Source organism: Protopterus annectens, chromosome 7.part0 (assembly GCF_019279795.1).
Source record: "Protopterus annectens isolate FY-2018-M chromosome 7.part0, PAN1.0, whole genome shotgun sequence".
NCBI lineage: Eukaryota > Metazoa > Chordata > Ceratodontiformes > Protopteridae > Protopterus > Protopterus annectens.
This window is the reverse complement of record NC_056739.1, coordinates 1,544,055,329-1,544,127,417: the sequence shown is the minus strand read 5'-3', so window position 1 is coordinate 1,544,127,417 and position 72,089 is coordinate 1,544,055,329. Positions and strand designations below refer to the sequence as shown.

Genomic DNA, 72,089 nt, shown 5'->3' with positions numbered 1-72,089 from the left:
TCTGCCAGTAATTTCTGCTAGCTTCCTACTATTTCCCATGCTTCCTTTTTCCTTTCTGTTTCATCAGGTGGGAGCAAGGCGCATACCAGCAAAAACACGCTCACAGCGGCTAACACGTGCGCACACATGCTTAGACGGACTAGAATCTGCTTATTTGGGTTAAAATGCGCGCACACCAGCACAAACAAGCTTACAGGTGTTTAAACAGGCTCCTACATGCATATTCTGCCTTATACGCCACAAGACTCACGCCACACGCCAAGACTCTATCTTACTCGTGCCTACCAGCGCATGCGCCAAGATGCACACCCAGCAAGAAACTTTGGTGTTATCCATAGTGTACACCTTCCATTTCTTGGCTTTCCCATGCCTACTTGTTGACACTCCTCTTTCCATGATGTGTGACTGACAGCTTTCACATGCCACTGTGCTCCAATGAGCTGCATTCCTTTCATACATTCCCCCCTGTGATGTCACCTATCTCCTACTCTGTTACTCCCCCTTATCCTACTCCTACACTGCACGGATTGTTCTCATTTTCTATGTAACAGTGCAATTCACTATCCTACCACTCATTTACATAGGATTGCCTACTAATGCTTAGTTACATGTCTTACACTCCGCTTCCCCCCTTAGCAACCCCTACTCGGTGGCCATGTTGTTTTACCTTGCTATTCCCTTCCATTGTATACTCATGCTTTGCATAAACCCACATTTGTGGGTTTAATATTTTTATTTTTTGGCTTTTTTATAGCGCAGCCCATTTGCGCGACGCTGCGCTACGTTTAAACATCTGCGATCGCCGAAAAAAAAATTATTTTTACTTCATGTTTGCATCAGGGTACGTTGCCAGTAGCCACATATTTGGCCATTGGCATGCTGCCTGCGACATTTGCAACCTTTATTTGGAGCTGACAGGGCTCCATTGTGTTATTTGCAGAATGGTACTCAGTTATCAACTGAGTACATTTATGCAGATAACACGGCTCTTACACGGGCAGGTTCCTGCTTCCTGGATCGCAAAATTACCTCATTTGCATGCCTTTCGGCTGCCAGTGAGGTAATTAGCATATCCACACCCTGCCCGTGTAAGAGCCATTTTAGGTGCTCTCTTACACGCACATTCAGGCTGTTCCTGGATCGCGATGGCTGCATGGAGTCTTACACTACTCTTACACTCTGTGCAAGCCATCGTGAATATTGCCCTATGTCTTTTCATAAAACTGGGGTGCTGGCTGGAGAAGTCAAGGCAATTGTTATGAAATGTATCCTTCCTATGGATGGAAGACATAAATTCCTTGGTAGTGAGGTCGAAAGAAAGGGAAATGTCCAGAAAATGCACTTTGTTTCCTTCCCTGGCAGAGTAAAATCTAAGAAATCAATACTTTCATTAAGTTTAACCAAAAAAGAATCTAACAAAAAATAAAACTATCACCACACTCTGTGAGCAGTCAGGTTCAAGGACAAAGCAAAATCCAATAATAAGTTAAAAAACAGAAGGACCCAGTGAAAAGGCTGTAGTTTCCAGTTTAAAAACACAGTTTGAATCCACAAAAAAGAAGCACAAGCGCTTTCGTAGGTACAAATCCCACTTCTTCAGATGCTAACAACTGTTCCAACAAGAATGGTTTAAATACATATACAGAAACACCTGAAGTAATTAAGCAGTAACATCACCTTAAAGCTACATTCATGTTAAAATGTTCAAAACAAAGATATTATACTTCTACCTGCCTATATTTAAGTACATATTTAAATACAGTGCTTGCGTATTAAAAATATATAAAAATATTAAAAAAAAAAATAATATATATATATATATATATATATATATATATATATATATATATATATATATATAAAGCATTGCAATGCATACTCTACACAATATGTGAAAATATTTACTATATATACCTATTGCACATATTTTCACCTAGTAAAAGGTATTTTCTTCTATATAGGCTTGAGGAGAGCATATTCATTCATTCCAAAATCAGCATTGGCTCTCAACCTTACTATCCATTCTGCTTCTAAGTTTTCTGTGACATTTTGTATGTCACCACCCCTAATATTCTCAGATGCCCTACCAATAACTAAAAACTCTAAGGTTGAGAGCCAATGCTGATTTTGGAATGAATGAATATGTTCCCCTCAAGCCTTTATTAAAGAAAAGACCTTTTACCAGGTGAAAATATGTGCAATAGGTATATATAGTAAATAATTATACATATTTTGTAGAGTATGTATTGCAATATTATATATATATATATTTTTTTTATCTTTTTTAAGCATCTTTATTAAAGCACAGAGCACAGCAAAACAGTAACACGTGTAAATGTTCATTAATATAAAATAAAACAAACCACAGTAACATTTTTCATGCAGCATACATATTTCCTTTAGCAATTATCATTCACTCTATCATCACCTACATTTTTCAGTTCTTTCCTTCCCCTAAACTCATAGCCAGCTTTAGACACCACTGAAACCTGTGGTCCCTGGTATCTTATCTTCATATTTTGTAATGTGTCTGTTGAACCAACAAAGACTAGTACAGTAATCTTGTATACTTAATAAACCAAAGAGTTGGTAATAACTTATTTAATTCTTCTTTAAAATCGAAATATATCTGCTTATACTAAAGGTGTTTTATCAAGTAACAGGCTTCACAATTCCATTAGATATTTAGCCATTGGCGTGGTGACCCTGGCTTAGGTAAACCCTGCTGGTGAACATCCTCCACTAAAACTAACAAAAATAGCCAGCTTTAGGTACCTGAAATACCTGTGGCTGAAGGAGGCCCCCTTAATCATCCTTAACTGTGTGGGGGCACCACAAAAGCTGCTGTTGGTTGGGAGAAATATACTAATTTCTTGACTATGCTCTTTAACCTGAACAGAGCTGTGGTATGACCCTGTTAGATTAAAGCTAATAATGAACATGAACAAGGTAAACACTAGAGAGATCAGTAGCCCAGAGTGACTGATCTCAGTGCAAGATGGTTTTCTCTTTCAGGGAGTTTTATAAATACTGTCAGAACACCAGATGCTGCAACTCTTAACGTCTTTGCTGAAGAATATTTCTCAATGCCAAAAATAACAGAATAAAGGCTCAAAATCAGGAATATGTTTTAACTATTATTCTAATTTAGTTACAAAGTTAATAGAATAACACCTTTTGCATCAACATGTATTTTTGTATTATAAGAAGTATAAAACTCTGATGTCTGGATTTATTGACTGTAATCCTGAATGATTTACCTGCAAATCAAATTTTTACAAAGGACAGTGCAAAATTATGAGGCAAAATCAGGATATGCCTCTGAAATCAGGGACAGTGGCAAGTATACATTAATCTGCAATGAGGAAAATAAAAATGACTTAACTCTCTGCTGCTGTTTGGTAATGCTAAACAACAGTCACTATTGTCATGTGGCAGTACCAGTGTTGCACAATGTATTGCTATTTGTTGAAATAAGTAAAAAAAAACTAGAACTGTTCTGGTGCGCGCGTGTGTGGTAAAAAAGTCACAGATTTTTATCTGTGCGCACACCCACTAATGCCAGGACACATACATTATTTTTCTGGGTGCCAATAAAAATAAAGCTAACAAGTAATTATGTCTCAAAAGTAAGGCATAAAGTATATCACAGAACATTCAGACACTAAAATCTTCTAGCAGTCTAGTGGTCCCACTCCCCAGCCTGTATAAATGGATACAGTGAGGCTTCCCTAATCTTCACTGTGTGGGGGCCCCACTAAAGCTGTTGCTGGTTGGAGAAAAATGAGGAGAAAAAAAATTATTAATTTTCTGTTTGCACTCTTTAACCTGAACAGGGCTGAGATATAACTCTGTTAGGAAAAAGCTGATAATGGCACCTGCTTTCACCTGCACCCATTTTAAAACCAGTCCTACTGAGACGTATGTGTACAGAACATTACTGTAGGTTATGTGTGTGTGGGGTTGCTGGGCTGGAGATTGTGTGGTTATTAATACTTTAATTTTCATCACAGTCAAACCTTAGAGTTGTGCACAGAAGGTTGTTATAGCTTGTGTTTGGGCTGGGGACAGTGTAGTCATTGTTTCTTTTACTTTTCTCAAATACCTCAGAGGTGTACAAAGAAGGTTACTATAGCTTATGTAGAGGCAGTGTACTGTCTAGCAGCAACAAAGTAGAATACATTACTGTAATCATTATTTTTTCACTTTTCTCACAATCGCACATCAGACATGTATACAAGTGGCTGCCTATGGGGGTTATGGGTGAAGAGTGAGAAAGCATGCTATGTATAAGTATGTTAGCAGTCACATGGAGGACATTACTGTGGCAATTTGAGCTATTACTTTCCTCTTAGTCTAGCACCAGAGGGATGCATAGTCAATAACTGTCATTTATGGGGGGGGGGGGTCAGGCTGGCAGGCAGTATTCCCAGATAGGACCAGAGTATTATCTTGTCTTCCTTGCAAGACAAAAAAAAGGCTAAAATTCTTTTCTTACACATGATTTTTCTTTAAACTGTTGGATTTAAAGGCTGGGAAGCTGCTATAAAATGCATCTCAAAGAATTTATAAACCCTGTGACTTCTGGGGGCATCAGCTTAATTGAATTATTTCCTAAATGGTTATTACTGGGCTATCTTGGTCAGGAAAGGCATGTTGAAAGGATGCAAGGAAAATTAAAGCTGAACAGCAACACTGAATTTCTTTCCTTAATCATAATTTCTGTTCAAGCTATCACTGGATGAAAAGGCTCTATTAAAAGAAAAAATAAATAAAATGTATATCAGAGAATACAAAAAACTACGGCTTCTTGAAAAATCTGAAGAGTAATGCAAAACATGAGAAAAGGAAGAAAAAAGTAATGTGCATGGTATGAGGGGCCCAAGATGTGGAGAAACAGATGGGAGCACAGGAGGATGTATGTGTGTGTGTGGGAGTCTAAGGCTGAAACAGTAGGCAGTGTCTAGGGTGCCATTTCACCCACGTCCAGCTCTGTACATAGAGTTGCTATACCATTGTTGCAACTAAATGCCAGTAACTGTGAATGTCCCTTTGCGAGATGTGCCAAAATAGTGTGGTACACTATGGAGGGAAGGTTAATAGAGTGGGATGAGGTAAAGCAGAACTCTGAATTGCTTAGACATAGTGAGGCCTTAGACTCTGAACTGTCTAGACATAGTAAGGCCTGACTAAGTTTAATGCTATGGGCTGCCAAAAAGGAAATTACTAGGAAATGGAAATCCAAATCTAAACAAACTATAATTGAAGTACTGAATATTATGAAGGAGATTTATGAAAAGGAAAGATCAAATTACATTGTAGCTACAGCTCAATCTGTGTACTAATTGTAAAAGTTTGCAGTACAAAATAAAAGATTGCTTAGGAGGGTGGCAGTGCCAGGGTAATACTTAGGCTGAAAGAGCCCAGACGCAAATAACTTGACATTTGTTGGATGTCCCCCAAAATGCTAACACCGGCTCTGTCTAAATTCACTGGTCCTCCTGAATATTATTTTGAATGTATTGTTCCCACAGACTCCATTTACTTCTATGTAATTTGATCTTTCCTTTTCATAAATCTCCTTCATAATATTCAGTACTTCAATTATAGTTGGTTTAGATTTGGATTTCCATTTCCTAGTAATTTCCTTTTTGGCAGCCCATAGCATTAAACTTAGTCAGGCCTTACTATGTCTAGACAGTTCAGAGTCTAAGGCTTCACTATGTCTAAGCAATTCAGAGCCTATGTCCCAGCTCAAAAGAATCATCTCCTTAGATACAATGATTTGCTCCCTAATATTTCTAAAAAAAAAAAAAAAACACTCTATAGGGAATTTTTTAAATCTTCCAACTTGTTATTTTCCAGAATGTATGTTCCCAATTACCCTCTATGTCCCTTTACATCTCCAGCATGTGCTATCTACCTGAGGAAAATTAATGAAGTCTGCTTGGGGTTTAAAAATATCTATGCAAACACTTCCAAGAAAAAAATCCTAAACCATCTGGACTTTATTGCATACTTGGGAGCCATACAGATGTATTTTCATTGTTCCTTAGTAAATTGCCTTTCCAGTCTCTCTCTGTCTCTCTTCCCAGTGTTTTCTAACTTCCTCAGAATGACTCATAGTTATTATACAATATTTATATAACATTTATTTATAATATTTTATATGCCATACTAAGTATCCCTTTTTAAATAACTGCTTATGCTGTAGACTTAACAAAAAACTCTACCATAGCTGGTCTTTCACTTAGCACACCCCTATCCCTTACACTTTGTCTATATTCTTTTATCAGTCCCTGGTATGGAAGGCAGACTCTAACCTACAGTCCAGAGTTCTGCTTCACCTCATCCCACTCTATTAACCTTCCCTCCATAGTTATTTTCTCCCAATACATTGGCTCTTTTGCACATTTTCTCCATTATATCCCAGCTCCCTCTTGCTTGTTTTTATACCCTTCTTGCAGTCATCCCTATTAGTAAATCTCCTTTCTCCACTCCCATGTTGGCTTAGTTCTTAGAATAGTTTCTGTTATCTGTATCACTGTTATTATTCTCCTTAAGGACTTGCCTCCAAAATCCTACTGTCTCCTTAGTTCTCAAACTCCCCTCCCACTGTTTCATCATCATTCCCCTTCTACTTTGGTTTATAATATTCTGCTTGTGTTATGCATGGGAGCCTTAACTATGTAGCTATGAATCTTCAGTTTAGGTAATCCTGAACCACCTTGTTCTATATAGAGAATCAGTTTGTCTCACTTAACTCTTTTCCTCTTTCCATCCCAAACAAACTCATTCAACTCTATTAATATTCATCCACAACTTCTCTGGCTTATAAAAATATGCCTGACCTGTATATAAAATTAAAGGGACTAAAAACATTTTCACTGCTTGTATCTTACTATCCATCTCCATCTTAGATACTAACATAGCCTGTGCATTTGGTAAGTAAGACTGCCACTCCAGTGAATGAATGACTGCATCATCTAGGTACGGCAACGTGAGGTTTCAATATTTTATCCAGCAGCATGCAAAAGGTCAATGGACCCCCATGTAGGCCAAATGGTAGCACTGTATACTGAAACAGACTTTCAGGGGTTATAAAGGCCGCATTTTTCTGTGACAAAAGAGTGAAGTGGTATCTGCTATTATCCATTTGTCTATTCTACTGTTGTCAGGTATCTGGCTGTTCTCAGGTTCTGCATTAAATCACGAGCTCTAGGCATGAGGTAGCAATCATGAGTTCACACTTTGAAATGACAACTTCTGTGCCAACTCCCTTCTCTTGGTTTTGACTGTGGGTCTCTAAATGAGTGACAGTGTATTCATTTCATTAATTCTTATATTAAATGGGTGTACCAAACTGATGTTCTACCTCCTTCTTGCTAAAAGTATCAATTTGTTGCATTTATTCTATGGATTCTCCCTCCTCCTGTATTTTCAATAGTGTTTTAAAATGTGAAAAAATGTCCCTACATTTCATTGTTATTCAGATCATGAGTTACAACCATGGGATGTAGCAGTTTTCTTAGAAATGTTTGAATTTCTATACTTATGAGAAAGATATTCTTTTCTATTACCATTAATGAATATTCCTCTACTTTTTGGTTGTTTATAATATTTTGCTTATGTACCAAAAGACCTTTGACAAGAGTCTTCATGTTTTCAGAGTCTAGCAAGACTTTAACTTCTTTTCCTTGCAAAAGTATAACACACTTCACCAGCATAGTTTTAACACAGTAACATAATGCTGGCTCGTTATTCTAATAATTTCTGCTGCTAACTTTCTTTTCATTATTAGTAGAACAAAACTTAGCAATGTGACCATTACCTACAAATTTTAACAAAGTTAACCCATTACCTGCCACTATCTGTTTCACATAATACAGCACATTTCTTATTGCAACTTCATACTTAGAACTGACAGTTCTGGTGTAATCTGTTTATCATTATTTAAGAAGTGTTGCTCTAAAGTTACTAGATTATTAGAGTTCTTAGGATCAATTTGCAATATCTATTGTCTTATATTACTGGGCAAAGTTTTATAAACCTCTCTATTGTTAAAATTTCTGGTTTTATTTTTCTCTTGCAATCAGGTTCTAGTCATAACCCTGAAATCTGTTTTGAATTATGCATATGTGTTTTTACCAATTTGTTAACATTAGAAGCACAGTTATAATTTTTAGCACCTAGTTTATCTCACCCTCTCCAAATGTTCTGTGTTTAGCTTATCATACTCTGTGTAGCAGTCCCTTTCATGTCCATATACTTATTTGTGTTTCTCCTATCATCTGGTATGAAAAAGCTTTTACCCCAGTTTCTTAATCCCAGAATTACTATTGATTTTCTTGACATACGTGCCACTAAGCTTTTAGATGGACCAGTGGCCACATCTGTACATAGAAAGTATTTTTCTAAACATTCTGTTTTATACTCTAAGAGTTTTCATCCTCTTTATATTATCGAAAACATTCCCAAACCATTTATGCTTATTAAAATGATTTGTTCTTCAGAAACCACTTATCATTCTATGTCTTGGGTTGGTAAAGGAGACTTTATAGAGTGGGTGTGATTCAATTCGATTGATGCCATAGCTGGTCGGGTGGATGGAATATCCAGGTATGACTTGCTGTGTTAAAAACATGATGTACTAGTTAAACAGACTACAGACGAACTAAGGTTTTTTTTACCACTTAGGGAATAAATGTAGGTAAAATGTGTGAAATTATAGACAGTCACTGACATATGCTAACATAAGATACATTTTTTTTAGACTTTGTTTCCAATTCTTGTAAGCATAGTTTTTAGTGTGGCATGAATTTAGCCCCAAATATGCTGCAGGATGTTATGAACTAGGACATTTACTAGTAAAAATAACCCAGTGGCTTTTAAAATAAGACAAAAAAATTACTTATGAAAGTGAGGGGTGATTTATCAGATTTTATGCATTTGTGGTGCATTTTATGTTGTACAAATGCCCCGTCCCCTCAGTCTTTATACATATACGAACATCTTAGTGATCTGTGATGTAAAAATCCCAGTAATGATTAATTTAAACATATCTTACATCATCCATCTACACAATTTTTATTTATAGGGATAAATCTTTGTATGTGAGGTTTTATCACAAATGCAGCGCTTCATATATTTAAGTAAACTGAAACATGGTTAGATCATTTTAAGAGGTGCATTCTTTCAAAGTGGTTTAAATGACGCATTGAATTTTTATATAATACCCATTTTATTGGTCTGAGGAAATGTGTGATTATTGGGTGAAAGTATTTAATGAGAAGTGATACATTTGTGCAATTTTTGCTGAAAAAGCCTTGTGGTAAAACCAATGCAGTGGTGTTGGGTTCTTATTCACTGATAAATTATTTTGTACACCTGGGAAGAGTTTGTTGTTTTTATTACATTATACTTTCAGGCACATTTTTCATTTTCTTCCTTGCATGCTCTAAGGTTTCTCTTTCTCACTTTTCTGTTCTGTTGCTTTGTGTCATTTGTTTTCTGCTGTATCTTTTGCACTTCACTTTCTCACTGTCTTTGGTTTACTTTACCTTGTTTCTTTGTGTATTATTATTACTGTATTAGCTGAGCCAACCCTTCTACTGGGTTCTTAACAGATGTATTTAACAGATTTGCACTTTGAAGGGGAGTCATTCTTTAGAATACTCTTTATACTGTTACTTCTTTTAATTTATAATAATCTTGTATTTCTGTTTCAAGCTGTAGTTTTCTTTAACATTTCAAGCTTTGCAGCAGGGATCTCTGTTGAATTGTTTTCTTTTTGTTTTCTCACGAGTTAACACATAGTTTTTCTCTGAGTCATATGCACCTCATACAACTCATTTACTTTTGCTGGAGATTCCCTTTTTGCAGCATGCATTTCTTTAACTTTACCTTGAGTCATGTGCCCCCCACACAACTCATCCACTTCAGCTGAGGATTCCTTTCCACGTCAGAAGCATCCATCACAGACTGTCTTGCTTTTTTTAGACTCAATTAGGCTGCATAAACAGCTTACATTTTCATTGTTAACTGTACCCTATTCCTCTTTTGAGCTGTATCCTTTTCCGGACTCATCTGCAAGTCATAAGCTTTCTTAGAGACTTCTTGAAGTAGGACATACTGTTGCAATTCAGAAAATCTTGTAGTTGCAGACTTTATACCAGGTGCATGCAAAGGCTCTGTGTCCATTAGCTTTACATTGTGAGATTGCATGTTTTCTACTCAGCACTATTCCTTTTGAGTCAAGGTTTCTTTCACTCATTGTAGGGCAAACTCCACTTGAATCACAGCTTCCTTTATGTCTTAAACTTGTATCGTAAGCTCAGACAGTCTTTCAGGTAGGATTTATATTTGCTTACACATGTCTGCATCACCTTTTTCAAACAATACATTGAACAAGATTTCTTTATGTTTGTATTACCTTCCAGTTCTTAAGGTCCTTTTTGACCCTTTTGAAAATCACCCACCATATTTTCTGTGTTCATCAGTTCTTTTTTAACTACTGTTCCCATTGCATGAACTTTTCAAGTGCCAACTGGTTTAATTTCTTACTTTGTTCAGCAAGAACACCCCCTGGTGGTTGCTTTGCTAAAATGTTTGCCATAACCTTCTGCATTCCTGAGATTCCGCTTCTTAATGAGGTTAAGTCTATGTGAAACCCTACTTGTTCCATTAATAAGAGAATCATGCCTGTTTACCAAACTGTGTACTCATTCAGAGATAGTTTGAACACACATAAATTCTGCAATACCAAAAACATTACCCAGAACTTCATTTTGTTTTTTTTTAATCCTTTTGTTGACTAGGTTACTCCCACTAGGCTAGTAGCCTCTTTTCAGCAGAGAACCAGGGTGTATTTATACTACTGGGGGAAATTTGGCCAGGGCATCAGGAGCATCTCCTACTCTTTTCAATAGGTGCTATGGGATTGAGTTACCACCAACTCAGAGAGTTGAGGCTTTGGTTTAACATCTCTTCTGAAGGAAAACACATTCAGGAGTGCAGCCATCCCCCTCCCCCCCGTGCTGCACCGCTGTGTCAGAAATCCAACTCACTAGCATAGGAATAGAACCCACAGTCTTCTACATTATATGCGAGTGTGCTACCCTTAAGTTATATTTTACTAACCCAAACTCAGTTTGTGATTCTTGCCATATCTTCTCTTTATTATTTTGTAAACACTCACCAGCCACATAGATTTTAGATTGACTTTTCTTTTCTCTCTCACCATCAAGCGACTTGTGTCTTTGTTCCACTTCCAAGTTATACAGAATCTTTTCTACAGTGTTTAGTTTTTCAATCATACTTACAACATTCAAGTTTGTTGTATACCAAACAACTTTCTGGTTGCTGCTTACCATACACCCTAGCCCAAAGGTTCCTAGAATTTATAAACTCAAATGCTATGGAACAACTTGTTACCACTCCCACAAGAGGGGAAAACATACTGGACCTGATCATCACCAACATGGGGACTCTATGCTCTAGACCAGAAGTGTATCCATCATTGGTAAGATCAGACCATAAACTAATCTCACTGGATATTCACATCCCGACTCCACCCCCTGCCCTGAAAACCACAGTGAAAAACTTCTCTAATGCAAATTTCACACTCCTCAAAACCGAGGTGGAATCCTTCAGAGCCCCCGGGCCTGTGGAAAATACGGCCCAGACCGCAGAATCCTTTATAAACGCATTCTATGAACACCTTCAGGAATGCATGGATCATGCAATCCCAAATAAAACCAAGTCCCAATCCTCCAAAGACAGACGTCCTGTCTGGTGGACCCCAGCCATAAACAAACTATACAATAGAAGGAGGAAGCTACTACATGATAGAGCAAAATCCCAAAAAGGGAAGGCATTTCTGATCAGTATTAGCAAAAAACTACGGGCACTCATAAAATCGTCTAAGGCCAGCTTCGTGAGAAAATTGCACAGGACACTAAGGAAAATCACAAGGCTTTTTTTAGTTATGTTAGGAACCTGGGTGGGAATTCCCAGATATGCTCAGAATTAGTCCAAAATGACAAAAAATACACCGAACCCACAGACATTGCCAACATCCTAGCTGACAGGTTCAGCGCAAACTCCCCCCCCCCAACCAAAAGGGCAAATATCTTTCCCAGCAGAGTGCTGCCCCCCTGACATCTCAGATGCTCAGGTAAGAGCTGCCCTCTCCAAAGCAAAAAACACAGCATCAGTGGGACCAGACGGTGTCCCGGGCTGCGTCCTACATGAACTCCAAGAAGAGCTAAACCCAAACATAAGCCTGACTAGCTTGGTCTGCAAAGCTATGGAAAGGATCATCATGGACCTCATAAATAAAGATATTGGGGACCTACAGACACTGGATCCTACCCAGTTTGGCTTTGTTAAGGGCAGATCCTGCCTCTTAAACCTGGTTGATTTCTTTGAAACAGTCACCAAGGCCATTGACGAGGGGAAGGTGGTCCACACAGCCTACCTGGACCTCGCAAAAGCCTTCGATACAATACCCCACTCGGGCATTATAGATAAGCTCACCAGCTTAAATATAAACCCCTATGTCACTAGATGGGTTGCAAACTGGCTCAAGGACAGAACCCACATGGTTAGAATTGTTGGAGCCATGTCAGACTCCAAACCAGTTACAAGTGGCATCCCACAAGACTCAGTCCTGGGACCTCTCTTGTTCGGTATATATTTCTCGGAAGTACAGGCCAACACGGAAGGACTGTGGCTGACCAAGTTTGCAGATGACTGCAAACTGGGTGCCATAATCGACACTCCAGCCGACACAAGCATCCTCCAAAACGGCCTCATAGAAACAGACAACTGGTGCCAGAGCCATGGCCTCAAGCTAAATGCCAAAAAGTGTATAGTAATCCCCTTTGGCAAAAACAAAGTGCCCACAAATTACCACATAGGTGGTAATCCATTAAGTACAGAAGAAGTAATTAGGGACCTGGGGACCCAAGTTGATAGCAATCTCTCATTTGACAACCACGTGGCCAAAGTGGTTAGAAAAACATTTTATATAGCCCACCTAATCATGAAGGGATTCACATCTAGATCAGGGAGGTCATTGTGCCTCTTTACTCATCCCTCATCAGGCCCATAATTGAGTACAATGCCCCTTTGGGATGTACCTTACCAGACACCTGCAGCAACTGGAAAGACCCCAAAAGTACCTCACCAAGAGGATCAAAGGGCTCAAGCAGATGCCATATGCTGCCCGGTTAAAGAAACTCCAGCTCTACTCAGTGGCATACCGCCTGCTCAGAGGCGATCTGTGCCTGACGTATAAAGCCATGTCCAACCCGGAATTAATGGACATGCTGCACCTCAGAAAATCCAAATCCCATTGAGCTACGCGCTCGAGAGACTTGAACCTTAGCACTGAAATAAATAGGACATGCTGGAGGGACAGATTCATAACCCAGAGGCTCCCTTCACTCTGGAATAAAATCCCAGTCCAGGTTAGGCAGAGTCCCTCATTGACTCTCTTTAAGAGGAATCTTAATGAGTGGATGGGAGATCATAGGTTTACCCCAGGTAACACTTCTGTGTCACTGTTAGACAGAGGCACAGTATACTAACCTTGAAAAAGGGCATAGCAAAATTAATTTAAAATGGGTGGTGAAAGCTAAACACACTCTGGCTAGGCTTATAAATGCCCTAGGGCAGATAGCCTAGTATGAACCTATGAACCCATCAACCTCTTAGCACAAGACATATGGACAAAAGTTTGATATAATGGGGGTGGCAAAGTCCCCAAAATAGGGGCATATTTTAAATACTGCTCTTATAAACTTAGGTGGAGAGAATAATGGGATTTGCCTTAGCATATATTTTTCCGAAGATTGTGAAGACTGAAACTCAAACATATGTCATTATTTAGTGGATTCAAACTTCAGATCACCCCAGTGATTTGCCAGGAGCCCACAGATTTTATGAGAAACAGTCAACCTCACAGCAAGAAATCTGGACAACACTATTAATAATGGGGGCAGGGATAAAGGGCCAGAAATGGGGCCAATTTTTAAATATGCTCTTACAAACTTAGAAAGTTGATCAAATAACTGGTTTTGCATTAGAATTAATTTTCTGAAGGGTATGAAGTCTGAAATTTAAATGCCTGTCATTAATTTCTGAGCTTAATCCTCAGTGAAATGTCATTATATTTCTTGGAGGAGTGAGTCTTGGTTTTGCTTGGGATAGCACGAGCCATGCATTCTTGGTAGGAGTCAAAAATCTGAAAATTTTGCAAAAATCTGGACAGTTGAGAGGTATGGAAACAGACCAAAAATATGAGTCAAAAATCTGGACAGTTGAGAGGTATGGTACCCATTATTTATGAAGAAGAATTTGCCTAGGGGACAATACATTAGGGCCAGTAGAATGACCATTAGTGATGTTACCTTAAGAGAGGAATTTCATCTTATTACAAATTTATTTTTGATAGAGGTTATGATAAAGTTTTTTTGGAACAACTTGAAAATGAAATTTTGGATAAGAGATATATTTATTTTCCACTTATTTTAAAACAACCATTTATTAGTAACCAGAAAGTAACTGCTAGTGGTAAAGGTAGGGAAAGAAGGTTAACTTGTACTTCAGATATGATGGTAGATAATGACAGTATATGATCTATTATTACTAATAATTGGAAAGTTTTACAAGGGAATAAGGAATTATATAACACAGTAGGAAATGCCCCCATGTTTGTTTATAAGAACAGTTATAATTTTTAAAACTCTTTTACAAAATGATAATACTATAGTCAATAGTAATTATACTGTTTCTAATAAGCCAGTTGGAATGTATAAATGTGGCCACTGTAACTTCTGTCATTATATTTCAGACGGCCCTTATATTATGTTGGTTGACCCCCAATATATTGCTACTTTAAAGGAGAGATATAACTGCCAATCTAGAGGTATAATCTATATTTCTGTTTGTTCAGGGTGTCCAGCTTTTTATGTGGGAATGACCACTAGGAGGTTATTTGAACATATTAGAGAACACCAATATTATATTAAAAAGGACACGAAATGCGCTTTGTTCAAACACACTTTAAAATGTTAAAGTAAAAATGCACGAACCAACAGTAATCCAAATGCCGAACCCAGCACGGAGGCTCGACCAGAACAGGAGCCAAAAACTTGATTGTATAACTTAACTGGCACAGCTTCCCCAACACAAATACTCCGGTGACGGGGTTGTAGTAAAAAACGAATTTTATTCCAAAAGAACATCCACAGTGATGCGTTCAACAAAATGCGTAACACAGACTAAATAAAATACAAGTAATCAACACAGAGGGTTAAGCTCTTTCATCTGTTCCTCTCCAGACTTCCTCAGAACCATCTTTACACTTCCGCTATACATTTAAATACGCTCCTTTGGCGCCAAAATATGTATTAATTAATTAGTGCATTAAAAACTTTTTTGAAATACGAAACATAAATTTATATACTATTTAATTAATTAATTAATTATTTGTCTGTTTGTGAATGCACATAAGCACACTACCATGTATTCCATCTTAATTTTCAGTGTTGCCACTGACGAAGTAATAATAATAAACGCTCGTGTTGCTGAGTATAATGGCTCGTTGTATATGACTGCCTAAACACTATTTCATCCTACTAATATCTACATGAATCTAAAAATTTGAAAAGTGCAACAATCTACATCTATAATGATTAACTATAGTGTTCGTGAACTGTACTGTAAACACTGTTGAATACTTACAATACACCTAATATAAATGTAGGTAACCTCACCATTAATATATCTAGTATAATGATGTGATAAAAACAAGTGATATGTCACTAATCATAGCCTCAATAATATCTGAATCTGATAAAATCTACTTACTAAAAACACATGTAATCACCTTGTATTTGGATATGTATATCGACAATAAATAATGATAAATATAATAATAAATATATATATATAAATATGTATAATGTAAAGTATATAAGATATGTATATGATGTATATGGCACATTGTGAAATATATAGTGCAAAATTGTATATAACAGTTATTTAAAAATTATTAAAAATATTTTAAGCAAGTTATTGAAAAATGTGATTAAAACAGTGTTAAAAATGTGTCAAAATGTGTTGAAAATATATTGAAAATGTGATATCTATACTGGATCCTTATATGTTTAATTTAATTATATAAATAAATTACCTATTGAACCTACTAAGATCTAATTCAATAGTGTATGATATTATTGGAACCCTAATATAAGAAAAGGTTTTAAACTGATATATTCATTAAGGCCTGGATACGTAGTTGCATCGAGACATATTTGCCACCTACTTTCTAAACAGCCTAATTTGGCCTTCCAATTACCACTACCAATTGTTCTGTCCACCTGATCTATAATAAAAAACTTGAACAGGTGGTCTTTGCCTTTTTCTAGTGCATGTTTACTCAAAGCATTTTTTATATCACCCTTCTTCATCTTATAAAAATGTTCATATATCCTAGTTCTTAATTTTCTTTCGGTTTTTCCTACATAATAAGCGGTGCATTTTACACACGATGCTAAGTATAACACTCCTTGAGTATTACAGTTCCCTGGTTTAGATTTACATATACTTTTCAGAATATTATCAATTTTAATACTCGATTCAATATTAATATGTTGGCACTGTTTACATGCCCCACATCTTTGTGTACCCTTAGTCTTATAATGATCTATATTATATGTATTTACACATCTTTCTAATAACCTTTTTATATTGTGTCCTGTCTTTAATACTATATTTGGAGAAGTGCCAATAATTTCTTTAACTTCTTCAATGTTTGCAAAGATAGTCCAATGTCTATGTAAAATTTCCTTTACTATATTCATGTGTGGACTAAACATAGTGACACACACCCGTCTACTCACCATTTTTTTATTATTATTATTCTCTATATGGACATCTATTTTCCCCAATAATGGGCAATATTTGTTCCTCCATTGGGATTTAACATATTCAACTACATCAGTGAGCATATTTGTTGGATAGTTTCTTTCCTTAAATAATTTGTATATCAGGTCTAACTCATTCTCCATTATTTCTCTTGTCGATGACATCCTTGCTGCTCTCACACATTGACCCTTCACTATGTTCTTAAACATGTGTGGAGGATGACAACTTCCGTATTGGATGTAGTCGTTGGAAAATGTCAGTTTCCTATATAATCTAGACGTATACCCTACATCATTACTACTGATGTATGTATCTAGATAAGCTATACCTCCTTTCTCTACTGTGTATGTGAATCTCAAAAATTCCGTTGTTTTATTAATATAATCTATAAAGGCTGGTATACCTTTTGTTTCACCTTTCCAAATAATGAATATATCATCTAAAAATCGTGTATATAGCAACACGTGTTCATAATATTCACTATGGAAAATAAACTGATCCTCCCATTCCAACATAACTAGATTGGAGTATATGGGTGCACATGATGCACCCATAGCTACACCCGAGGTTTGTCTAAATTTTTCTCCTTGATGCTCAATATAGTTATGGTCAAGGATGAGTTCCATCATGCTCATTAAAAGTTGAATTCTATCCCATGTAAGTACTGAAAGCTTCCTCAAACTATTACAGAAGTAGTCTAAACCTATGTCCTTAGGTATACATGAAAACAAATCCTTTACATCCACTGTTATGAAAGTAATTTCCTTGTCCCATACATCCTTACTTATTTTCCTTAAAAAATGCCAGGAGTCCTTAACTAAATGTGGTGCATTATTATATACATGTTTGGTCAAATGATCCACCATAACTCCCATGTTGTAAGTCTTTGATTTTGAACCGGATATAATCGGTCTATATGGGGGATCTGTAAGGTTCTTATGTATTTTAGGTATGCCTATTATGTGTGCCATTATTGGATATTCATTCCTTAAGTAATTGTACTGTTCCTCACTAATTCTATTATCAAGAAGAAACTCTTCTACTGCTAACTCAATACGCTTATATCCAATATTCACCTGATTAAGTGAAACTACCTCATAATTACCTGATTTGAATAATAATTCATGTATCTTATTCAGGTAATCACTTTGATAACTTATTACTATCCCCCCCCCCTTATCCGGTTTCATAATCCTGATGTCTTTGTTTGAAATAATAGCCTGTAACAATTTCCTTTCATTTACAGTTAGATTGTCTATATTAATCTTTCTAGATATATCACTATACTTACTCTTTTTATATGTAGTGTATATTTCTCTACATACTGCTTTTTCATACAACGTTACATGTGGATTTTGAGGTGGTATACAAGTACTTTTCTTAACCAATTTCCTTTCATTTTCTAAACAGACATCTTGATTATCCTTAAAAAATATTGCCAGATTAAATCTGCGACAATACAATTTTACTTCCTTAATAATATCAAAGAGATTAAAACTAACGGTAGGGATAAATTTAATTCCTTTACTAAACAGTGTTAATAGCTCATCAGTAATTTCAACATTTGTGTAATTATATACCTTGAATCCATTACTATTAGTAATCTTTGGACAACCTGGATTTTCAAAGTCCTTCTCTATTTCAGAAATAACATTTTTATTAATTTTTGTACAATTACTACTGTCAGAATCAATAACATAGTTCACTCCACTACTAGAACATCCTGTATTGTTAACATTTAATACCGTTTTTGACTTGGTTTCGGTGCAGAGAAATATCTGCCCCATTGAAAATTTGTATTGTCGTCCCTTCTGTTATGTTTAAATTTCCCAACACTTTGTTCATTGTGCATTATACTCATGCCTTCTCGACGTTGTGGCCATATATACACCCTACCTATTTGATATTGTTCTACATCTCTCTCAACTTTATGTATCTTCCTGTTATATACACTTTTAACCCTGTTGCTAGCAGTCTGAAACTGTTTTAAATACAAATCTTTCCATACTTCATATTCATGGTCATTAATAATTTCTTCATTTAATAATTCCAACTCATTAACTAATTTAGCTATTTTTTCATCATTATATTTCATCAGTAGTATCATATACTTATTTCCAAACAAATCAAATAATTGGTTGAAATCTTGTATAACAGTGCTACTATAGTCAATCCCAAGTGGTAACACTTTAAAATGTTCTAATTATAATTTTTTTTCTGTTTTAGAACAGGGGCAGTTTGATTTAAGGGGAAGGGATTTTAAAAGTTATTTAGAACAGAAAGAAGCCTTATGGCAAATTGAGTTATGTTCAGACAGAGCTCCTGGACTGAATGATATGGTAAATATTACATTTTTTTAAGAAACAGAAGGGTGTATGTTGAATACATTTTAACTAGTTTTAGTAGTTTTTTTTACTTGAATAAGTGAATTTATGTTTTAAATTGTTTGAGCGATTAATAGAATGCCAATTAGGATGTTTAGTATTTAAACTGAGTGATTTTTTAGAATATTTGTATTCTGATGATGTCTTTTTGACGAAAGTGGCCAATAAACTGAGTGGACGCTAGTACTGTGTTATTTTTCTTTTTGTCAATAGCATTTTTTCCATGGTGACTTGAGCTATTGGAGGTATTATTGTTTTTGGAGTCTTTTTTCCTCAAAGTGGTGGTTTTAGTTTTAATTTTTAAACATTGCTCTTACAAACGTAGAAAGTTGATTGAATAACAGGTTTTGTGTTAGAATTAATTTTCTGAAGGGTATGACGTCCAAAATTGAAATGCCTGTCATTAATTTCTGAGCTCAATCCTCAATGAATTGTCAATAATTGCCAGAAAGAATCAAAATGTTATGAGGAACAGAATAGGTTCATAGGTAAGTACTAGGCTATCTGCCTGAGGGCATCTATAAGCTTAGCCAGAAAGTGTTGGCTTTCGCCCCCCTCCTTAGATTAGTTCCATGTGCCTATGCCCAGCAGAGCTATTAGTTCCCTGTGCCTCTGCCCAGCAGAGCTATTAGTTCCCTGTGCCTCTGTCCAGCAGAGCCACTGCAGTGATCCCCGGGGTAAATTTTCTGTTTCCCATCCACTTGTCAAGGTTTCTCTTGAAGAGTGTTAGTGAGGGGATCTGCCTAATGTAGATTGCAATCCTGTTCCAAAGCATGGGGAGTATCTGGGACAGGAATCTATCCCTCCAGCACGTCCTATTTATCGTTGTGGTGAGGTTTAGATCCCTAGAGCGTGTGGCTCTCGGGGATTTGTTTTTTTTTTAGGTGGAGCATGTCCATAAATTCTGGGTTGGACATGGCCTTGTATGTCAGACAGAGATCACCTCTGAGTAAGGGGTATGCAACCAAGTGCAGCTGGAGTTTCTTCAGTCGGGCTGCATAGGCCATCTGTTGGAGGCCAGTAATCCTCTTGGTGAGGTACTTATGTGGTCTTTCCAGCTGTTGCAGGTGTCTTGTAAGGTACATCCCAAATGGGGCATTGTACTCTATGATGGGTCTGATGAGTGATGAGTAAAGGGGCACAATAACCTTTTTTGTTCTAGTTGCGAACCCTTTTGTGATTAGGTGGGCCACATAGAAGGATTTTCTAACCACCTTGGCAATATGATTATCAAAGGAGAGATTACTATCTACTTGGGTCCCCAGATCCCTTATTACATTTTCTGTATTTAGGGGGCTACCACGTATGTGGTATTTCACAGGCACTTTGTTTTTTCCAAAGGGGATGACTATACACTTTTTGGCATTTAGCTTTAGGCTATGATTTTGACACCAGGTATCTGTCTCAGTGAGACTCTTCTGGAGGATGTCTGTATCAGCCGAAGAGTCAATTATGGCCCTCAGTTTGCAGCTGTCTGCGAACTTGGTCAGCCGTAGTCCCCCTGTGCTTGCCTGTATCTCTGAGAAGTATATACCAAACAGGAGGGGTCCCAGGACTGAGCCCCGGGGGATGCCACTTGTAACCAGTTTAGAGTTGGACCTAGAGCTTGTAACTCTCACCGTGTGGGTTCTATCCATGAGCCAATTGGCAACTCATCTCGTGATGTAGGAGTTTATGTGAGCTTGTCTATAATACCAGGATGGGGAATGGTGTCGAAAGCCTTTGCGGGGTCTAGGTAGGCTGTGTGGACATCTTTTCCCTCGTCTAAAGCCTTGGCACCTGTCTCAAAGAAGTCCACCAGGTTTAGGAGGCATGATCTGCCCTTAACAAAGCCAAATTGGGTAGGGTCCAATGTTTGGAGGTTCCCAGTGTCTCTGTTAATGAGTTCCATGATGATGCACTCCATAGCCTTGCAGACCAGGCTAGTCAGACTTATAGGGCGATAGTTCCCGGGGTCCGTTGTGGCTCCACCTTTGTGGAGCAGGATAACTGTTGCTGTGTGCCACTCTATGGGTACGTAGCCTGTAGAGAGGCTGAGTTTGAACAGTGTGTATAGGTGAGGGGTTAGTTAATTTTGGAGCTTGTGTAAAACATAGCCTTTGATACCGTCCGGTCCCATTGAAGGTGTGTTTTTGGCTTTGGATAGGACTGTTTTAACCTGTGTGTCAGTGATTGCCAGGGATCTACATTCTTCTGGTATGGTTATGGGCCCTTTGGGGGTGAGAGGGGGGTGAAGTTTGCACTAAACCTGTCTGCCAGAATGTTGGCAATATCAGTCGGTTGAGTGTATTTTGTATCATTCTGCACTAACTCAGAGCAGATCTGAGAGTTTCCATTTAGGTTCTTCACATACCTGAAGAATGCTTTGTGGTTATCTTTGGAGTCCTTGGCAATTTTTCTTTCGAAGCTAGCCTTGGATGATTTTATGAGGGATCGTAGTTTCTTGCTGATACTGATCAGGGATGTCTTTCCTTCTTGGGATTTTACTCTTTTCTGTACTAGTTTCCCCCTTCTATTGTATAGCTTGTTTATGGCAGGAGTCCACCAGCCTGGTTTCCTTTTCTTGGAGGAGTGAGTCTTGGTTTTGCTTGGGATAGCATGCGCCATGCATTCTTGGTAGGAGTCAAAAATCTGAACATTTTGCAAAAATCTAGACAGTTGAGAGGTATGGAAACAGACCAAAAACATGAGTCAAAAATCTGGACAGTTGAGAGGTATGTTACCCATTATTTATGAAGAAGAATTTGCCTATGGGACAATACATTAGGGCCAGTAGAATGACCACTAGTGATGTTCTTATTACGAAATTATTTTTGAATAGAGGTTATGATAAAGTTTTTTTTTGGAACAACTTGAAATGAAATTTTGGATAAGAGATATATTTATTTTCCACCTGTTTTAAAACAACCATTTATTAGTGACCAGAAGGTAATTGCTACTGGTAAAGGTGGGGATAGAAGGTTAACTTGTACTTTAGATATGACGGTAGATAGTAACAGTATATGATAGATTATTACTAATAACTGGAAAGTTTTACAAGGGAATAAGGAATTATATAACATAGCAGGAAATGTCCCCATGTTTGTTTATAAGAACAGTTATAATTTAAAAAAACTCTTTTACAAAATGATAATACTATGGTCAAGAGTAATTATACTGTTTTTAATAAGCCAGTTGGAATGTATAAATGTGGCCTCTGTAACCTGTCACTATATTTCAGAAGGCCCTTATGTTGGTTGACCCCAATATACTGCTACTTTAAAGGAGAGATATAACTGCCAATCCAGAGGTGTAGCCTACATTTCTGTTTATTCAGGGTGTCCGGCTTTTTATGTGGGAATGACCACGAGGAGGTTATTTGAAAGTATTAGAGAACACCAATATTATATTAAAAAGAAGAACATGAAAAGCTCTTTGTTCAAACACACTTTAAAGTGCTCTAATTATAAAAAAAATTTTTTTTTCTGTTTTAGAACAGGGGAAGTTTGATTTAAGGAGAAGGGATTTTAAAACTTATTTAGAACAGAAGGAAGCCTTTTGACAAATTAAGTTATGTTCAGATAGAGCTCCTGGACTGAATGATATGGCAAATATTACATTTTTAAGAAACAGAAGGGTGTATGTTGAATAAATTTTAACTCTTTTTAGTATTTTTTTTTTACTTGAATAGGTGAATTTGTGTTTTAAATTGTTTGATTGATTAATTGAATGTCTGTTAGGATGTTTAGTATTTAAACTGATTTTTTTAAGTTTTACTGCTTTGTTGCCTATTTTTTGGCATTTTCCGGCTTGCTAAAGTTTATATCTGTAACAGTTAACAGTACTTGGAACACATCTAGAGCCTGTTTATTGCATTTCCTGTGTTGCACTTAATTTAAAATAGTTTTTTTCTCTAAAAACTGCATTGTACCTGATTTTGGCCTAGCACTCAAGTGTGGGGTCATTTATTGTACTGTTGTAATTATTTTGCTGCTTGTGTAGCTCTGCTACCTTTAAACTACAACAAAAATAAAAAAAAAAAAAAAATCTTGCTTTTTTCCCCACTTTCTGAAAGTTAAGAAAGTTCAGTTACAGATTTGCTGTTCTGAACTGTTTGGAAGTTTCTAGAAGGCCAGTGCTTGCTTGGGCTAAAGGGAAGTCTCTGTGTTCACCAGTGGGAGTGGTTAACACTGAACAGCCTGCCTGTCCCTGGAGGAGTGGTTACTACCTAGAAGCTGTAGTTTTATTGGCCATTTTGGGTCAATTCTAAACTCCTTGATCTCTCTCTCTTAAAACCCTACAACTCTCTTTTTTCGCGGTTTTGCGCACTGAGCAGCGTCGGGCAGCGCCGCCTAAACAGGTTTAAACTATTCCAGGCTCCACAAAGTCTGCTCTTCACTTTTTCCCTTATTACTGTTCAAACTCTCAAAGTAATCACTCTATTCTTTCTAAAGCCCTGCACTTGCTCAGCTCTTATAAGGAAACACTAACTAACTAAAGCACTACATCATTTATCATCTATTATCATTTTCATGTATAAAGATAAATTTTATATGGTATATCAATATATAAGTGATATATACTTTATATGTTGGTTCCATATTATGTGGATTGCATACTATATTATTACAAAATATAATTTATTTGCACTCATATGGCAAAGGAATTCAAATCAATTGTTTTGTATATTTAATTGTTTTGTATTGATGGTAACGCTGTTTTCATGGTATTCAAATATATTCAATATTTATTTATTGCATACAAATAAGAATTGATGTGTATACATATGAATATTTAATAATATATATGTCATAGTTGGATTAGTGAGATAGGCATGTGTATATAATAGATACAATAGATATATATTATAATAAATACATCAAATATCATATATTTAATACGGTACATAACACAAAAGGTTTTATACATGTATATATAACAGTTAGCATTTTTAAAAATTTTCTTTATTTATGTATAAGTTAATTAATTGTATATTTCACTAGTAGTTTTAAGTGATAAGTGTATACAATTTTATTAAAGTTTATATACAAGAGTTAGGAATGTACAATGTTATGTATAGATATGTAGTGAATTTTAACAAAGTCATTACCTTTTTAAAAAGTTTTTGGAGGGAAATTAAGGTTGTCAATTAAGCAATTATTCAATATTTGGCAATGTATAAAATGGTTGAGTAGAAACAGTAATAGTATTCTGAAGAAGTTCGTAAGGACGAAACCTAGGTCAATAAAGAAGTTATTACTGCAGAACTCGTGTGGCGTTTACCGTTTTGTTGGTTGGAAATATAAGTACATCTTTTCACAAATTTGCATTTGTTTTCATCTCCTCATTGGCATCGACTACACCTTGCTTCAATTCTAACTAAAGCACTACACCCTCCTTGACTTCTCATAAGTATTAGGCTCCCGATTGGCCCTTCCTGATCAAGTGAAAAATCAGTTCCCTTCCCTAATCTGATCAGTAAAAAACCAGTTCCCTATACTAATCTGGTATGTCCAAGGGTCAGTTTCAAGGTTACTCTCCAGTCCAGCTGGTGACTCTGGGAATTTTGAGGCAATGTTACAATTGCCTTATGTACACAGACAACCCTCTCCTCCTTCCAACAAACTCTAATACATGTGAGAGATGCAGTTACACAGCCAAACTGGAGGCAGAGCTCTCTCAACCCAAGACTGGCACAGTCAGTCAGGAGGAAAAAGTAACCACCCACACCACAAATCCAGTCTCACACAGACCTATTGCATCTGCATACCCAACACATAAACACTCAAAAACATACTCGGAGGCTCTAAATAAAAATCTGCCTAAACAGCAAAGACCTCCTAAGCAGATATCCATGCAACAGCCACCCCTCAACAATACCCACGAATCACATATCTCACAAAATCAGTGTGCCTCACAGTCACAGCCCTTAAGGCCAAACAACACACCAAATACACTTGTTATAGGGGACTCTATTGTCCGGCACACTGACGTCCCGCTCACCAGATTGAACAAGGAGAAGGTCACTGTAAGCTGCCTGTCAGGTGCCAGGATCCACCACATAATGCAAGCACTCAGGTCACTCCAAAGCAAGTACAAGTATGACTCCGTCATTGTCCATGCTGGTGTGAATGACCTGAGACGTACCTCCCTGGACTACATGAAAAGAGACATAGAGGAGCTCTCTGACCATGTAGCCCAGGCTGGTATGTCCCTGACCTTGAGTAGCATCTTGCCCTCACCAAGAATGATGCCACAGTATAAAGACAAAATGATCAGTTTCAACAATTGGCTAAAGTATTGGTGTCATTCAAAGGGGAACCAGTGTCTGTCAGCCTGGGGTGACATGCTCGACAAGCCACGTTGCTTCACTAGGGACGGCTTGCATCTGTCACCCTTAGGCTTTCGTATACTGGCCAAGGCTCTTGCCACCCCCATGGTGTCTTTTTTAGGCAAGGCTCAAAGGACAAACCCACCTCCATAGACAACCCAAGGATAAAAAAACTAAAGGTAATGCTACTCAATGCCAGAAGTCTAAACCTCAAGATGCACGCACTCGAGGCTCTCCTCAGTATGGAGAAAATCGATGTCTGTGCAGTAACAGAAACCTGGTTCAAGGCTCCTGAGAGCACCCCAGGTTATAACTCATACCATGCGTTTCGGCCCCAAAACTCGGACCGAAGCACAAAAGGAGGGGGAGTATCTATATTCATCAAAGATACCTACACCTCCAGGTTAGTGGCACTGCACGAAGCATCGGAAATCATCTATGTGCAACTAACAGCGGGCAAAACTGCCTTTCAGTTTGTAGCCTGCTACAGAACACCCTCCCTATTACAGGAACCCCACTTGGCATTCCTGAGAACACTGGAGAATATGAAGGTCTCTCCAAACACTATGTTATTGGGTGACTTCAACTACCCAAGCATTGACTGGGAAAACTACTCAAGCCCAAACACCCTCGCCCAACGGTTCCTTGAATTTATAAACTCTAATGCAATGGAACAACTGGTAACCACTCCCACAAGAGGGAACAACATATTGGACCTGGTCATCACCAACATGGGGACTCTATGTTCCACACCAGATGTAAACCCCTCATTGGTAAGATCAGACCATAAACAAATTTCCCTGGACATCCATACCCCGTCCCCACCCCCAGCCAAGGAAATCACTGTAAAGAATTTCTCAAAAGCCAACTTTGCACTTCTCAAGACTGAGGTGGAATCCTTCAAAGCCCCTGGGCCAGAGGATAATACAGCCCAATCCGCAGAATCCTTTACAAATGCATTCTATGAGCACCTGCAGGAATGCATGGATCGTGCTATCCCAAATAAAACCAAGACTCACTCCTCCAAAACAGGAGACCGGTCTGGTGGACCCCAGCCATAAATAAGCTATACAACAGAAGGAGGAAGCTACTACATGACAGAGCAAAATCCCAAAAAGGGAAGGCATCTCTGATCAGTATTAGCAAGAAACTTCGATCCCTCATAAAATCATCAAAGGCCAGCTTTGAAAGAAAAATTGCCCTAGACACTAAAGATAATCACAAGGCCTTCTTTAGTTATGTCAGGAACATGGGCGGAAACTCCCAGATATGCTCTGAATTGTTGCATAACGGTACAAAATATACCGAACCTACAGACATAGCCAACATCCTGGCAGACAGATTCAGCTCAAACCCCCCCCCCCCCCCCCCAAGGAGCAAATGCCTATCCCAACTGAATGTAACCTCCCTGACATCACAGGTGAAAGCTGCCCTCTCCAAAGCAAAAAACACAGCATCTATGGGACTGGACGGTGTCCCAGGCTGTGTCTTACACGAGCTCCAAGAATAACTGAACCCTCACATTAAGTCACTGTTCAAACTTAGCCTTACTACAGAATATGTACCCAAAGAATGGCGTACAGCTACAGTGGTCCCACTCCACAAAGGTGGTGCCACAACGGACCCCAGAAACTATCGCCCCATAAGCCTGACTAGTCTGGTCTGTAAAGCTATGGAGCGTATTATCATGGAACTCATAAACAAAGACATTGGGAGCCTCCAGACACTGGACCCTACCCAATTTGACTTTGTTAAGGGCAGATCTTGCGTCTTAAACCTAGTTGATTTCTTTGAAACAGTTACCAAAGCCATAGATGAGGGCTAGGTAGTCCACACAGCCTACCTGGACCTCGCAAAAGCCTTCGACACAATACCCCACTCGGGCATCATAAATAAGCTTACCAGCTTAAATATCAACTCCTATATCACAAGATGGGTTGCAAACTGACTCAGAGATGGAACCGACATGGTCAGAATCGCAGGTGCCATGTCCGAATCCAAACCAGTTACAAGTGGCGTCCCACAGGGCTCAGTTCTGGGACCTCTCTTGTTCGGTATATACTTCTCTGAGGTTCAGGCTAACATGGGGGGATTATGGCTGACAAAGTTCGCAGATGACTGCAAACTGGGGGCCATAATCGAATCTCCAGCTGACACAAGCATCCTCCAAAAGGGTCTCACAGAGACGGATGCTTGGTGCCAGAGCCACGGCCTCAAGCTAAATGCTAAAAAGTGCATAGTCATCCACTTTGGGAAAAACAAGGTGCCCACAAATTACCACATAGGTGGTAATCCATTAAGTACGGAAGAAGTAGTTAGAGATTTGGGGACCAACGTAGATAGTAATCTCTCCTTTGATAATCACGTTGCCAAAGTGGTTAGAAAGACCTTCTATATAGCCCACCTTATCACGAAAGGGTTCGCATCTAGATCAAGAGAGGTCATTGTGCCCCTCTACTCGTCACTCATCAGGCCCATAATTGAATATAATGCCCCTTTTGGGATGTACCTTACCCGACACCTGCAACTGGAGAGACCCCAAAAGTACCTCACCAAGAGGATCATGGGCTACAAACAGATGTCCTATGCAGCTCAACTAAAGAAACTCCAGATCTACTCAGTTGCTTACCGCCTACTCAGAGGCGATCTATGCCTGACGTACAAAGCCATGTCAAACCCAGAATTAATGGACATGCTCCACCTCAAAAAATCCAAGTCCCTTAGAGCTACAAGCTCCAGGGACCTAAACCTCAGCACAAAAATAAATAGGACATGCTGGAGGGACAGATTCATTTCCCAGAGGCTCCCCTCACTCTGGAATAGAATCCCAATTCATGTTAGACATAACCCCTCGCTGACCCTCTTCAAGCGAAATCTGGATGCGTGGATGGGAAATCGCAAATTCACCCCTGGGATCTCTTCTGTGTCCCTGCTAGACAGTGGCACAGTAATCTTAAAAGGGTACCTTCTGTGACCTACTTTACAGAGGCACAGTAAGCTAATCTAATAGGGAGGCGGAAGCCAAATATACTCTGGCTAGGCTTATAAATGCCCTAGGGCAGATAGCCTAGTATCTACCTATGAACCTAGGAGTGATTTTTTAGAATGGTTGTATTCTGATGGTCTTTTTGACGAAAAGTGTCTAATAAACTGAAGTAGTACTGTTATTTTTCTTCTTGTTACCAGCATTTTTCCCTGGTGACTTGGGCTATTGGAGGTCTTATTGTTTTTTGGAGTCTTTTTTTCCTCGAAATTGTGGTTTAGCTTTGATTTTTAAATATTGCTCTTACAAACTTAAAAAGTTGATTGAATAACAGGTTTTGCGTTAGAATTAATTTTCGGAAGGGTATGAAGTCTGAAATTTAAATGCCTGTCATTAATTTCTGAGCTCAATCCTCAATTAATTGTCAATTTGCCAGAAAATCAAAATGTTACGAGGAACAGAATACAAATGTTGTTGTTGGTTAGGGGCCGCCACAGCGGAACTCCGGTCCGCTAATGATTGGCAGTGTGTTTTTATGGTGCGGAGTTGCCAGCTCGACGCCCAAACTTCAACAAAGGAACAGAATGAAAATACGAGTCAAAAATCTGAACATTCTGCGAAAACTTAAGACAGGAGTTGAAAAATCACACTGCTTAGTTTTTCAAATTCAATTTGAAATGCATTTCAACTCTCAGTTATCACTTTCCATATGCGTGTTCCTCCTTCAGGTATGCACAAATGGTCAATGGCACTTGGCTTGATTTTATTTTTTCAGTCTAAAGCTTTCGGGGAATGTTTGTGGCTCAGTTAATACTGCTTTTCTCAACAACACTCTTCCTGTCTCTGAATCAGGAGCAAGCATTTTCCCGTAGATTTCTTTGCATAAGTCCTATGCAACGTGCCTGCAACTTGGAGAACAATGGGATACAGTATCAAATCCCTGAACCTGTAGATTCCTTTCGTTCCTATCCTTTCCCGCCCGAGTTAAAAAAGAGCATACCTTTCCCTAATTTCTACAACTTTGCTGCGCTCCTCCGTTTCACTAACGTACAGTAATACAAATGAACCACATGAGCTGCAAGATAGACATCTTGTCGGCAAAGAGCTGACCTCATGGGGGCGATTAAGTAAAGCCAGCCTACAAAATGACATCAGTCAAGCTATGCTTCCTAACTCCGCCTAAAGACCATCCACTGACGTATAAGAATCTTTCTTTTGTTAAAGTGGTGTACAAAAATCAGAGTAGCTGCTGGCGATCCTCTTTTTTATCATTGTAGTTTCTATCCAGCTTTATTTTTGTGAAGGGCAGGAGAGCATCAGACCAAGTTAGGCATCACACAGAGAGACAGTTTAACTTTAATTTTTCCTTCCAATACATTTCTGGTAAGTAAATGAAAATTAGTCTGCATTTATAAATAAGAACCATTCCCTTTATTGCTAAGCATATTCTCTAATGTTGCCATCACTTTAAATGGTAACGTCTGCGTTATTTTGCTGAGATTATCCAGTGGAGTTGAGATCCCGATCTCGCAAAGCATTTGTGGTCAAACCTGGACTCTGCAGCGCTTCCTGTGGACGAGATCTAAACTGCAGGGAGCAGTTTGTTAAAAAAACTAAAACATGAGTGCTGCAGCGCTTCATGCAGGGAGTGTATAATCTATAGCAATTGCTTGCTATATTTGTAGCAAGTAGCTGGTTACACTTTAAAGGGATTTTTTTTTTTTTTTTTACAAAAGCACGAGTGCTACGTGCAGTCTGAGTATAAACTATAGCTACTATTTGCAGCATTTATGGCAAATGGTTTTCTGCAGTATAAAAAAATTTATTTTTAATAAAATATGTGTTGAAAGAGAGTTGAGGGCAGGGCACAGAAACAGGACGTGAATGGGGCAGGAGGGCAGGCAGGGACGTGTCATGCAGTTAACCACCAGTTTAGTGCACTGATAGAAGGAAAACAGTGTAGCAATCTAGTTATTACAGTGAAGTGGGGTGCTGGCTGAACCAGCTTTTTGCAGAATATCCAAATTTTTGCCTCATAGTTTTGGTCTGTCCCTCGAAAAATAAGTTCATAGGAAGTTAGTAGGCTAATCGCCCTAGAGCCTTTGCAAGCATATCCATGTTGATCCCAAGTATCCCCATGTGTTCTTTTTTTGTGTAGTTAAGAACGAACAAAGGCGGTCTGTGATCAACACTGGCTACCCCTGTCCATGAGGGACAAGGTTGCCACCCCAGGGGTGAATTTGTGGTCTTCTATCCAGTTTTCTAGGTTCCGTTTGAATAGGGTCAGTGAGGAGCTCTGTTTTATGTGAATAGGGAGTCTATTCCAGAGAAGTGGCAGTCTCTGGGAGATATGTCCGTCTCTCCAGCATGATCTGTTAATGTCACAAGCTAGGTTGAGATCTCTAGAACAAGTGACTCTCGAGTTATTTGACTTGTGGATGTGCAGCATTTCCATTAGGGCAGGGTTGGAGATTGCTCTATAGGTCTGGCACAAGTCGCCTCTCAGCAGCCTTTAAGATACAGAGTAAAGTGAAATGGCTTTCAACCTGTCCACGTAGGTCATGGCTTGGGGTCCATGTATTTTCATAGTGAGTAACCTCTGAGGTCTCTCCAGCTGCTACAGATATCTGGTGAGATACATGCAAAAGGGTGCATTATACTCTATTAGTGGTCTGATGAGAGTTGAGTACAGTGGAGGTATAACATCCAATGCCTTTGCTTATGAGATGCACTACATAGAGGGATTTCCTTACCACTGTGGAAACTTGGTGGTCCCAGTTCAGATTGCTATCATCCTGTCTTCCCAAGTCTCGCACCACTGGTCTGGAACTTGGGGGGGGGGGTGCTCTCAATATTGTAATTTTTAGGGAATTCCATTTTACTAAAGGGAATAATAATGCATTTTATGCATATAGTTTTAGACCATGGTTTTGGCACCAGTCATTTGTGTAACCTCTTCTTGTAATATGTTGACATCTTTGGGGGACACAATGATTGCTTCCAGTTTGCAATCATCAGCAAACCTGGTAAGTCAAAGGCCATCAACTTTGGCCTGGACTTCTGAGAAATAGATGCCAAACAGTAAGGGGCCCAGCACAGACCCCTGTGGTGCTCCACTAGTGATGAGTCTACTGGTGGAGATGGAGTCACCAGTTTTGACAGTGTGTGTTCTGTCAATGAGCCAGTTGGCTACCCATCTAGTAATGTAAGGGTAATCCCTATCTGGGAGAGTTTTTCCATGAAGCCAGAGTGGGGAATTGTGTCAAAAACTTGGCAAGGTCAAGATAGGCTGTGTGCACTGTCTTCCCTTCATCCATAGCTTTGGTGACATTCTCAAAGAAGTCTATCAGGTTTAATAAGCCTGATCTACCCTCTAACAAATCCAGACTGGGTTGGGTCCAGCATTGGGAGGTCACCTATGTCCTTGCTGATAAGGTCCATATTAATTCTTTCCTTGCAGATAAGGCTGGTTGATGCCCCCCCCCCTGTACAGTGAGATAACTGTTGCTGTTCTCCATTCTACAGGCACATGGCCAGTTCTCAAGCTATGCTTGAAGAAAATGCCAAGTGGGTCCGCTAGTTCTTGTTTTAGATTGTTTAGTAAATAACCTGGGATATTATCTGGTCCCATTGAGGCCAGGTTTTTGGCCTTGGCGAGTGTAGAGATGACCTGTTCTCTAGAGATACTAGGCAGAGGAGTGGTGTCAGGTATGCTTTGGGATATGGTAGGTGAGGGAGGATAGGAGGGTGTGAATCTGTCAGCTAGCAGGTTGGCGATATCTTCCAAACTAGCACATAGCTGGTCATTCCCTTTTAGACTTCGGATGTAGTTAAAGAATGCCTTATGATTATCCTTGGCTAGGGATGTGATTTTAGTTTTGTAATTTGCTTTAGAAGACTTTACAAGATTTCTGATTTTCCTGTTTAGGCTTAGGAGGGAACTCTTTTTCTGCACTTTGGACAACAGTTTCTTTCTCTTGTTATATAATCTGTTTATACTTGAAGTCCACCACAGTGGCTTGTTTTTATGGGAAGACCTGTTTTTGATCTGGTCAGGTATGGCAGACTTTATGCAGTCACTTAATTGTTTGTACAGTGACTTTGCATACACTTCTGCATAGTAATCATTGGTGCCTGCGATTGTGGGGTGGTACAAAGCTTTTTATACCATCTCTTAGTATGCTGTAGTTAGCTTTGGTGAAGTTTTTTGTAATTTTTTTCCTGTGAGGGTGTCAGTTCCAATAGTTACTTCAAATGAGACTGATGTGTGGTCAGACCTAACCAGGGAGGGCATCCCTCATGGGGAAGTATAGTGACCCCCCCCATGTTGGGGAGTACTATGTCCAGAACATTGGAGCCCCTAGTGGGGGGTGTAGACTATCTGTTCCAGTACGTTTGTGTTAACAAAGTCCAGGAACCTCTGGGTGAGCATGTTTTTGCTCATGTGTCCCCCCCAGTCTATGGAAAGATAGTTGGAATCTCCCATGACAAAGGTGTTGGGCTGTATGGAGAGGGATTCCAGTAAACTGAGGCAGGCGGTGTGCTTATCCTGGTTCATGGTGATCTATAGCTAAATATGCTGTGGTATGGTACTTTCCCAGTTGTTAACTGGACATGGGGTAGTTTGAGAGAGTCCTGCTGTCTGACCAATCTCAAAATGTATTTGGTTTTAATGAGGATGGATACACCTCCACCTTTGGCTCCCTCACACTCATTTTGAGGTCTGAAAGTGTGGAAGGCATTGTAGCCTTGCACAGCCAGGGTATTTTCAGCAGCCTTGAACCATGTCTTGGTAATTGCACAGACATCAACATCCTCCAAGGTGAAGAGTGCTTTAAGCAGCATGACCCTGAGTTTGTCTCAATTAGATTTTGTTACATTGGAAAGTCTATTTTTGACATTGCCTACAAACTATGGGGGGAGGCAAGGGCTTCTGCCAGTAAAATAAAGCCTAGGGTGACAGGTGCAGACCATCTCTAGCAAAGCAGCAAGGTCTGTCTACCATATCCTCCCAGGCTGACAGATACTGGATCCCCTGGACTGAAACCAGAAGCTGAGTCAATTGTTGAAGTCAATCATTATTTATTTATTTATTTTTATTGTGGCATCATCCTGGGTGAGGGTAGGATACTGCTTGGGGATTAGGGACACTGTCTGGGACACATAATCAGAGAGTTCCATCATATCTCCCTTCATATAGTCCAGAGAGTATGTCTCAAGCCTTTCACTTTAACATGGACTATGACAGAGTCAAAATGGTACTTGTTGAGTGACTTGAGTGCATGAGTGATTTGTCAGATCCTGCCATCTGATAGTCAGTTGACCGTAACCTTCTGCTTGTCCAGTTTAGTGAGGGGGACATCTGTGTTTCTCACTATGGAGTCATCTATGACCAAGACATTTGATGTGGTTTGCCTTAGGGGCTTATTTGTTGAGACACGGATGTGAGTGTGATATGTGTAGCGTTTTCTTTATGCTTAGTGGTGTGTGTGTGTGTGTGTGTTTGTGTGTGGTGTGCATTTGGGAGGTCTCTGTTCTTTTGGTAGGCTTTTAGCAAGTACCTCCGTGTATGTGGGTTTGTGTGTCGTGACCTTAATTTGTGTGAGGGGTGAAGCTTACATGCTGACAACCTCTTTGATGTCTAGTTTGTTTTTACATGAGAGAATTGACTCCAGTTCTACAAATTTGTGGTTTTCTGGGAAATCAATGAGGTCTGCATTTGAGTTTCAGACTTTATATCCCCCATAAAAATGCATGTTAACAGAAATCCTGTTATTCTAATAGCTTACTAAGTTTATACAAGCAAAATTTAAAATCTGTCCCTATTTTTAGGCCTTTGTCTCCAACATTATTTTAGGCTTTGCCCAGGTTTATTGCACTAAGAGGTTGGGAGGTATGGTAATTTAGCTGATGGAAGCCAAGACATTTTACTGTAGGACAATGCTAGACACGTTATCTTTCAGCTTTCTAAATTTAGCTGAGCAATACTGAGAATCTGTGCCTGCTTTTTTATTTTAAAATATTTAGTTGTTGTACCTGGCATATCACTGAAATTGCTCTAAGAGTGGACAATCTGATTTCTAGTACATCTGCCAATTACCAAATATGACCATTTGTTTTCTTCCCTCTCCCATTTCATTTTTGGAGTTGTATATCCTTCTGTTAATGTATGCTAATGCAAAACTGTTATCCTTTCAACTTTCACATTTTATAATAGCAGTACTGAAACTCTATCTCTGCTAATGTACCCGTTCATGTCTGCTAAAGGCAAAACTTGTTGCTTTTAACTTTCTAATTGTTTAAGTGCAGTATTAAAATCTGTCCCTGCCTTGCTTTTTTTTTGGAAATGGACCACATGTAGTGTTTCATTTTTGGACATTTATCCATGAGGCAATGCCCCTGATTGTGGGTCTTTGCCTCCCTCCCCATTGTTACTTGTTTTGTAGTTTTCAGTTTTCTCACCATTTGATTGACCAGATTTCATATCTTATAGGTTCATAGGTTCGTGGGAGGTTACTAAGCTAGCAGCCCTAGATCCCTTACAAGCCTAGCCATGTTAATCCTGAGTTGCCTCAATTGTCCCTTTTTTTAGATGAACATATTTCACAGAATGAGTCTATGATAAACATAAATAAAGTTATTTATTTCCTCTGGACTTAATTGCAGTAAAGTCTTGTCCATTTTTTGAGTGTTAAATCATGATGGGGGGGTTAAAATAAGACACACAAGGAAAAGGGAAGAAAGAAGTAATCTATGTAGATGGTGTGGGGCAAAGATGAGTGGGAAACCAGGGGAGGGCACTGGCGAAGTGCAGGGGAGACTAGTGTCACTGTCCTAGACCTGTTTGGCATGTAATGTATACATAACAACAACAGGGTACATACATGTAAAATGTGGAAATAAAATATTGACAGGACCCAAAACTGGAAAACCATTACATATGGAAGTGGGTGCAGCAATTGCACATTGTAGTCTGACAGCAGGGTGACAGTATAAATTCATTTATGGCAGTTATTTATATATGTATTTATTTCTTCAACTCCAGTCAAAGATCTGAGGTGTACATTCCTGCAAATTGCTTTAATTGATGGCCATGCGTTTTGACAGGCATTAAAAATTGTTATGAGACCTGTGATAATAGTTACATGTTCGATGATAACACTAATACTGTAGATTGTGTAACTGTGACAGTAAAGACAACACAGGAACAGATAATTGCTAAAGTGTACAAACCAATAAAAAGTGCTGATGACCTAGTTGAATTCATACATTTCTTACATGAAACACAACAAGGAAAAAATAATATTGGCTGGGAACGTTAATTTCCCAGAAAAAGACATTCACTCACCAATATTAAGTAGGAAATTATTTACAACATATCTTCAGGAACAATTACCTTAGATTGTAATAAAATGTAACAGGGAGTGGAGCATACTGTACATTTTTAAGGAAATGACTGCTACTTGTGTCCAGTTTTGACAGCACTGATGTATGGTGATCATGGAGTTGTAAATATTGAATTACTGCTACATAATTCAGCTTGTTGAGCCTTCTGCCATTGTCTGTACATATCTTGAATGAATACTGCATACCCTTAAGATACTAAGAATCATGGAATGTTATTGCCTTTGTGTAAGATGTTAGTTTGAGTTGGTGTAGATGTTACCAGAATTGTTGTTCAGTCTTTTTTTTTTTTTTTTTTTTTTTTGAGGGAAGCCTCCATATTTAAGTATTTCTGTTTTTACACAATTAGTTATTTTGAGTGAGAAGTCATTATCTCTACACATAAGGTAGCTATTTACTACACTGCCCAAGGATAGCAATTACTATGGGTCTGGCAATGTAAGAGAAACAAGCAGGCTGACCTTCAATATTCATTCTTAGATTCATAGATGTAATTATAATTATAGTGTTACTGGCAGTAGATAAATACTGTACTTAATGGGCTATATCATGGAGGAATATAATATGGCAGATTTTGTAATGTAGGGATGCACTGTGTATCATAGTAACTACATGGATGTATATAAAGTAATTAAAGCAGTAAATGAATTAATTAAGGTGAACTTTGACAACATTGCAATGGACAGAACTGGGTGCCTATGGCTTAGCAAATGTCATTTTTGCACAAGATACGTCTCATCAGAACTTATCAGAGATTTGGGATGCATGGCTAGGCTTAAAAAGGCCCTTGTGGTCATTAGCCTACTAAAGAGCTATGAACCTGTATCCTATGTGGCACAATATGGAACAACGTCTGGCTGCTTATATGTCTTACTAGTTGTATTAACAGGATTTATGAGTACAGTGAGGTATGCAAACAGAGGTGGATCAAAAAAGTTGTGTCCTGCAGTACATGTTGCAATGTTATGTTGGATTAAAATATTAGGGACATTTGTAAAAATGCCCCAGTTGCCCTAAAACCTTTCCATAATTCAGCACTTACTGTGTGCAGTTATTACAATGCTGTCTGGTTCATGTAGGTGTGTAATAAGGATGCAAGAAAAAGCTAGGAAACCATGGGGAAGGTTGAGTTGTTTTGGAAACCTTTGGCAAGGGTACTATTTCACCTACATACAGCACTGGGTACTACTGCTATTATACCTTGAATATAACCTCATCTGTACCACTGTTATTATGATTGTACCTGATTTCTCCCAGACTGATGAATTTCTGGAAGGACAAGATTAATCATAATTTTGCTTTTCACATTTTTTTGTAGTCAGGTAATGTGTTGGTACTGATAAAGTTATGATACATTTTCGATAGTCCACTATTAACATATCTTACTTTTCTTGTAGTATTTCTACTTATGTGTTGCATTGCATATATGTGCTTAGATGTTGTTGACAGCTCAGTGTTACTAATGTTAACACTTTGACTAGTGAGCCTAAGGCATTCTACAGTATTTATTACAGCAAAATTATTTGTAATTCAATGGAAAAGCTATGTCTGCATGGTCCTTATACAAAGCAGTGAAATAACTCTAATGCTTAATACCATTTTAATCTCAAAATGTCAAATTGGTTTAATTGCATTCCTCATCAGGTATGCTAGCTCTGGGTTTCTACTAATCTTAATTTTGCAAACGTGTGAATTTACTTTCTGTTGTGCATTTGCACATCCATTATCACCTTCCTGCCCTACTGTGGTGCCATTATAAAGTATCAAGTGTTAATCACTTGATATAGTCACATACCTGATGGTTCTGGATGGATTGGAAAACTGCTACTGTGTGTGCATAATCCAGTATCTGTCACGGGTTATTGGCAATGGTCCACTTTACTGTATTAAATATTTAGTCAGTTTTATTTTGCAGATTTTTTCTGCAATAATGTATTGCTAATGTTACTGTATGTTACAGTTTGTACTGTACCTTATGCAATATTTTAGTACGTATTCTATTCTTTGTAATTATTTTATATGGCCCAGGTTGGGGCTTTCAAGGGTCTTTGAACAAGTTAACAGTTATGTACCAATGGCATGCATTTATTTATATACTGATTGTGTGTGTGTGTGTGTGTGTGTGTGTGTGTGTGTGTGTGTGTGTGTGTGTGTGTGCGTGTGTGTGTGTGCGTGTGTGTGTGTCTAGGTGTGTGTATGTGTGTGCGCGTGTGTGTGTGTGTGCGCGTGTGTGTGTGTGCACGTGTGCATGTGTGTGTGTGCAGGCGTGTGTAAAATTCTGAACAATTAAGAGTCTCAACCTGGGGTCAAAAACTGACCAGACATACAAAATAGAAGAGAACAATAACATAAGTGACAGTAAAACAGTACAAAAGTAGGTTAGTGATTTGTATACATATTAACCCCATTCTGTTATTTTCTAATATGTAGCAAAGTTTCAAAACATTTGAGAAATTAGAGTAGAATAAAATAGAGATGTGAAAAGGTGCAAAGCATTTAGTGGTTGAGTTTGAGTGGAGAAGAGTTAAAAGTAGACTTAAGTGATGTGACCTGAAGGGCAATCTATATATTCTGCTTGTTTAACCAAAGAGGTTCATAGGTGTATACTCTGCTGAGGACAACCAAAGCCATTAAAAGCTTAGCCTTGCAACTCAAACGAGACCCACAAAGTTGATTTATAGTTCATTTATGTGGGGTGATTTACTGACTGCCTCCGTTCCTAAGAGACATAGGAGACAGACCCGGGTTGAAGTTCTGATTACACATCCACTTGTCCAAGTTGCATTTAAATAGGGATAGGGAGGACGTCTGCTTCACATGGGTGGGGGCCCTATCTCAGAGAATGAGAGTTCTCTGAGAAACATGTCTGTCTCATGTCCTATTTATGCTGGAAGCAAAATTTAGGCCTTTTAATTTAGTAGGTCTGATGCTGTTTGCTTTGTGGATGATCTACATGAGTTCCCAGATCCCTGACTAGTGAATGAACTTTTATGGGTTTTTTTATTGATGGCATAGTTACCTGGTGTGGCAGACTTCCCAAAAGGTACTATAATGCATTCGTTGGTATTGAGATCCCTGAAGGGATTTTAGTACAGAGCTGAACTTGGAATAAGAGGATGCGTCTTTATTTTCAAGTGGGAGGAACTTCCACAGTTAAGGACCAAGAACTGAGGATGCATGGTCAGTGATCTGTAGTTTGGACTGTGGGGTTTCTGTTTTATGACCTGAATGAGTCAAGTTTGATAAGTTGAATGTTGGTGCATGTACCTCCTTGTACTAATATAGAAGGGTGGGTAAACAGAGTCCTGATGAGGACATTTGAAGTAGACATTTGCTATGACAAACTGTATCGAAGGCTTTAGACAAGTCTAGAAATAAGGAGGAGACTGGTTTGTTAGTGTCTCTCGCTTTATTGACAGTTTCTATATAGGTTAGAAGTGCAACATTGGTACTATGACAAGGACAGAAACCATGTTGCTTGGGTGATAGGAGTTTTTTCCTGCAGGAGATAGTTTAGCAATTGCAAGAATTTTGGAGAGGTGGATAGCACTGCTGTATCTCTAAAGTTAATAATGTATGTTGAATTTTATCGTTTTTGGAGAAGGATAATGTGTGACTTTTTTTCCAGAGAGGGGGAATATAGGGTTTCTGATTTACCTATTTATAATGCTTGAGACCCAATAGGCAATGATATTGGCTGCTATTTTAAGTTATTTTCTTGGAAGGTCATCAGCTTGTTTAAAGGGAGTTTTATATAGGATGTGGGCACAGGTTTAAAGGGAAATGTGGATGTGGTGATATGTGGCTTTTGGGTAGAGTTAGGATTAGATGTTGGGGAATCCTTGGTTGGAGTTGTTATATTATTTATGAAATAAGATATGAATTTTACAATGGTTTTGAGTGGTGAGTTATTGGGAGCAGAGATAGGGTTGAATTTTTGGCCAGGATGCAAGATTTCTTTAATGGTAGTCCATTTTTTTACGGTGGTGTTTATTGTTATTCTGAAAGTTATTGTAGTATATTTTTTGTTTTCATGCTGTTTCTTATTCGTATGATTACAAAGCATTCTGTAGTTGTCAAGATATTGTAGTGTTTTACATTTTTACTTTTCTTTCCATGTTTTTTTCCTCTGTATCCTGCATTAGCATTTTACTCTTTTTGGATAGCCAAATTGCATTATTTGTTTTAGTCTTTTCCTTCTAGGAGGTGCAAGACTATTTAAGATATTCAGGAAAGTTGCATTGAATTCATTTACAGCATCATCTAAGGAGAGACTTTTTAGAAAGTTTCAATTAATAGATGATAGGGTGGTAATCAACATTTTTGGGTTAAACTTGGAAAGGTTGCTTTTTATTTTATAAACATGCTGCTTAAATTGATGTGTGAGATATATGGTTGTATAGAGTGGGAGACAGGATTTGTACCAGTGGTGGTGTATTAGCTGGGGGTCTGATACTAGAATCCAGTCTATTAGGGGATTTGATGTCTTGCTATAATGTGTGAGGCTATTAATTTCTTCTGTGTAACCACATAAGTTCATGGTAGATGTTGGGAAGTTAGAGTTTATGTCCAAGCAAATTACATTCACATAATCTAGTAGTATTTTTTCCTGTGAAATTTTTATTGATATCCAATGTATAATAGCTAAAATATCTGAGCTTTGGTTGGCTAAGATCTACCTGCAGTCAACTGGACGTATAAGGGAATTTAAGTACACTTGTATCTGCACTTTTTCATATAGTACTGCATTTTATTTATTTTGTTTCACTGAATATTAATTGAATTGAAAATTGTGGTCTCCGTGTCTCTACAGAGAATTTGTCAGAAGTTAGCCATTGGTAGCAGTAGGGGGGTAGTTTCATTTAATTTATATTATGTATTTAGCTCCTAGCCTAGAGGGTTTGTCTTGTCATATAAGTGTTACATCTTGTGTTATTTCTGTTAAAATATCTGAGCTTTGGCTGGCTAAGATCTACCTGCAGTCAACTGGATGTATAAGCGAATTTAAGTACACTTTTATCTGCACTTTTTCATATAGTACTGCATTTTGTTTATTTTATTTTTTTTCACTGAATATTAATTGAATTGAAAATTGTGGTCTCTGTTTTTCTACAGTTAGTTCCCCACCCTCCCTGTTCTTGTTTTTGTGTTAATCTTGGTGGCTTTGAAATTGCCCGCCCCTCTTGTAAATTTGTATTTGGATACTCCTGGGCTCATCTCATTTGCTCACTCAACTGAGTGCAGTGAGATCATATTCTGATTTCAGGCACTCCTACTAGTCCCATCTCTTCAGCTGTATTCACTGTGTACAAAGAGAGCATTTGGGAAGGACAACCCCTGTAGCCTCTTAATCCTGCTCTGTTCCATCAGCTATCTGCCCGAGGGCATTTATAAGCCTAGCCGGAGTGTGTCAGCTTTTGCCGCCCCATTGAATAATTAACTGAGCCTCTGTCAAGAATAGCCAATGAAGTGATCCCAGGTGTGTATTTTCTGTTACCCATCCACTCGTCAAGGTTTCTCTTGAAGAGTGTTAGTGAGGGGCTCTGACTAATATAGTTAGGAATTTTGTTCCAAAGCATGGGGAGTCTCTGTGACAGGAATCTATCCCTCCGGCATGTTCTATTTATTGTTGTGGTGAGGTTTAGCTCACTAGAGCGAGTGGCTCGCAGTGACTTGGATTTCTTTAGGTGGAGCATGTCCATCAATTCTGAGTTGGACATGGCTTTGTAAGTCAGGCAGAGATCACCTCTGAGTAAGCGATATGCCACTGAGTACAGCTGGAGTTTTTCCAGTCGGGCTGCATAAGACATATGTTTGAGACCAGTAATCCTCTTGGTGAGATACTGTTGTGGTCTTTCCAGCTGTTAGAAGTGTCTTGTGAGGTACATCCCAAACGGGACAATGTACTCTATGATGGGTCTGATGAGTGACGAGTAGAGGGGCACTATAACCTCTTTATTTCTTGATGCAAACCCTTTAGTAATTAGATGGGCTACATAGAAGGATTTCCCAACTACTTTGGCAATATGATTGTCAAAGGAGAGATTACTATCTACCTGGGTCCCCAGATCTCTTATTACCTCTTCATTATTAAGGGGGCTGCCACCTATGTGGTAATTCATGTGTGTTTTGATTTTCCCAAACAGGATGACTATGCATTTTTTGGCATTTAGCTTGAGACCATGACTTTGACACCAGGTGTCCATCTCAGTAAGGCCCTTTTGGCGAATGTCTGTGTCAGCTGGAGAGTCAATTATGGCTCCCAGTTTGCAGTCATTGGCGAACTTGGTTAGCCATAGTCCTCCTGTGTTTGCCTGTACTTCTGAGAAGTATATGCCGAACAGTAGGGGTTCCAGGACCGAGCCTTGTGGGACACCAATTGTGGCTGGTTTAGAGTTGAACCTGGAACCCGCTATTCTTACCGTGTGAGTTTTGTCTGTAAGCCAGTTGGCAACCCATCTCATGATGTAGGGGTTTATGTTTAGGCTGGTGAGTTTTTCTATAATTTCTGAGTAGGGAATGGTGTCAAAAGCCTTGGCGAGGTCAAGGTAGGCAGTGTGAACTACCTTCCCCTCATCTATGGCCTTGGTGACTGTCTCGAAGAAGTCAGCCAGGTTTAGTAGGCATGATCTGCCCTTAACAAAGTCGAACTGGGTCAGGTCAAGTGTTTGCAGGTTCCCAATGTCTTTGTTAATGAGTTCCATGATGATGCACTCCATAGCCTTGCAGACTAGGCTAGTCAGGCTTATAGGGCGATAGTTACCAGGGTCAGTTGTGGCCCCTCCTTTGTGGAGCGGAATAACCGTTGCTGTGTGCCATTCTATGGGCATGTAGCCTGTAGAGAGGCTGAGGTTGAACAGTGTATTTAGGTGAGGGGTTAGTTCGTTCTGTAGTTCATGTAAGACGCAGCCTGGGACACCATCTGGCCCCATTGACGCTGTGCTTTTGGCTTTTGAAAGGGCTGTTTTCACCTGTGGTCTGTGATTTCCGGGACACTACACTTTTCCGGTATGGTTGTGGGCCATTTTCTGGGTGAGGGCGGGGTGAAGTTTGCACTGAATCTATCTGCCAGGATGTTGACAATATCAGTGGGTTCAGTATATTTTGTGCTATTTTGCACTAGCTCAGAGTATATTTGTGAGTTGCCACTTAGATTCTTGACATAGCTAAAGAAGGCTTTGTGGTTTGTCTTTCGAATCCTTGGCTATTTTTCTTTCGAAGTTAGCCTTGGAGGATTTTATGAGGGACATTAGTTTCTTACTGATACTGATCAGGGATGTCTTTCCTTCTTGGGATTTGCTTTTTTTTCTGAACTAGTTTCCTCCTCGTATTGTATAGCCTGTTTATGGCAGGGGTCCGCCAGACTAGTTTCCTTCTCTTATTGGAGTGAGTCTTGGTTTTGCTAGGGATGGCATGATCCATATATTTATATATATATATATATATATATATATATATATATATATATATATATATACATACTTTATTCAGCTGTTCTTATTGTAACTGTCTTAGTTTGCTGTTTTGTGTGCTGTTATCTGTTCAGTTGCTTTTACTCTGCTTGTTAGTAGCCTTCTAATTTACTGCCTTCTGCACTTGTTTTTAGTCATTTGTTAATTTAATTGCATTTATTTAAACTGTATTTGCCATAATATTGCTACACACTCAAGTGTGCTAGCCTGCACTGCATTTGAATTGCATTTACTGCTGTTTAGCTGCTTTTCTGTAAAAAAAGATACAGACTTGCTGTATCCAGACTGTTGGTAAGCTTCTGAGCCCCCCAAGCCTTTCTGTGTTGGAGTGAAGCCTTCTAGCTTATCAGTGTGAGTGGTAAGCACTAGGTAGCCTATCTACCACAAGAGGAGTGGTTTTTGGCCCAGAAATTGTAGTTTATTCTCTGTTCGCCAACACTGTTGGCAAATCCTGGAACCTTCTTCCCTTTGAACTCTCATCTCTCTCCTCAGTAAAAATGTTCAAACAACACCTCAAACAACACCTTTGTAACTACTGGTTATGCTATGTAGTAACCCAGACTAATCTTACCACCACTTTCTCTGTAGCCTTCCCGCATTACCATTTTCAATTGGATGTCTACTCTCTCCATGCCTCATACAGTAGTCTCACCTTTACTTTATTTTAGTATTTTTAACAGTTGCACTCTTATACTCTTTTTCTAATTGTGTACTTCCTTAGCAAGTAGCCATAACCTATTTATCACATAAAAACATCCATATAAACTTTCTTTTTACTTACTACTACTTGCTTCCCTTTAAGTTGCTATCCTACTATAGGATAAATGGTATAACTCTGCTAAATACTGCTCCTTGAGCTGCTACATCTATTTGTGTTTTTTTCTTCGCCTCTCTTTCGTATTGTGTGCCACTTTAAAATAGTTTGTTGCTCTATCTGTTTCTTATCCTCTGCTCCTTTAATAATAATATTTGTCTATATAAAATGAGTATTCTTCAGCTCAAAATAGTACTGTACCTTAAGTTGTTACAGAATTATTTATCTGTACCTGAAGTTGTAAATTTTTGCTTATGTGGAGCTTATCTCCCCGGGCCTCTACTGAAAATGGACATATATCCAGTTAGACTAGCCTGGTCAACAAATGTAAAATAAAATAAAATAAATAAATAAATTTGTGCAGCTTCTCTATCTCTTTCAACTTTCTGGTTTAAAAATGCACATCTTTGCTTGTTTCCCACCTTTCCTGTAACTAATCTAGTCCAGATACAGATTTGCTGTATCCAGGACTGTTTGTAAGCTTCTGAGCAGTGCCAAAGTCTGTTCTTCAACTTTTCCCTTAGATCTGCTAGTTCTCTCCTCTCCTGTACTTTTACTAGCTTGTTAGTTTAGCACTTTACCAGACTTCTTGTAGCAATTATTGTAGTACACAGAAGTGCTACCAGCACTAAATGTTCTACAAGGAAACAGTTCCAGTACTTATTAATGCCCACTCCTCCAGGCATGTGTGCTTTCCCCATTAACATGGTGAACTTGGGCATCCTGAGGCAATGTAGCAACCGCCTCATGTACACTGACAACCCTTTCCTCTTACCCCTCCAAAACTCAGACTTGTGAGAGATGCACTTATATAACCAAATTGGAAGCCACGCACTCTCCAGCCAAGACCGGAATAGCTGGTCAAGAGGAGAAGGTCAACACTTGCACCACATCACATGGAACATATAGCCCTCCAAAATACACACCAGCATTGCCTTCACATAAAAACACAAACCATACACCCACCTTCGCGGAGGCTCTCATTAAAAATCTAACCAAACTGCAGAGACTTCCCAGGCAGAAACGCACTCGACCACCGCAACACAACACTAATCATGAGACACATAATTCTCCTAAACAGTGTGCCACTCAACCAAAGCCCCTGAGGCAAAACAGCATGCCGAACACACTAGTCATAGGTGACTCGATAGTGAAGCCCACTGATGTCTCACTCACTAGGTTGAATAAGAGAAAGTAACAGTCAAGCTGCCTGTCAGGCGCTAGGATCCACCGTATAACACACGCACTCAGGTCTCTCAACAACAGGTACAAATATGACTCTGTCATTGTACATATGGGTGTGAATGACCTGAGATCTACCTCCCTGGACTACATGAAAAGAGACATAGAGGAGCTCTTGGATTATGTAGCCTAGGCGAGTATGACCCTAGCCATGAGCAACATCCTACCATCACCCAGAATGATACCACAGTACAAGCAGAAAATGATTGATTTCAACAATTGGCTAAGTTTCTGGTGTCATTCTAAGGGGATCCAGTATCCGTCTGCCTGGGATGACATGATTTACAGACCTTGATGCTTTGCCAGAGATGGTTTGCATCTGTCACCCCTGGGCTTCCGGATACTGACCAAGGCTCTTGCCACCCCTATAGTGCCTTTTTAGGCAGTGTTCCAAAGACCAAATTACCACCATAACAGCTGCAAACAAATGCAATTTGAGGGTCATGCTGCTTGGTGCTAGAAGTCTGAATCTCAAAATGCACTCGCTCAAAGTACTCCTTAAATGGAGAACATCAACATTTGTGCTGTAACAGAGACCTGGTTCAAGGCAGCAGAAAGCATCCCTGTACTACCAGGCTACAACTCATTCCACACCTTTTGGCCCCAGAACTTGGACAGAAGCTCCAAAGGTGGTGGTGTTTCCATATTCATAAAGGATGCACACACCTCCAGTCTGGTAGCTCAACATAATGCATCTGAGATACTTCAGGTGCAGCTAACATTGGGTAAGACAACAATTCAGGTCATAGCCTGCTGTAGGTCCCAAACCACGTCCCAAGATTCACACTCCACATTCATAAGCACCCTGGAGAATATTAGGGTCCAACCTAACACTCTCATACTGGGCGACTTCAACTACCCCTCCATTAACTAGGAAAACTACTCATGTACCAATACACTTGCCCAACACTTTCTGGAATTCATTAATTCCAATGCCCTGGACCAACTCGTTCCTACCCCCACTAGAGGTAGCGACATCCTTGACCTGGTCATTACTAACATGGGTGAAAGTTGCTCTACACCAATAGTCAACTCCTCCTTGGTTAGATTCGATCACAAGCTAATCACCTTGGAAATCCACATCCCTCCCACCCCCCCACCCCCCAACAAAGGTAACCACCATGAAACACTTCTCCAAAGCTAACTTTGGGCTCCTAAAAACAGAGGTGGCTAACTTCACGGCACCCATGCAAATGGAGAATAATTGCATGATCGCCATATCATACACCAGTGCACTGTATGAACATGTACACAAATGCATGGATCTCACCATACCCAATAGAACTAAGATGCTCTCCTCAAAAAAAAAAAAAGGAAGCCAATCTGGTGGTCCCCTACCATAAACAAACTCTACAATAGAAGGAGGAAACTGATGCGGAATAAGGTGAAGTCCCAAGACTGGAAAAACTCCCTTATCAGCCTCAGCAAACGGTTGAGGTCCCTCATCAAATCCTCTAGCTAGCCATGAAAACAAAATTGCAGCAGATAGTAAAGAAAATCACAAGGCTTTCTATAGTTATGTAAAGAATCTCCATGACAATATCTAGATTTGCTCTGAGCTACTGCAGAATAGCCAACAGATATTGCAAATATACTGGCGAACAGATTCATTGCTAACTTTACCCCCCAAAGGACCAATCACAATACCAATAGATTGCTAGGTACCCAGTATTACTTTAAACAGCACTATCCAAGGCCAAGAATACAGCTTCTATGGGACTTGACAGTATCCCTGGCTGTGTTCTACATGATCTACAGAGTGAACTGGCACCTCACCTGTGTGCCATGTCCAGTTACAGCCTCACCTCAGGCTTTGTCCCTACCACATAGCACACTGCTATAGTCATCCCTCTCCACAAAGGAGGAGCAACTACAGACCCCAGGAACTATTGCCCCATTAGCCTGACGAGTCTGATATGCAAAGCTATGGAAAGCATCATCATGGACCTAATAAACAAGGATATAGGGAATCTCCAAACTCTGGATCTTACACAGTTTGGTTTTGTGAAGGGTAGATCATGCCTGCTCAACTTGGTTGACTTCTTTGAGTCACTCACCAGAGCTGTGGATGAAGGTAAGGTGGTTCATACAGCCTACCTTGATCCGGCCAAGGCCTTTGATACCATTCCCCACTCAGGAATCCTAGAAAGACCTACTAAGCTAGGCATCAACCCCTATATCACTAGGTGGGTTGCAAACTGGTTCACAGATAGAACTCACAGTGTGAAAGTAGCTGACTCCAAGTCAGACTGCCAACCAGTCACGAGTGGAATCCCACAGGGTTCGGTCCTGGGTCCTCTCCTATTTTGGTATCTACTTCTCTAAAGTCCAGGCAAACACAAAGGGACTCTGGCTGACAAAGTTCGCAGTTGATTGCAAGTTGGGAGCTATTACTAATGCCCCAAGTGATGCTGACATCTTAAAGAAAGGCCTCAATGAGACCAATGACTGGTGTCAGAACCATGGCCTTAAGCTCACTGCCACAAAATGTGTCTTCATCCCCTTTGGGAAAAACCCGATTCCCTTGAATTACCACACTGATGGTAGGCCACTGAACACAGAAGGCGTTATAAGAGATCTGGGAACACATGTTGACAGCAACCTCTCTTTTGACTACCACATTGCCACTGTGGTCAGAAAGTCCTTCTATGTGGCACATCTCATTACTAAGGGTTTTGCATCTGGGAAGAAAGAGGTCATTGTCTCAGTCTTCTCTTCCCTCATTAGGCCAATAGTCCAGTACAACAACCCATTTGGCATGTACCTCACTAGACACCTGCAACAACTGGAGAGGCCGCAAAAGCACCTCACAAAGAGGATCCTAGGCCTTAAACATTTGTCCTATATGTAAAGACTCAAAAAACTATTCTCTGTCTCATATCGCCTACTTAGAGGCGATCTCTGCTTGACTTACAAAGCCATGTCTGACCCAGCTCTGTTAGAAATGCTGCATCTAAAGAAATCCCAATCCCTCCACACAACACGCTCCAGAGACCTCAACTTCATTACCACAATCAACAGAACAAGCTGGAGGGACAGGTTCATAACCCAGAGACTGCCCATGCTATGGAATAGACTTCCCATACATGTCAAGCAGAGCACCTCACTGGCCCCCTTCAAGAGAAATCTTGATGAGTGGATGGAAAGTAGAAAATTTACCCTGGGGATCACTTCAGTGGCTCTACTCGACAGAGGCACTAGGAACTAAGGTTGGGTGGCACGATGCCAGGGTAATCCTATGGGCCAGGCTTGTAAAAGCTCCAGGGCCATTAGCCTAGTACACACCTATGAACCTATATCTTCCAGTATAGCCAAATGTTCATCAGGAGTGGTGTAATGGAGAGTACTTAATTTTTTTTATAATTGTTTAATTTCAGGAAAGTAATAAGCAGCTTTCCTTAATTGAAATTTGTTATTGGTTTGTTGTAGGAAGAAATATGGTAGTTGTAGGGATATATTAAAGTAATTCATTTTTTTAGAATCAACACACAATTTATCAATTTTTAGGTAGTCTCACATCTTATGTATCTAAAAATGATTTCCTATTTTACTCAATGTTTTTAAATACATTTCCATAAGTTTTTTTTTATCTTGTCTCACACTGTTTAATTTGTCTGCCCAACTTGTTTGTTTGTTTTCAAAGTCATAGCTCAACCTCTTTTCCAAACTTATTATAAGGGCAATGCTACAGCAAGAGTTTGGCATGCTTACATTGTACACAAGACCATTGTGTTCTGGAAAACTGGCAAGTAATACAAATTTAGCTGGTTATTGATAAAAAATATTTTTGTATGAAGGTGGTATCACCTTACAGCAGTTGCACACATTTGCAACACTGTATACAGTTTGTTTCAGCTTGTAAACATGAAGGAAGCTTGGTGAACATGAAGACATTGTAGCATATATGATACCTACTTTGACAACAATGACTAGACGCATTGTAAATGGTGGTGTCAGTGTGAAAAAATATTAAAAATAAATTTTCAGTCATAATTTTGCCGCATCATTTAGAAGAATCAAATTTGTATACATTTTCAAAATCTCTTCTGCATTCACGATCTCTGTACTATGAACATGAAGCATTATATGGAGTAAATGTAGTCATTTGGTTAAACTGTAAATTCCACAGCAGTGTGCTCTTTATACAGAATTTTGCTTAGCAGGACTAGTGTGCATTTATGTGAAGTAAGATTGACTACATAAGGTGACATGATAATGCACAGCAAAGTTGATAATAATTGCTGAGGGTTTCTTTGGAGGAAAATGACTAGCCTTCCACTGTTTTTCTCATTATTTGGGCTTTGCAGGACTAATGTGATTTGTGTGAAGCGGCATGGAATTCTATAATGTATGGCAGTTATTTCTATAGAGCAAATGAGGACTGAATTGTGCGGCCAATGTAACATGATCAGTTGTTTGAAGTGTACACATAAATGGTTATAATGGCTTGGTGGAGGTTGGGTGGGCATAACTGCTTGGTGGGGGTTGGCTGGATGCAAGTTACCTGGTTGTCATTTGCTCAGTTTAAACTGTCAACTATCAAAAAAATAAAGCATAATATGAACCACAAAACATCCAGTACTTCAAAGCTTCTGTGGGTTGGTGGCACATAAACCACAAAGCTGCTTAAGTGGATTTTGATACAGACTTATGCTCAGCCATTTCCCCCACACGCCCTCCATTCATAAAGGTGTGCAGAGTGATAGGTTGGGGACAATTTCATTATTTTAGTAAGTTTCCAAACAAGCTTCATGCACCTTGGAGCAGATGTATATGGCTTTTGAGAGCTGGTCAGGAAATCCTTCTATGTGGCACACCTCATCACAAAAGGTTTCTCATCCAGGAAAAAAGAGGTCATTGTTCTCCTCTACTCATCACTCATTAGACCCATTACAGAGTATAACGCCCCTTTTGGTATGTACCTTACAAGACATCTGCAATAACTGGAAAGGCCACAGAAATACCAGCCTCAAACAGATGCCCTATGCAGACCGTCTCAAAAAACTCCAGCTTTACTCTGTCGCATATCGCCTACTCAGAGGCTATCTCTGCCTAACATACAAAGCTATGTCAAACCCAGAGCTGTTGGACATGCTCCACTTAAAGAAATCCCAATCCCTCTGAGCTACATGCTCTAGGGACCACAATAAACAGAACATGCTAGAGGGATAGATTCCTGTCCCAGAGACTTCCCATACTCTGGAACAAACTACCTATCTATATCAAACAAAGCTCCTCATTAGCACTCTTGAAGAAAAATCTTGATGATTGGATGGGAGATAGGAAATTCACACCGGGGATCATTTCTGTGGCTCTGCTTGACAGGGGCATAGGAAAATAATTTTCTTGGTTGGCAAAAGCCAGGGTACCGTTTGGCCAGGCTTATATAGGCCCTAGGGCCAATAGCCTAGTACCCACCTATGAACCTATGGTGACCACGGACCCTTGGTGTAATGCAGTTATTTCTTCTGCATTTGGTGCAATGTATTTCTTTCCACTGCAAACTTGAAGAACAAGACTGCATTTCTTCCCTTAATCAAGGTTTTTCTTAAAGCCATCGTTGGATAAAGGGTTGTTTAAAAAATCTGTAAAATGTACCTCGGCTTACCCTGACCTATTTTAGTTATTTCCTTTGTCCTGGGTACAGGTTTTGATACTGTCTTCAAACTGAAGCATTCATGCAACTGCCCACCCCCCTCAGTCTGAGGAAGCAGCTAGACTGCGAAAGCACTTACCATTCTCTCTTTTGCTACATTAAAGCAACGTTTTTATAAGATGTGGTTTGGTGCTCTTTCTACTTATATTTTTTGTAACAGTACATATATTGTTGCATTGTTGGCATAGTGCCCAACTAGAAAAGACTCTGAGCATTTTAACCAAGGACATTACATGCTTTACATCCTTCAGCCATCACAACAGATTAGGATCCTCCTTTTACTTGGTAGCCTACTGGCTATTCATCCTTTTACTTGATAGCCCACTGGCTACTCAGATGTGACCTATGTCTTTCCTTTCAAACTAATGAAAGATCAAGTCCTAAACCTCCTATTTCCTTGCAAACCAGAGGGTCTAAAACACCAGCCCTAGCAACATATGTACAACTGCAAGTAAATACTTGCTGGAGAGGCAGTCTTCCCAATCAACATATTCCCAGTTTATGAAATGAATCACCTACGAAGCAGTTCTGCTCCAGGATTCCTCCTCATTCCCAAAGGGCATTGATTCTCATTCATGGTTTTCCACCACATAGGATTCTAAAGGTGTACCACACAAAAATTATAGTTATGATGTCTTTTTGCCTCTCCGATTTTTAAATGTTCCTCTCCCATTTCAAATGCACCAATGACAAATTCAAGACTTCCCCAAAGACTGGATTTCCTTACAAGACAGGGCTGACATGGTACACCCCAACTTGAAAACTCATCAGTTGAATAGCAGTTTTGATTCCTTTCCTCACCTTTTTGCTGATGTGCAATATAAAAGACCAGCTACTAGGCAATTGTTTATGTAAGTGGAAAACATTTCTTAGTTGGGAAGAAAGTGTATTAATTGATTTAACTCTTAGGGTAACATACTATAATGATGCAAGAACATCATATACAGATGTCTGAATCCAGCTTAATGCCAGCTATAGCTGCATGTTGGTGGATAAAGGTTTATAGGTATGTCAGTGCTGTGATGTAAAAAGCCATTGTGCGTAGCAGGACTGGGCATTTGTGAATTAAAGGAGGGCAATATGATTCCATTCAGAAGTGCTCAACATTTCTGTATTTTTTCATTGTACATAGAGATGTATCCTGACTGTTGCTGCTGCTTTGTGTTGGCATTTCGGTATCAATATATTGTAAACTGCAGCTTAGGGTTGTTTACTAGGGGGAGAACATGTATACCATTGCAATACCTAATATCTTGTAGGCTGTGCAGAGCTTTCATTTATATTGCATGGACTTTTCTGCTACCCTTTAATTTTCTGTTTAAAATTCCACATTCAGTTAAGCAACTTCATGTGGCTTTTGTCTGAATCATGTTACTTTGTATGCAGCAGATTTCTTTATTTCTTTTGAGTTTCTTTCATGTCATTGTCCTGAAACAATTTACCTGTCCTGCAGTAGTCCTTCTGGCAGTGTTTGTAATACTAAATCTGACATTGTTAATCCTCATCCATTTCCTTACGTATGGGTTACTGTTCCGATATCGGAACCGAGCTGGCCATATACCAAGCTTGCGCCAGCGATAAACTCTCGAGCTAAGCAATCTCTTACCCATAATCCCCCTCTCCCTGTTACCTCAGATTTCGTTTGCCGCGTCGCCATCAGGTTGTGTCAGGCTGTTGCTCTTGAGCTAAGTGAAACATTTTTTGTCTTTTTATTTCAAAATAAGGACTTTTTCTCTCAGAAAAGTTGATTTTCTGATTTCTCTTACCTTATCTCATTTAGCGACTCCCTTTTCTTTCAGTTTTCTAAAACTTTTTTAGTCACTTTCACCCTTTTTTATCTAATGTAAGGTATCAGTTGATTACCATAGTTGGTAGATAGCCTTTTCTTTCTTTCCTTCCTTCGAGTAATTTTGTGTTTTTGTATTACTGTCGGTATTTGCCTTTCTTTTAACATGACAGATAAAAAAGGTAGTACTGGTTTTAAAAGATGTTATGATTGTGGACATAAACTACCTACTTCAGATGCACATTCTTTGTGTGTTTTCTGTTTAGGTGTGCCTCACTTAACTGTTGACCTACCCTGTGGGATTTGTAAGAATTTTTCCAACAGGACACTGATAGAGAGGAAAAATAAACTTTTGCTGAAAGGGTTACTAAAGTCTCCCTTTTCAGAGGCTATTTCTGGGTCAGAGGCCTCAACCCCTCCAAGATCTCATAAAAGGAAGTCTAAGGTTGCTTCTAAGGCCAAATCTCTTCTTTCGTCCCTGGCTGGGGACTCTCATCAGCCAAGAAAGAAAGCAAAGATTTCTGCTTCGGATCAGACACCTTTGGCGCCTAGATCTTCGGCTCCGAAAAAGTCCTTGGCACCACCTATGTCTATGGCACCAATGTCCTTTGCTGTATTGGAACCGAGGGGCCCCTCGGTTCAGACTTCTTTACCAGCACCGACCTCACAGTCGGCGCAGACCACCATTGTTTCAGAACCGACAGCTCAGTCCTTGTTTACTATTTTATCGGTTCCAACTTTGGCACCGACAACTACTTCGGCACCGACCTTTACGTCGGTGCAGACCATTACATCGGCACCGATGACTTCCTCGGTGCAGACACCTGTAGTGCAGTCCTTTACGGCACCGTTGTTTCCGGTGCAGTCTACTGAGATGGGCACCAACTTGCCCTCATCTCTCGATAGACCTGTTTCCCCCTCAGCTGTTTTTGTGAGATCTACCAGAAGTCTCTCCTAACATGACGTATTGCGACTTGTGGATCAAGTGCTTTGGGCCAGAGGAATTCCACCTCTCAAGAGCTATCCTTCTCCCTTGAAATCTACTGACGTAGCACAGTTTTCCCCCTCTACGGTTCCCTTTATGGATCTCTCTAAGGAGCCGCAGTTGCCTTCGTGGCAGAAAAATTTTGCTACGACCCAGGATTTGACTTTTCTCAGCCATCCTAGGACTCCCAGTCGGCAGGCTGGATCACTTGGGGGAGAGGTGACTTCCCCCTTGGGCACTCACCCCTCTTCTAGTGGACCTGCCTTCCAAGTCATGGAGAAAGTCTTGGCGTCTACCGCTGATACTGTGCTTACTATCTCACCATCCTCCTCTGGACCACTATGTACACAGGTCGCTTTTAGTGGACACCGGGCGCAGAGGTCTCAGGATATACTCCTATAGGATACCCCTTGGTGTTGTCTTCCCCAGCGTCTCCCTCTGAGGAAGTTCATCGGAAATCCTCGTGCAAGAGGAAACCTATGGACTCCACTGAGGAGTCTCTCACTGAAGACACAGACTTTGATGATGGGGAATGCTCCCCTTATTCACCTTCTGACGTATCCTTTGGTGATATCCTAGAAATCCTTAAACAGAGAGGTGAATGGCAGTCCTCTAACCCGACTTCTGAGGAGCCTGTGTTCCTGCAGCCTTTTCGCGCCCGGCCCCCTACCTCCTGGGTTACCTCACTTGCAGACAAACTGGTCCGGCTCATTGTGCAGCATGCATGGAAGACCCCTGATATCGTTGAGGCCACTCCCCGGAGGCCAGACAAAATCTTGCCTCCCTCCTGCTTCTGAACCTCATTGGTCTAAAGGTCTCCCTGTAGATGCTCCGGTGATGGCAGCCGTAACTAAGAAAGACTTGGCAGAAGAGGAGAGCCAGACTGTCCATCCACCCAACAAAGAGTCCAGGGCATTAGATAGGATAGGGAAGTGCACCTTTGCATCAGCAACCTTTGCTATCAGGTCCCTGAATTATATGGCACACTTCACCAGGCTTCAAAGAGACCTAGTATCTGATCTCTCTGAAACTTTGGCAGGTGCCGTGTCTGATGAGGTCCGTGACAAAGTGGCCTCTCAGCTGGCCACTGTTGAATTGATTACGAACTCCTCCATGCACTTCGTGTCCCACGCATCAGAAGGAGCGGCAAGAGCAGCGAGTTCAGGCATTGTTTTGAGACTACATGCCTGGATGCGCTTATGTAATTTCACAGAACCCTTCAAGACTTCCTTTCTCAATGCTCCCATCGAGTCCTCCTCCTTGTTTGGACCCAAAGTCAAAACTTCATCGGCTAGGTGTGAACAAGACGGTAAGACCCTGTCTGCCATAGGTGTCCGTTATTCTCCGCCCCCCCCTCGAATGTGTTTTCTCCAAAAACCAAGAGAGTGGGAATATGCGGTACAGAAAATCTCAGGGTCCTTTCCGTGACACACAGGCCGATTTTTTCCCCTAGGGGCAGAGGGGGAAACTCACAAGGAAGACGCCCCTTTTGGGGCAGAGGGGGTTCGCGTAATTGGGGTTCCAGAGATTTCTTCTCCGGGCAATCCTACCAGCGCTCCTGAAGAGCGGACTAACCCCTTTCCTCTGGAAGTGGTTGGGGGATGTTTCTCATTGTACCCTTCTGCCTGGCTAACCATTGCCAACGATTCTTGGGTACAAAGGATAATACCCAGAGGTTACAAGATCCACTTTGAACTTTGTCCTGTCCCTCCATCAAGATTTCCTGATGTTCCACCCAGTCAAAGGGAAGAAGCAGCTCTAGAGATTACAAAGCTGCTAAACAAAAGAGTCATCCAAGTAGTCCCAATAGACCAGGTAGGATCTGGATTCTACTCAAGACTATTTTTGGTGCCAAAGAAAACCGGGGACTGGAGACCAATTTTGGATCTCAGTGTGCTAAACAAATTTGTGAGTGTGCAAAAATTTCGGATGGTCACTATACAGTCTATCATTCCTCTCTTGGAAAAAGATGATTGGATGTGCTCGATAGATCTTCAGGATGCGTACTACCACATAAAGGTGGACAGACCATCAAGAAGATTCCTGCGCTTCTGTGCAGGAGCCAGTCATTACCAGTTCAGAGTACTGCCCTTTGGACTCTCTACAGCCCCCAGAGTATTTACAAAGTGCATGGCAGTTGTCACAGCTCACCTGCGACTTCAAGGCTTTCAAGTTTTTCCATATCTAGATGACTGGCTCCTCTCTGCCCCCACCAGACACCTTTTGGAGGAAGCCCTGGCATACTCTGTCAATACTTTTGAAAAGTTGGGCATAACAATAAACTGGCAGAAATCCAGTCTCACCCCTTCTTAGTCCACAGAATTCATAGGTGTCATTCTGGACTCAAAAACTTGCAGAGCGTCCATTCCGGAACACAGAATATCAAGAATCAGACAGCAACTGTTACCAGTTCTCTCAATGGAAAAGTCCATAGCTCACTGGATCCTGGGCTCCATGGCAGCTTGCACCACCATTGTCCCCTTAGCCAGGTTTCACATGAGGCTTCTACAATGGCTACTGCTCACCCAATGGTATCCTTTCCTGCTTCCCTTTTCAGCCAAGATTCACATAACTCAGAGATGCAAACAAGATCTAAAGTGGTGGTTGAACCACACCCCATCACAATGGTCTCGTCCCTACTCCCCTGAGCAGCCCAAGGCTACAGTGACCATGGACGCCTCCCTGATGGGGTGGGGAGGGCTATGTCAGGGTCAGACAGTTCAAGGCACTTGGTCTGAAGTGGAGACCCATCTGCATATAAATGTTTTAGAGCTGAGAGCGGTGCTTCTGGCGTTGCAGGCATTCCATCCCTTGCTGTCATCAGGGACAATTGCGATACAATCAGACAACATGGCGGTAGTCTGGTACATGAACAAACAGGGCAGAACCAAATCCAACCCCCTCTGTCGAGAGGCCATGAGGATATGGCAATGGGCGATGGCTACTAACCTCTTTCTGCTAGCAACGCATATTCCCGGGAGTTCCAACATGATAGCAGACAGACTCAGCAGGTGCATTCTTCAACCTCACGAGTGGTCCTGATTCCTCTCATAGCGGCGGAGATCTTCCGCCGTTGGGGCCATCCATGCTGCGACCTCTTTGCATCCCCGACCAACTTCAAATGCAGCAACTACTTTGCCCTGATTCCCCCTCTGGGACGGTCACCCAGGGATGCTCTAGTTCACGATTGGCCCTCGGGTCTTCTTTATGCCTTCCCACCCACTCCCCTCATTCCCCAGTTTCTAAAGAAAGCCCATCGATTGAAGAGCAAAGTGATCCTTATTGCTCCATATTGGCCTCGTCAGATTTGGTTCCCCTTTCTGTGGCCTCACCTGCTAGATCAACCATGGATTCTTCATCCAACCTCGGAGTTGATCTCCCATCCACAGAATCTGATTCACCCCAACCTGCACAGTCTGAAGTTCACAGCTTGGCTCCTCCAATTCCCTTGATTGCCAGGCAAAATGATCTTCCCTCACAAGTAAGGGACATTCTTATTGCATCTCATAAGCCCTCCACTAGAATGACTTATCTAGGTAAATGGAAAAGATTTACCTGTTGGCTGAAAGATAAGGAAATTGATTGTTCAGCACCGGTGTTGATGGTACTCGAATATCTAACCGCCCTATTTCAATCGGGGCTGTCAGCATCTACCATTAGAGTACATTTGGCTGCGATCTCTAATTTCCACGAGAATGTCCAAGACTCCTCCCTCATGTCTCACAAGTTATGTAAAGCCTTCATAAAGGGTGTGAATCACCTGAAACCCCCTTTCAGAGAACCTATTCAGCCTTGGGAGTTATCTTTGGTTCTTCAAGCTCTGACATTGCCCCCTTTTGAACCAGCTGCTTCATGTGACCTTAAATATCTGTCATGGAAGACCTTGTTTTTGGTCACTATTACTTCTGCCAGACGTATCTCTGAGCTTCAAGCCCTATGTACAAAGAGTCCATACTTGATTTTCATCCAGACAGGGTATCCTTAAGAACTAACCCTTCCTTCTTGCCAAAGGTAATTTCTGAATTGTCTATTAATCAGACCATTGAATTGCCAGTATTTTTTCCTGATCATTCTAATGAGGGACCCTCATACCCTACATACCCTAGAAGTACACAGACAACTGCATTTCTATTTGCAAAGGACTAAATCTTTCTGTAAATCAGATGAGTTATTCTTGGCTTTTTCTGGATCTAGATTAGGATGTGCTGTTGCTAAGGTCACATTGGCTAGATGGTTAAAATACACTATGTCCCGTATTTATTCGGTACACAATACTTCTTTGCCAACTACCATCAAGGCTCATTCAACAAGGTCAGTGGCAACCTCTGCTGCCTTCCATGCCAGAGCTTCTTTACATGACATCTGTGCAGCTGCAACTTGGGCCACTCCTCATACCTTCATCAATCATTACAAGTTGGACTTGGCCTCCAGGGGAAGAACATCTTTTGGTTCTATGGTGCTCAGGAATATCCTTCCATGAAAGCCTCCCAGGAATAGAGGTAGCTGGGGACTCTGTCCCATACGTAAGGAAGTGGATGAGGATTAACAATATCAGATAAAGAAGTTATGTCTTACCATAACGTTCCATCTGTATTGTTGATCCTCGTCCACTCATTACGACCCTCCCTCCTTCCACCTCCTATGGCTTCTAGTGAATCTCACCATCCTTCTCTTTAGGTCATTTGACCAGAGATAGCCTCTACGTTTTTCTGATTTGCAAACTCAATCTGAGTAACAGGGAGAGGGGGATTATGGGTAAGAGATTGCTTAGCTCGAGAGTTTATCACTGGCGCGAGCTTGGTATATGGCCGGGTCGGTTCCAATATCGGAACCGTAACCCATATGTAATGAGTGGACAAGGATCAACAATACAGATGGAATGTTATGGTAAGACATGACTTCTTTTTACATATCTGTTATTGTAAGGAAATGGACAGTTGGATTGAACTTTCTGCTGCATGCTATGCACTGTTCTTGTTGTTGTTTCGAAATACATATTCTTTCCTGTATTGTTCTTTAGCTCCATTACTTAAATTGAGGATGGCATTCCAGGCAAATCAGACTGCCAGGAAGGGGTATCAGTTTGAGCCAACCTGTTTCCCAGGTGAGGCAAGATGAAAACGCTGCAGTGGCAGTAGCATCAGTGGAACAGATGTGGAAGGTAATGACCTAAACAGTTTGTCAGACCTGAGGTGGTGCTCTATTACTCACTTGCTGCAAATGTCCACTTCCCATGGGTGTTGGTGTTGCTGCTGTGCATCATCTGCACATGCTTGTGTTAAGAGAAATGAAGTAGATCCATCATTGAACACAAACACCTGCATCACAGAACCTCCTGAGATTGATTTAGCTTGTTTGTTACAGCATGTCTTACAGATGCTACTGTGACAGTGGCATATGATTCAAGGAACATTTCACCAGGCAGAGTAGACAAACTGGTACCGGTCTACTGTTGGGTGAGGTTATCAATTGATCATCAATTCTAATAAACTAATTCCTAACAGATGTGTACTTGTTTTCAGGGTTTACTGGCTGGTGGCTTATAGAGCATATGTATTATGGGTATACAATGATCGGAAGCTGGATTTTGGAAATAGAGTGGTTATTCCATCCTGTGTAGTCGATCCAATACTGTCGAAATGGCAAAATAGCGAAGTTACGGAACATCGGAAAAAAATCGGTGGGCCTTCTTCAGGATTTTGCCATTTCCTCCACTATGGTGCGATCTTGGAGTTGGTATATTTAAGTGGGGGGGGGGGGTGAAGCCCCCCACTTAAATTTGTGTTTAGGTTTATTTTTTTTTTTTTTACGGAGCAGCAATTTTTTCCCTGGGAAAAAATTTGCTGTTCTGTTTGTTCGATATTTTGTTGTTTCGATATTATCGGTACAATGAAATAGCATTTGCTATTTACATTGTACGATAATATGATATAGACGCTGTCACACATATACATCAGGAACTCCCAGCAGAGGATACACAGGAAAGCCAGTGTACAGGATTTGAACCATTTTAGGGACTATTGTTTTTTTTATGAGTGACGTCTTTGTGTGTATATATGTTTGGATTAAACCTGCAATTTGTTCCTGCATAAAAATAACAGTTTTGTATTGTCAACTACTGTTGACGCTATACTGACTGGGTAATAAAGTCATTGTGTCATTATCAGCCTCCTCTATTTATTTTGTGCATATTCATGTCTTTGGTGTTAGTGGTACCTGTGGAAGCTGACAGTCTGTTATGCCAGGGTGTGAATGAGAGCACCTTGACGACCTGTTCAGTATGTCATCTTATTACACTTGATGAGGAGAATTGATGGCTGAGATGTGTGCAAATGACATTCTGTGAATCTGGTGAATTTATTGAGCAGGTGTGTTTTTCAGTGTATGTATCTGTAAAATGTTTGGAAAATGTCTTACAATCGATTACTACATGATAAATTGGAAGCTGTTGGTTGTAGGTCATCAGACAGTGGTAGGGTAGACTATATAAAGGGTTGGAGAATAATAGTAATTATGCATATAATTGTGAAGTGTGATGGTTACTGGTCAGCTTAATTTCTACAGTGTTTCCATGGCCGAGTGCTTGGTCATACTACATAAGGCGCATAACGCAAGTGCAATGCACCTGTTAGGTTTCTCATTGTTAAGTCATGAGACTGGTACTTTTTTTTCCTCAGACACCAGTGATTATAAAGTATTCTAGTAACTGTCAGACACCAGTGATTATAAAGTATTCTAGTAACTGTCAGCAAAGTGTAGTAATTCTTGGTCTCCAATAATGGCAAGGGATGCATGAGTGGCAATGATATGTGTACAAGTTATATCATGGTTCTGTACTAATAGTGATTTTTTTCTTCCCATGTAGGTGACTGTCAGATTTGAGCACAACAATGCCTCAGTGCCTAGCATATGGATGCAAGATTCGCAGAGACAGCCTGCCACCAGGAGTTAGTTTCCACAGATTTCCACGAGATGCTCAGCTTTGCACTCGTTGGACTGTCAACTGCAGAACAGATGTGGGAAACATTGCCAAATTTGTAAAGGAGGAAGTAAGCAGTAAAAAAGCTCGACATTTTTTGTGCTCGCTACATTTTGAGGAGAGCCAGTTTGAACTTAATTATATGCACGAGCTTCTTCCAGATGAACTGAGACCACGTCGGCCAGTTCGACGACTGCTTAAGGATGCTGTTCCTACACTATTCTCATTTTCAACATCAACCCCGCGGACAAGTTCAGTTCGGAGACTTCGTCACAAACAGCAGAAAATGGTGTGTTTGCCTCCTGTGTTATTTTGCCATATAAACAACAGTGTGCAAAGTTCTTTGATACATAAGTTGTGGTCACTCATTTTGATACAGTCAAGTACAGGACTGCTAAATGGTTTTTGACACATAGTATATGCTCAAATGGCATGAATATAGATTGCACAGATTTGCACAGCTATTTTTAGATAAGTAAATGCCATGCTGCAGTGGTACCTGTTAATACAAGTGACCGTAATACCAAATAGTGACAATGAAGACTAAGTAACATTTATAAGTAATGTGGCAGAGTTGTGTAGATTCCATTCCCCATTTATGGCATTTTCAGTGTGGCTTGTGCTAAACAGTATGCATGCATAGTATTATTTCAGTGACTGTACATTGTAAAGCATATCAAAAGCATGACTTTGACAGGTCTACCCCTTGACGAACAGATGTAAGACTCTGCATTCTTATTCCCATACAGATGATTGATGAACTTCTGACAACACCCCAGCCAACATTGGAAGATATAGTGCGGGAACAGCTGCCTGTCCGAAGCATGGTAAGGATACCAGTATCATAGCCCTTACGAAGTGTTTTGACTCTGCTTCTGTAGTGTAGCATATAGTAGATGGTCATTTAAGTCAAAGGTATGCTTTAACGTGGATGTCAGTCAGCAGTAAGTGGACATTTCTGACACAATAATGAATGTAAATCATGCAGTGTGATGTGATAAACAAACATGGTGATTGCAGTAGTGGACAATGTGGTTACTGCTATACATAAGTGTGCACAAAAACTGCTATACATAAGTGTGCACAAAACCATGATACCACTCTGTAGAATTTCCTTGAAGTGTAGCATGCATGGAGTTGCAGAAAGCATAAATGCAAATGTGCATTACTGCTACAGTAGTAACTGAATACTGTGCATCGCATCTGGCAATGGGATATACACAAATTGAAAATGTACACTGTACTGTGAAAAGTATACAAAATGAGATGTCAGTGGTACTTTGGTATAACAGCTGTAAAAGTAGATGGCAATACGTTAGATGCAGTACCTCTTACAGTTGTACAATATTGCCTTGACATATATACCGCTCCTATATAGCCAAAATAGTGGTCATGTGTTCGGACCTAGTACAGCAGTATTCTTATCAAGATTTAGTAGACAGTGAAAGATAAGCTTCATTGAGATAGCTGACATTATGATGGCTGAAATGGTTATCATGTTTAATTTCTTTTGTAATGCAGCAACAACAGCAGCATGCTAAGTGGCACAACCCTCAGGCTAAGGTGATGCAACAGATGCCAGAGAAAGAGGAAGTCATTCAACCAGCAAGGGGAAAGTGTGATAATGAGGATCACATAGATGTAAGATGAATAATGTCTTGATGTTATAAGGAGCTGTTAACTATGTGCTTTTTTATTATTGTATTTAACCTGCTATAAGAAATGGTGGATATTGCATGGTTGGAGTCAGCAGTATTACAATACAGATTATGTGCATGGGACTGTATGTAAAGTAATTGGCAGACACATACATAGCTCTCAGTATTACCGAGAGTCTCAGAGAGAGAAAATTTGTTTGGACTTATTATAGCAGTATTCTTTCTGTACTGATTGCAGTACACAACTTGTAATCTACCAGTGCAGATACCACTGATGGATAGGGTTATGCTTTCAATACTTATTGCTAGTTGTCGCAGATAGTGAATCAGAATAATGTAAATGCTTTATCATGGGGGGGGGGGTCTATGTCAAGACAGCAGAAAGTGTAGTTGTGTGCCATTGGTCTGTTATTATGTAGCAACAGTGGTCTAGGCAGCACAGCCTTCATGCTGAGGTGATGCAATGGGTGTTAGTGCAGGAGGAAGTCGTTGAACCACCATGGGAAGAGTGCGCTAATGAGGATCACATGGATGTAAGCTACATGCTTTGTTATAGTTGTATTTAGCACGCTACACAAAATGGTGGATATTGCGTGGTTTGACTTAGCAGTGTTCAATGCTGATTATATGTATGGAGCTATATGTAAAGTGTGTTTACTTATACAGTTTTCATTACATGGGGTACACACATTAAATTAGTATAATGGTGGTTTGGAAAGGCTGTTTAATCACTGAGGTCATAGGTTGATGTATCCAAGGAAAGGTAATACAAAACGGAAAATGTGACACATGTATTACTTGGTATGCACACTAATATTGGATGAAGGTGGTTGACAGTCTAAATTTGCAGTAGGTACGACTGTGCATATGCATGTGTGGTATGAAAGAACAGCCAGACAACTAGCTACTCAGCAGTGTGAATGTTGGCTCTAGGCAATTGTCATTCTTGAAGGGACACCCTGGCTCCATGTGGAAAATAGGGGTTTATGGACAGATGGATTTGGATACAGACATGTGACATAAAGTAGCAACGTAATCACAAAAAGGACAGCAAACAATGCACAGTCCAGTACTTTGGGTGGTGATTCACAATATAAAGTCGATCCCTTTTCTTACACAATGCATGGCAATGCCACATTGCAAAACAGAATTGAATAACCAGTAATAATTTTTTTCTCCCCAATGTGAAAAAGTAGATTGGTAATGCAACTGAGTACTGTGAAGAACAAAGTATAATCATTACACATTAGTAATGGAAAATTTGTTTATTGTAGGTGGCAGAAATCTATGCAGAAGTTGTTCTGGACTACATGGGCATAGGCACAGTGCAGAGTCACAATTGGATTCAGAAGAAGAATGTTGCTTGCCAAACGAAGTTCCATCGGAAAAGATGCAGTGTGGGGGTTCAGACCAAGTTTGTACATGCTCAAGCTCATCCTGGGAAAATGATTGATGCTGCAACGCAATTTCCAGATTTGGAACGTCAACATTGGTAGACTATACTTTTACTGCTAGGCAGCAGTTGCCATACAGACCAAAGGATTAACCTCATTGACCGCAGAGTAAAATGTTAGGGTAAACTTGTGTCATAACTTTGCCTCTTACAGCTTTGTATGTTCATCATAAAGCTTTACTTGATTCAGTTTTAAAAATAAAATGGCAAACATAGACTTGGCTTGTATTCCTTAGGTATGGTATGTTACTTATAGGTTAGGCATATGCCAGTCCCTGTTTACCTTCTTTCTCATAGTAGTCTTAATTATGCCTTCATTGCACAACACAGCCTAAACTGTCCTTCTCTGGAAGGAAGATGCATATTTATTTATCCTTTTGTTGACAAGGTTAGTCCCACTAGACTAGTAGCTATGATGTGGTATTTATACTTTTCCTATTCAGCGAAGGTATTTGTGGCAATTACTACCTACAAATACATGCGCATGTCCTGTTCCTGCCACAGTGTGCAGCATGGAGAGAGAGGGAGAGAGAGAGAGAGAGAGAGAGAGAGAGAGAGAGAGAGAGAGAGATGGAAGGAGCAGAGGTGAATGCCAGCTCATAGGGAGGTGTTTGTGGAAATATGGAGGTTCTTTGTCAAGAGCATCTGTTTACAGAATTGGAGGAGATGGCAAGGGAAGAATGTGTTGTTAAAACCCTCCAATTGGGAGGGTTGCAGATAATACTTTAAGATATGCTGAACCAGAGTAAACTGGAGACTGGAGGAGACATTTCCTGGGGAGTGATAATGGAGAAAATTCAAGAGAAAGAGTCCGAAGTAATCCAAAAAGAGGATGTTTCACAGAAAAAAAGTAAGTTGGAAGCAGTGCTGAGTAAAAAAGATATAGCATAAAAAAGAAGTTTGTGGTGGGGATATAGTGTACAAAGAATAATGAATTGAACAGATACAAGGCATGGGGCACTAAACTTTACTTTTGCCTTTGGGTATGAAAGTCCAGGAGTTGAGAGCTTTTTGTGACATTATTTTTGAGACTATTCATGGAATGGAACATTTTTATACATCTATGAAAAGAGGCAAAATGATAATCCTTGGAATAGTTAAGTCATAAAAGCTTTTTTTGAGAAGTGATAAAAAAATACATATACAGTTTTGAACAGTTGGAAGATCGACTTTGAAAAGACATTTAAAAAAAGTGATGGACATTTCAAAGGGTTCTGACAATAGAGGATTATGAACTGGGGGATGAGATTGCAGTGTTGTTTTGGAAATGGAAAACAAATTGCACATTCTAAGTGTTATAAAGAACTGGAAATTGAAAAGAAATTGGAGAAAGAATCAGACATCAGTGCTGAAGAAGATATAAACTCGAAAGTAATGAATGGAAAAAATAATTATATTGGAAGAAGAGGGAAAGATAGGAAAAGAAAGTTTAAAATAATAAATTTAAAAGAAAAAAGAAATGAAATGGGTAACGGATAATGTAAATTAAGATGTGAAATGACTGTCTTTAAATTAAGAAAAAAGAGAAATTAATAATTTAAGAATTATTTCAGTAAATGTAAACAGTATAAACATATTGTAAGAAGGACTGGAATTCTGGAATGGTGTAATAAATGTGATGTATACATAATTGTATTAGACTGTATAAGATGCTTAAATGATGGAATTTGGGAAATGAACACTATTCAGGCATAGTAATTTTATGTAGAAGAGCAGTAAAATTATTATATCTAACACTACTAAGGATGGGGAGATTAACTGTTATTGATTTAAGATAGCAAGAAGAAATGTATAGAATTATAGCTTTATATACTTTTATGTTTTTTGAAAGAAAGGGAAAACTTATTTTAACAATTGGTAGATTATGTAGTAGTGAATATGAATAGTATAACAACAAGGGATTTTAACTGTAATTTAAGAATCAGAAAGAAAAAGAAAGGAAAAGAAATATGAAAAGTGGTAGAAGTTATGAAATGTGGTAAATTGGTTATATGGAATAGAGAATTTTGGATGTACAGAAGAAGCATTCTTAAATTGTAAATGGATTATTTTATAATATATGGAGGAATAAGTCTAGGAAAAGAGGAAGCAGTGTTAACAGATTTTTCAGATCATTTAGCAATATGGATGGAGATATATGAAAATAAAGAACATATAAATATAGGAATGGGAATAAAAACAATATATGAAAAAGAATAGAATGAACAAAGAAAAGAAGAAATCCTACAGTTATGGAAAGATCATGTTACTTTGGAAATACTCCATGTTAATTGGTTGAAATGGTGGATTATATTTAAAAGTAAATATAAAGAGTTTTTTTAATGGCAGAAAAAAAAACCAGAAAGATGGAAAAAGAAAGATACACAGAAAAGAATGAGAGAGAGTGTTATGATAAAGAAAAAGCATTATACAAAAGAAATTATGAAAAGATAAAACAATGTTATATGAGCAAATATACATATTACAATGGAAAAAGGAAGAAGTATCCGCATCTGAGTACGATTGTGAAAGAAAATAGTAGAGTAATGAGATAAATGAAAAATAAGAAAAGTGAGGTAGAAAGAAAACAGATTATGGAAGCTGTAGTTTATTATGTGGAAGAAATGTTTAAAGAAAGAAGGATGTAATAAAATATGGAAAGTGAAAAAAATTCAGATTAAATAAATAAGGATATTGTAAAAGAGATTACTGTGAATGAATTAGATAAAGTGGTTAGACAGGTGAATGGAGATTTAGTAGTAGGCCCAGATTGAATAGTATATGAAATGTATAAAAATTTAATGGAATGGAAAAAACAATACTTGTTGCATGTTTTCATAGGTTCATAGGTTCATGCTAGGCTGTCTACCCTAGGGCATTTATAAGCCTAGCCAGAGTGTGTTTGGCTTTTGCCACCCATTTTAAATTAATTTTGCTATGCCCTTTTTCGAGGTTAGTATACTGTGCCTCTGTCTAACAGTGACACAGAAGTGATACCCAGGGTAAACCTACAATCTCCCATCCACTCATCAAGATTTCTCTTGAAGAGAGTCAATAAGGGACTCTGCCTAACCTGGACTGGGATTTTATTCCAGAGTGAAGGGAGCATCTGGGTTATGAATCTGTCCCTCCAACATGTCCTATTATTTCAGTGCTGAGGTTCAAGTCTCTCGAGCACGTAGCTTGATGGGATTTGGATTTTCTGAGGTGCAGCATGTCCATTAATTCCGGGTTGGATATGGCTTTATACGTCGGGCACAGATCGCCTCTGAGCAGGCGGTATGCCACTGAGTAGAGCTGGAGTTTCTTTAACCGGGCAGCATATGGCATCTGTTTGAGCCCTTTGATCCTCTTGGTGAGGTACTTTTGGGGTCTTTCCAGTTGCTGCAGGTGTCTGGTAAGGTACATACCAAAAGGGGCATTGTACTCAATTATGGGCCTGATGAGGGATGAGTAAAGAGGCACTATGACCTCCCCTGATCTAGATGTGAATCCCTTCATGATTAGGTGGGCTATATAAAATGTTTTTCTAACCACTTTGGCCACGTGGTTGTCAAATGAGAGATTGCTATCAGCTTGGGTCCCCAGGTCCCTAATTACTTCTTCTGTACTTAATGGATTACCACCTATGTGGTAATTTGTGGGCACTTTGTTTTTGCCAAAGGGGATGACTATACACTTTTTGGCGTTTAGCTTGAGGCCATGGCTCTGGTACCAGTTGTCTGTTTCTATGAGGCCCTTTTGGAAGATGCTTGTGTCGGCTGGAGAGTTGATTATGGTGCCCAGTTTGCAGTCATCTGTGAATTTGGTCAGCCACAGTCCTTCCGTGTTGGCCTGTACCTCCAAGAAATATATACCGAACAAGAGTGGTCCCAGGACTGAGCCTTGTGGGACACCACTTGTAAATGGTTTGGAGTCTGACATAGCTCCAGCAATTCTAACCATTGCAACAGTTTCTTCCTTTTGTTGTAAAGTTTGTTAATGGCAGGGGACCACCAAATCCACTTCCTTTTTTGGAGGATAGCATCTTGGTTTTATTGGGGATAGCACGATCCATGCACTCATGCAGGTGCTTGTAGAATGCATTTGTGTAGGATTCAGCAGTCGTGACTGTAGTGACTGCATCATCCATCTGCAGGGGCATCGCAAAGTTAGTCACCTCAATTTTGAGAAGTGTGAAGTTCACTTTGGAAAAGTTTTTTATGATGATTTCCTTGTGTGGGGGTGGGGTCGAGATTTGGATATCTAAGGTGATTAGTTTATGGTCAGATCTGACAAGCGAGGAGTCGATCTCTGGCGTTGAGCAGTGGTTACCCATATTGGTTATGACCAGGTCCAGAATATTGTTGCCCCTGGTGGGGGCATCGACAAGTTGATCCAGGGCGTTAGAGTTTTTGAACTCCAGGAATCACTGTGCAAGGGAGTTAGTACAAGAGTAGTTTTCCCAGTTTATGTTGGGGTAGTTGAAATCGCCCATTATTATGGTATTTGGTGGGACCCTCATTTTTTTCCAGTGTCCCCAGGAATGAGGAGTAAGACGTCTTGGGTCATGGTGGGGGATCTGTAACAAGCTACAATTTGGAATGCATTTTTGCCCTGGGTTAGTTGCACTTAGATGATTTCAGAGGCATCGTATTTTGCAACTAGCCTGGAGGTGTGGATGTCCTTGATGAATATGGACACACCTCCACCCTTTGTGTTTTGGTCCAGGTTTTGTGGCCGAAACGTGTGGTATGAATTATAGCCTGGTAGTGCTGGGGTGCTCTCAGGAACCTTGAACCAGGTCTCAGTCACTGCACAGATATCGATGTTCTCCATTTTGAGGAGTGCCTTGAGTGAGTGCATTTTGAGGTTTAGTCTCCTAGCATTGAGTAACATTTCCCTCAGTTTTTTATTTCTTGTAGTTCTTATGGCGGTGGGTTTGTTTTATGAGCCTTGCCTAAAAAAGGCACTATAGGGGTGGCAAGAGCCTTGGCCAATATTCTGAATCCCAGGGGTGACAGGTGCATGCCATTTCTGGTGAAGCATCGTGGCCTGTCAAGCATGTTATCTCAGGCAGACAGATATTGGATCCCCTTTGAATGACACCAGAAGCTTAGCCAATTGTTGAAGTTGATCATCTTATCCTTGTACTGTGGTATAATTTTTGGTGAAGGCAGGATGCTACTCAGGGCTAAGGTCATACCTGCCTGGGCTACAAGATTGGAGAGCTCTTCCATGTCTCTTTTCATGTAGTCCATGAAGGTACATCTCAGGTCATTTACATCGACATGGACTATGACAGAGTCATATTTGTACTTGCCTTGTAGTGACCTGAGTGCATGCATTATGTGGCGGATTCTGGCACCCGACAAGCAGCTGACAGTAACCTTCTCTTTGTCTAGCCTGGTGAGTGGGACATTGCTGTGCCTGACTACCTATCACTAGTGTGTTGGATAAGTTGTTTTGCCTTATGGGCTGTGGTTGTGTGGCACACAGAGTTTGTGGGCTATGTGTTGTTTGGGGTGTGTTGGTGGGAGGAGGTTGCTTGTGTGTCTGCTTTGGAGGTCTCTGTTGCCTAGGCGGATTTAGATTTTTAATCGGAGTCTCCGTATATGTCTTGGTGTTTTTATGTGTGGGTTTTGGAGGTGTTGGTTTAGTTGGTGTATGTTTATTGATTGGGGTGTTGCTAGTTGTTACCTTCTCCTCTTGACTGTCTGTTCCAGTCTTGGTTGGAGAGAGCTTTGCCTCTAGATTGGCTGTATAAGTGCATCTCTCACAAGAGTTAGTGTTTGGTGGTAGGATGAGAGGGTTGTCTGTGTACATGAGGCAGTTGTAGCATTGCCTCAAGATGCCCAGGCTCATCGGTTAGGCTGGAGAGTACGCCAGGAGCTGTCTCTTAGACATGCCAGAATAAGTAGGGAAGTATAAAGATTATTCCCTTCTTGGCAGATGCGGAGGTTGAGTGCTGGGGGTTTATCTAGTGCTGCAGTAGGTTTAGAACAAGTGCTGGGCTGAAAGGTGCAGGTCTGAGTGCTTTAGGCTGAAAGACTGACAAGTTATAAGGGAAAAACTGAAGAGCACACTTTGTGGAGCCAGGGATGGTTAACCCCAGCTAACCGGTGCTGCACGGTGTGCAAAACCGTGCAAATGCAGGTTTTTATAGCAGGAAGATAAAAGGGATAGGAATTAGCCCAAAATGGCCTATAAACTACAAATTCTGAGCTGAAAACCACTCCTTCAGGACAGATATGCTGCTCAAAGCTCCCCACTATCACTGGTGAACGGAGAAACTTCCTACTATCCAAGTAAGGTATGGGCCAACACAGGAACTACAAAACAGTCCTGGATTCAGCAAACTCTGAAAACTGGACTATACTAGCTTCAGAAAGGTAGGAAACAAGTATAGGATAGCTTTTTTTTTATATAGAGTTTAAGGTAGTTAAGACAAAATAATAACTCTAAAGCACAGAAAAATGGCTATCGCACTTGAGTGTGTAGCCTAGAACAGTTATAACAGTTTAAATGCTCAAAAAAAAAGAGTTTAAAGTGCAAAATAGTACAATTAAACAGTTTTAAAGGCATTTTTGTATCAAATAAATGCTAGAAACCGAGCGTTTAGGTGGAATTAGTAATTTCTACCAAGAAAACTGCCAAAAAAGTACTTAAATCAAACCAAAGTCTCTGTCTTCTCCTTTGCTGCTGTAGGACTCTGCCGATCACCTGGGCAGGTTCTTGCTGAGCTGATACAAGTGTAAAAATGCGCAAATGCAGGTTTTTATAGCAGAAAGATAAAAAGGGATAGGAATTAGCCCAAAATGGCCAATAAACTACAAATTCTGAGCTGAAAAACACACCTCCAGGGACAGATAGGCTGCTCAAAGCTCCCAACTCTCACTGGTGAACAGAGAAACGTCCTTCTATCCAAGTAAGGTATGAGCCAACACAGGAACTACAAAACAGTCCTGGATTCAGCAAACTCTGAAAACTAGACTATATTAGCTTCAGAAAGGTGGGAAACAAGTATAGGGTAGCTTTTTTTTTATAGCGTTTAAGGCAGTTAAGACAAAATATGGTAAGAAAGAAAAGAGATGTCAATAATTGCTAATAATAGAAAGATTGTAGATGATATATTAAATAGAAGAAATTAAGTAAAATTTATGGTAGGTGATATTAAAATATTTGATGCAGTAGAGCATAAGACATTATGGGAATTAATGGAGGCATATGGGTTCATAGGTAGGTGCTAGGCTATCTGCCCGAGGGCATTTATAAGCCTAGCCAGAGTGTGTCTGCTTTTGCTGCCCCATTGATTAATTAACTGATCCTCTGTCAAGCAGAGCCAATGAAGTGATCCCAGGGGTGTATTTTCTGTTACCCATCCACTAGTCAAGGTTTCTTTTGAAGAGTGTTAGTGAGGGGCTCTGCCTAATGTAGATTGGAATTTTGTTCCAAAGCATGGGGAGTCTCTGTGACAGGAATCTATCCCTCCAGCATGTTCTATTTATTGTTGTGGTGAGGTTTAGCTCACTAGAGTGCGTGGCTTGCAGTGACTTGGATTTCTTTAGGTGGAGACTGTCCATCAATTCGGAGTTGGACATGGCTTTGTAAGTCAGGCAGAGATCACCTCTGAGTAAGCGATATGCCACTGAGTACAGCCGGAGTTTTTTCAGTCGGGCTGCATAGGACATATGTTTGAGGCCAGTAATCCTCTTGGTGAGGTACTTTTGTGGTCTTTCCAGCTGTTGGAAGCATCTTGTGAGGTACATCCCAAATGGGGCATTGTACTCTATGTTGGGTCTGATGAGTGACGAGTAGAGGGGCACTATAACCTCTTTCTTTCTAGATGCGAACCCTTTAGTAATTAGATAGGCCACATAGAAAGATTTCCTAACTACTTTGGTAATATGATTGTCAAAGGAGAGATTGCTATCTACCTGGGTCCCCAGATCTCTTATTACCTCTTCTGTATTAAGGGGGTTGCCACCTATGTGGTAATTCATGGGTGTTTTGTTTTTCCCAGATGGGATGACTATGCATTTTTTGGCATTTAGCTTGAGGCCATGACTT

The 72,089-nt window shown here is 39.9% G+C and overlaps 1 protein-coding gene across 3 annotated transcripts; it reads left to right on the top strand.

Moving 5' to 3' along the window:
* The first annotated feature begins 29,184 nt into the window (after nt 1-29,184).
* LOC122805863 (52 kDa repressor of the inhibitor of the protein kinase-like) lies at nt 29,185-64,278 on the top strand. Of its 3 annotated transcripts, none has more exons than XM_044076114.1 (5): nt 29,185-29,340; nt 60,837-61,239; nt 61,700-61,777; nt 62,472-62,591; nt 63,883-64,278. In XM_044076114.1, the coding sequence occupies exons 2-5, from the start codon at nt 60,862-60,864 to the stop codon at nt 64,102-64,104; spliced, it is 798 nt and encodes a 265-aa protein (XP_043932049.1). In that variant the 5' UTR covers nt 29,185-29,340; nt 60,837-60,861; the 3' UTR covers nt 64,105-64,278. The 3 variants fall into 3 exon arrangements, with proteins under 3 accessions (XP_043932049.1, XP_043932050.1, XP_043932048.1); XM_044076113.1 differs by lacking the exon at nt 29,185-29,340 and adding an exon at nt 29,822-29,995; XM_044076115.1 differs by lacking the exons at nt 29,185-29,340; nt 62,472-62,591 and adding an exon at nt 29,821-29,995.
* The last annotated feature ends 7,811 nt before the right edge of the window (nt 64,279-72,089 follow it).

Bases quoted from the DNA above. Each gene is read 5' to 3' on its own strand.
- LOC122805863 (XM_044076114.1), top strand. From the start codon at position 60,862: ATGCCTCAGTGCCTAGCATATGGATGCAAGATTCGCAGAGACAGCCTG. The intron at 61,240-61,699 runs GTGTGTTTGCCT...ATTCCCATACAG, and splicing joins GTCACAAACAGCAGAAAATG to ATGATTGATGAACTTCTGAC. The intron at 62,592-63,882 runs GTAAGATGAATA...TGTTTATTGTAG, and splicing joins ATAATGAGGATCACATAGAT to GTGGCAGAAATCTATGCAGA.